The 60,948-nt window shown below is 40.0% G+C and overlaps 2 protein-coding genes and 1 long non-coding RNA gene across 5 annotated transcripts; 2 read left to right on the forward strand and 1 right to left on the reverse strand.

Annotated features, from left to right (window-relative positions):
• Positions 1–23,862: 23,862 nt before the first annotated feature.
• Positions 23,863–30,431, forward strand: krt18a.1 (keratin 18a, tandem duplicate 1). 2 transcript variants are annotated; one of them, XM_031286301.2, is made up of 7 exons: positions 23,863–24,421; positions 26,361–26,443; positions 26,867–27,023; positions 28,449–28,613; positions 28,730–28,855; positions 29,497–29,747; positions 29,849–30,431. In XM_031286301.2, the coding sequence occupies exons 1-6, from the start codon at positions 23,981–23,983 to the stop codon at positions 29,731–29,733; spliced, it is 1,209 nt and encodes a 402-aa protein (XP_031142161.1). In that variant the 5' UTR covers positions 23,863–23,980; the 3' UTR covers positions 29,734–29,747; positions 29,849–30,431. The 2 variants fall into 2 exon arrangements, with proteins under 2 accessions (XP_031142161.1, XP_031142160.1); XM_031286300.2 differs by having other exon boundaries at positions 29,497–29,717; positions 29,849–30,056.
• A 1,477-nt stretch (positions 30,432–31,908) lies between these two features.
• Positions 31,909–35,805, forward strand: LOC116040720 (keratin, type I cytoskeletal 18-like). Of its 2 annotated transcripts, XM_036008056.1 has the most exons (8): positions 31,909–32,190; positions 32,224–32,424; positions 33,496–33,578; positions 33,655–33,811; positions 34,036–34,200; positions 34,547–34,672; positions 35,080–35,303; positions 35,631–35,805. In XM_036008056.1, exons 1-8 carry the CDS (start codon positions 32,011–32,013, stop codon positions 35,758–35,760), a joined length of 1,266 nt encoding a protein of 421 aa, XP_035863949.1. In that variant the 5' UTR covers positions 31,909–32,010; the 3' UTR covers positions 35,761–35,805. The 2 variants fall into 2 exon arrangements, with proteins under 2 accessions (XP_035863949.1, XP_031142162.1); XM_031286302.1 differs by having other exon boundaries at positions 31,909–32,424.
• LOC116040721 lies at positions 34,666–59,893 on the reverse strand. The gene is made up of 3 exons (XR_004102742.1): positions 59,727–59,893; positions 35,987–35,997; positions 34,666–34,787 (listed from the first exon to the last, which is right to left on the reverse strand). It is a non-coding gene; the product is annotated as an uncharacterized LOC116040721 (long non-coding RNA).
• Positions 59,894–60,948: the final 1,055 nt, after the last annotated feature.

Raw genomic sequence — 60,948 nt, forward strand, 5'->3', positions numbered from 1 at the left:
TTTGTGAACTAAACAGTACAGCAATCATGCTAATGAATACAATAACTTTTTCAGCAGATGTCTTACTTACAACACGATGGAGTTAGCAAAGCAGTTTTGTGTTTATATGTGCAGGTGGGATTTATTCAGATTGATAAATCCCACGGTAAATTGGCTGGTTTACTAAACAGGGAGGGACTATAAATCCTGTCTGTTTTTTGTATTTCAAGAGCGAATTGCTCCACAATATGAATACAGATTGATCACTTATTTTGTTGGTAACCGTTGTTGTATAATCACAATATTACACTTGAGGAGGCCTACACTTCAGTAATTTCGGACCTCGAAATTAAACCCTCTCATGTGGCTTAAACAAACGTCAACGTTAAACGCTGATGCAGTTTTAAATGTTTTATTACTACGAGTTTACAGACGTCTCTGCTGATAGAGTATCAGCTGGGACCTGAGCCGAGACACACCCACCAAACGAGAGAAAACAGATCTCAAACATAGATTTAATATTTACAGTCTATGCAGTTTCTCTCTCTCTCTCTCTCTCTCTCTCTCTCTCTCTCTCTCTCTCTCTCCCTCCCTCCCTCCCCGTGAGGTCAAAAATCCAGCTGTTCCACTAGCTGCTCCCTCTAGAGGTCTGGAGAACTTCCGTTGCGTAATCTGGATGCAGCGGTTTTTTGTTGCATTTGTTTTCTGGGTTTGTGTGCTTTTCTTTTTGCATCGTTTCATATTTGCAGCACGTTTATCTATTTGGTTGTGTTGTGTGTATTTGCAGTGCGTTTATGTATTGGTTGTGTTGTGATATTTGCAGCGCGTTTGCTGAATGCTGCACATGTGTTGTCAAATTAATTAAGTTGTTTTCTTAATTTGCTTGTGTTTTGTCTATTTGCATGTGTTTTCTTAAGTTGCAGGGCGTCTGCCCCTGTCGGCCACCGTATTTTGTGCACATTATAGGTTTACAAAGTGAAAAAGCCCAAAGTCACCCCAAAGGGACTCACAAACTGCTCCAAACAGCTCTATTGTAGTCCAGCCTTTACTTCCATGACAAACGTGCGTCACTTTGTAACACATGTTATAATGCTTGCCTAGCTGCTAGCGTGGCACGCCCTCATACCCTGCTTGTTAATGCTACTCCCAACAAAGACGGAACAGAAGTGAGATGTCTCACTCTGTAGCTAAAACAGAGCGCTCAACACACAGGGTGAAAAGAGGAGCTGCAGCAATGTGCAGCACAACAAAAATATGGTGTTTTCTGAAAATTAAACCACATAAACCTATTCTGGTACAAGCTCTAAATACAATTATGAACCTGAAAATGAGCATAATATGTATTGTATAATGTGAAATTTCCATGTTTTCCAAAACATTTTGATTATAAAGCAGTTTGAGGTGATATATAAATACTGTGAACATATTGTTAAATCCACAAAGAAATGTACACAGCCCGTATTCAGAAACGAGACGTAATACGTCTCCATAACAGCAGGCAGTGCTAATCTGCATTGTCACCCAAAAAATGAAAACACACCGAACAGACTCGAGTCACTGACCTTGCCAGACTGTCCGACGGCCGATAATCGGGTTGGTGTGTCAGGGCCTTTAGATGCGAAAGGCCCAAAAAAGTTAACCAATCAGAGCATACTGGGCTTTTTCGGGAGGGGGTGCTTAAAGAGACAGGCGCTAAAATTGAACGTTTCAGACAGAGGGTTAATACAGCTATATTTAAACAGACGCTATGAGGAAATAATGTGTTTTTTGAACATTAAAGTTCTAGTAGAAACCCATTATACAGGTATGAACCTGAAAATGAACATGCTAGGTCCCCTTTAAACCTCCCCCCCCTCTTCTCCAAGGCCAGTACTGCAGTGAATGTGTGACAGCACAAATGATTTATGAACATGATTGCTCTGACATTCCTCAGAAGAAGGTCTTATACAGTAATGTCCTACTCTAGAGTATGTTGAGCCATTTAACACAGAGAAGTATGGAAGAGAATCTATTTGCAGTCTCTTAAATGTAAGAGTATTGGTGGCCAGAGGCATTCCTTCTTACAAATCCTCCTCACCAAGGGAGAGGATAACAGAGCTACGAGAAAAATGCTACAAAGGTCAAGTAAAGCTCCCAGTCTGTTCACCATAAAAGCACAAAGCTCCACTTTGGAAATGCAGTAAGGTGAAAGACAAAAGAGTAAGAGTTCTTTTTGGACATGTGCTCCAAAGTCAGCACCAGGATGCACCAAATCATTTCAGCTTTTAGCTTTTTAGCTGTTATAATATAATAATGGTAATGTTTGTTTACTGCAGTGTGAGGAATGTATCATGGTTGTGTGGCAAACTAATGCATGGTGAGAGTTTGGAAAATTGGGACCTTATGATTAGAGCTGAATTCCCTGTGGTTCTTTTGAAGCAGGTGATTGAATTTCACTTTGTGATACATTATATATGCCATCTAATGTAACAAAGGAGATCAGAGAATTAACATAAACAGAGGGGTAAAGGGGTGTCCGTTGGCCATTGTACTCCTAGGTGTGTCACTTTGGCATTGGTACAGTAAGATTAGTAACACTGATAGCCTGTGTTTTTTTTTTGTGGTTTTGAAACATAAGCTGGATCAAAACAGTCAGTATATGTCCTTTGTAGTGTTCACTGTGAGGTGTTTAAGCACTTTTAGCCTTTCTGATTCCTGTTTGGTCAAAGGCTTGGTTGTTCAAACATCACAATTCAGCCTGTATTTGCAAACGTTACCACTTTCCCAAGGATTAAAAAAAACTTGGATGTTTGCATCCCAAACACTACATTCATCCCCCAAAACATAACTTGAGATGTTATTATGCATTTAGGCTTTTAACACCTTCCAAAGTAAGCACAATTGTACATTGGCACCATGAGAGGAGAACAATAAAAGAGAAACAATGGTAGCCAAACAGCAGGCACTCCCGAAAAGGGAAATAAAGCTGACATGACTCACTCCCTCATGGCTACTCCTCTGCGAGGAAGAGAAAAAAAGAAGTGGCATAAAAAAAAATTAAATCTAAGCCTTAAATCTGGATCTGTACTTCCTGTGCTGACCACGAGTGACTCAGAAAGGGCTATTATACAGTATGTGTAGCGGATAGTGCACCAGAGTTTGCAGACTTTTGTGCTAGTCAAAGCCATGAAAATGAGCCCACAAGCAAAACAATCTCACGCAATAAAATATTGGTGAAAAAAAATCTGCTTAATGCACAAATAAACAAAGTTTATTGGCAGTTCCATCCACTTTGTATGTTATTTCTCTCTGTTCAAGAGCTGGGAACAGTGGGCAAAGAGTCCAAAGTAACACCAAAGAGGCTTTGTCCAAATCTTGGTTTACTGCAGAGAGAAAAACTGGTGGATTGCTGGGCCTTGATGAAAAGCAGGTATGATGGCAGAGGATTGGAATGCGCCAAAATGGGCAAATGGAGCAAATGGAGCAAAGGAAGACCAGGAACAGGAGTGTAATTCATCAGGGATGGAAGGGAGTGACTGTGGGAGTGTGGTGGCGTGCACATAGGAAAGGACAAAAGGGGTTAAGGATGGTAGCATGGCAACAGGATGGGAAGTGATAGGTGAGTTCGGAGGGCTGAGGAGGCAAACAAAAGTTCTGTCAAATAAACGATATTACGAAACGATGGTTTTCCCATCACTTTACATGCATTTTTGAAAGTGCATTTAAAGTAATGTTAATGTTAGCTTTGGAGCGAAACAAATTAAAGGAATAGTTTGATATTTGGTAAATACGCTCATTTCCAATCTTGGCATGTAACCATGTGTCAACACAGGAGTGGTTTCTGCTGCGTTTTTCAGACGCGCAATCCAAAGTCTATTTTTACACTTCAAATATATTACCTTCAATTTAACTAACAAACTGAAACTACAGTGATGTAACAACGAGTGCTGCCAACACGCAGGTGACCTTCATTCAATACTGTGCATGAACGCATCCTACAGACAGACAGACCGAGCACTGAAGCTACTGCTCTGCTAACGTGCTGCTCATGCTACACCTCTTTGTAGACACTGTGTTAGAAGAGAAGATACTCTCACGTCTATCTGTTATATGTCAAACTGTTGCCAAGAATTGTAAGAAGGGGGGAAAGAAGCTATCCATGGGTAAAAGGTAAATAAAAAAAATGTGCCTGCCAGTAGCTCCAAAGCGTGATTTATGGTCCTGCGGAGGCTCCACGCAGAGCTTTCGCCGTGGCCTACGTAAATGACCTGAAGTTTATACTTGTGCGTTGGTGTGTACCTCGATCTAATAGCAGGGCCGGCATTTGTGTGTGTGTGTGGTAGAGCGAGTGAGAGAGTGACGTGATTAGCTTCAGAGCGAGTAGCGACTCTAAAGGCGTAGTGAGAGAAACAAAGTGTCTCTCCTGTGCTTTCTGACCACGGTGGGAAATCTGTAGCAGGAAAAGTCAACTTGATTTCATGTTGTTTATGGAGAAGGAGAACCAGGAAATGAGTCGGGGGAAATACAACCCTACCAAGCCACGGCCGAGCGATGTGCATCACCACGATATGCACGTCAGGCTACGGCATAGGCTACGGCATAGGCTACGGCATAGGCTACGGCGTAGGTCAGGGTCTCCACCTACCTATGTACGTAGCCACGGCGTAGATTTTATGCAGAAGTATAAATCACTCTTAACGCTTACTCATTAGCATGCTTTGCCTTATTTATAAAAGCAAAGTGTACAAAGGACCAAAGTTTGGGATTTACTTTACTAATGTATCTACTTTTTTACCTTGTGACAGAGCCAGCCATCTGTTTCCACTGCTTTCAGTCTTTATGCTAAGCTAAGCTAACAGTCCTCTCGCTGTAGCATTATATTTATCGGTCAGACATCATCTAACTCTCAGCAAGAAAGGGAATAACCATATTTCCCAAAATGTCAAACTATTCCTTTAACCCTTTTAAGTCTAAGGGCATTTTCTCGACTTTTACATAGCTTCTCAAATTCACATTTTAAAGACAAGAGGTTCTGAGCATGACAGCAGCAATGAATCACAGGCAATAGGGGGTGCTGCAGTGCGAAATGAAGAGAAGAAAGAAAACGGCAAGGCAACAGAGAGAGAGAGAGAGAGAGAGAGAGAGAGAGAGAGAGAGAGAGAGAGAGAGAGAGAGAGAGCCCTCACAATCTCACAAATGGTCTCTTGCAAAGAATAAGGTTGGGAATATAAGAAGGGATTATGGGATAAGCAGGGGGGAGTGGAATGAAGTGAAAGTGCAATAAAAAAAAAAAGCGAGTCAGAGCCAAACAAGAGCTTCAGTGTGGAGTGAGAGCCAGATTTATGGGTTTGAGGGAAGAATTTGAGGTGTCCAATTCCTCACTTGTCCACAACCCATAATCCTGCTCCCAAAAGCTGGCTGAAAAGGAGGTATTTTAACTTAGCAGACTTCATGTTGTTCATGTCATGCTATATGATCTTTCATCTTTAGGGTCAAATAAGCCACAGGTGACTATAAATAATGCAAAGGATAAATTGGAAATGTGGATGTTGAATCTTTTTGGATGCATGTGATTGCTGGTAAAGGTTTGTGTTGAAAAAGTCCTAGGATGCCCTGTGAAATCAGGCGTTGCTTTAAGATATTTAAAATAAAGATGTGTGCGTCATAAACAAGTTATAGCTATTTTCTTACCGTTTTAACCAAATTTTAACCATTAAAACATTAAAATACTGGTCTATTCTGCATACCTTTCTTATTTTGTATTTTGTGTTATGTTATCATTTATTGCATAACTGCTTGCTTACTTCTAGTGAACTTACACACCCGGTTCAATAATTGGGTCAGACATTTGGAGTGAATTAGAGGTGACCTGACCCACAAGGAGAGGCCCTATCAGGGAGTGGCCTCTGTGCGTTGTGTGTGAACACAGTGTCTTGGGATGGGGGGGCGGCATTTAGAAGGGAAACCTGCTTTACTGTAACAATGGGTAGCCCATTTGTTAGAACAGGCAAAGTCTGTCTTTGAAGTCTGTCCCATTCTTCAACTTCTTCACTTTTTGTGGCACCCGAAACTACGATCACACATGCAAACTCACACTCAAGCATGCATGCACATATGGCCGCATGCAGACACAAACACATATAACAATAGGCGTGTGACCAAACTAGTCCAACGCAGATAAGTTGTTTGATCATTCAACTCCTCAGACATGTCTAATTGTGTGCACGCATATATACATCCTCTCACACAAGTTTAAATGGAACACATCCACACACAAGTGATTATGCTGTGGCAATGGATGTGATAATAGATGTCATTGGAGTTAGAATTTTCGACCAACAGGTTGAACCACCTGCCTGAATTGGGTCAACATTGGATTGTGTGTGTGTGTGTGTGTGTGTGTGTGTGTGTGTGTGTGTGTGTGTGTGACAAGTTGAGCGTACATATTTGCTCTCTCCACAGGATTCAAATGTGTTGATGCTATGTTAATCTGTTCAGCGATGTGAGGGAAGGGGAGTGGAATTTTGTTTGGGGTTTTTTTTGGAGTCAACATCACCACATGCAGTTAGGGTTTTAGGAAAAACACAATGCTAAAATGTTTAATTTAACAGCTTGAGAGGCCTCTTGTCGTTGTGTAATGAAATTATTGTAATAGTTAGGGACTTTGTATTCATTTTCAAAAGATCAAAGGGATCCTGATTAGCAGCTGATTTGCCTTCAGCCAAATTTGCATGAATTCAATTTTATTTGAATTACATAAATAATCATACATCCTATAAGAATAACAAGGCCACTGCAGTGATAGTTAAAAAATGGATGAACACTGTGTGTTTTGTGTGTGTGTGTGTGTGTGTGTGTGTGTGTGTGTGTGTGTGTGTGTGTGTGTGTGTGTGTGTGTGTGTGTGTGTGTGTGTGTTTGCATGCCTGTGTGCATGCATGGAAACTTCCGTGTGAGAGTGTACTGTGTGTAAACTATCACATGACTGCTGCTGATACTTCAACACCTTTTGTGGTCCCTCTATTGACAGTCAATTATTGATACGGGGCTACACCTGGTCGATGTGTTCACACCCCTTAAAACCAGTCATACACACACATAAAAGAGCCTTTTACAACTTTGCATTTCAACCTTATCTGAAAACATTATGAGGGGTTGTTAAGATGAATAACACACCCTGGTTAAAGAACCTGAGTGGTGCAACAGTGTTCAGCAAAACAACAACCTGTAGTGTTTTCTCCGTCGTCAGTGTTATTACTACTATTATTTGGAAAGATTGTGTGCATTGCCATGCTCCTCCAACCATCCCTTCAGAGAAGAGAAGAAACACGCTTCAAGGTCCATTAAATTTTCTGCACCTTTTAAAGACGATGAAAGGAGCTGATGTTATTTCAACATAACTCCTCCGCCGACTCCACCTACTTATGCGATCTCTATCTAACAGTATATTCTTTCGGCTCCAGCCTCTTTTTTTCCACATTGTCCCCAGCTGCTCCAACAAAACTACAGTAATTAGCTGCAGACAGCCATGTGAAACCAAGCGGCCAAGAGTCGCTTCAATCCACTTGCACATGCAGTTTGGGAAGGAAAAACGTAAACCAGGTAGACAGGTTTAACAACAGGGGTTGAGACATCAGGGTGAATAGCTGGGAATTAGAGTGGGGGGTGGGAGGAAAGGTCCTGCTGATAATTACGCACAAAGAGAGCTGTTACATTCTCTGGACAAAGGGAAGACAACATAAAATGCAGAGAAAGTAATGCAAAGGGACACAATCTAATAGCTTAATGCAGAGAAAGGGGAAGGTAACAGAGTGGGCTGCAGCAGAGCAGCGGAGGGGTGCAGTCTGCAGACCTGTTATTTCCTACCCTGTCAGTATGCTGTGTTGAGATAACAGTTGGACACTTTTTTTTTACCAGCATGTGGGAATGCACAGTTTATTTTCTCTATAAGGCATTGTGTTGGAAACCAGTCACAACACCTTTAATGTTGCTGGCTCCCCTGCCGCTGATAAGAACACTGATTCCGAGAACACACACACCCACTCCCACGCTTGCGTATTCCCAGACGTCCTTTCCACCCTCCTCTGGATGTCTCTCTCTCTCTCTCTCTCTCTCTCTCTCTCTCAATCTCTCTCCCTCCCTCACACACACATATACACAGAGATTAAATCGCCCCAAAACTAACCCAAATCAGATAAGCAACATTACACAATTAAGGAATGCAACTGGTCAAACCTACACTGAGAGGAGGAGTGCAAAGGTGTGGAAAGATTAAAGTCTGGTGGCTAATCATTTCCCTTACGTGATACCTGTGCACCAAACACCTTCACTATACTGCCCCCTTCTGCTCTAGCTGCTCTTTTAAATTGGGAGCCACTGAAAAGTTATTTTTATATAGCACAGTTGCATTCTAAATAAAAATGTAGGAATGATTTCTCTCAGATTTGAGTAGAAATTGCTGTTCATGCAATCCTTATTTCCTGTTATGGCGATGCCTAGCTGTCTGTTCAGCACAGTGGCAAAAGAAAATGCAGCCATTGTGTGGCCCGGCTGCATGTGTTTGCATGTAATCTGACACCGTTACGTAATGCCTTGCTTGGGAGATTTGTGCATCGGAGGAAACAGATCCTGGGGATGTTGAGTCTATCAACAAAATAATAGGCTGGATGTTTGCAGCATTAATAAGCAACGTTTCCTATTTTGAAGGGAAGTTGAAGGTTTATCCATTTTGGTCAATGAGTCAGCTGCTATACGTATCGTTGCCATGGAGACTGGTGCGTCCCTATGGCATCCATGACTAAGTATGAAAATCCAGCTGCTGCTCACTCTGACTGAAGGTCTCTCTTTTTGGTATTGAGTAAACCATCGGTCAATAATTGACCGACAATGGGTGTGTGTTGTCTCTGTTGAGTGCCGACAAAGCAAACAAATGTCCGTCATATGACATCATTTCAGGGAAACCAACCTATTTTTAGTTTGTACATCATTGTTGAAATACTTATTCACAAAAAAACAGCAGCGCAAACAAAAATCACTGGATCAACACTGACCCAGTTGGGTTAGTATTATAGCACCAATGCAATACTGGGTTAAGTCTTTCTTGAAAAGTATGACAAGAGGTTGTTTTGACCCAGTATTAGTTCTTTTTTATATTACTCTTTGGTGATTTACCCAAACTAAATCATGGTATGGCTTAAACTGTTGAATAATTAGTGTTGTTTTCGTCAACGAAAATTGTAACTAAATATCGTCATCAACGAACCTTTATCACGTGATGAAAACGAGACGAGATGCAACGTAAATGCTGGTCATGTGATAATGCAATATTGTTGACGAATAAAAACGAGACTAAATGTGGTTTAAAAAATAAAAACTATGCTAAAATGTCTCTTCATTTTCTTTGACCAAAACGAGACGAGACGAAATGTTATAATGTTATTTCGTCTCGTTTAGTCACGTTATTATTATTATTATTATTTTGCAGAATTTCTGTTCCCTGTGTCTCACTTCAGGGGCTGTATCAGGTCGCACTTGGGTCGCACTGCGCAGACGCAGGCGACGTTACTTCCTCAAGCCCTGTCACGGCATTATTTAATTTAGAAGATGCAGCGTTGAGTTAGAGAGTGAGACGAACGTAAACGACAACAAACTAAATGAAGTCTGACACAGAGAAAGGGACTGTGGCCGGCCAACCAGAGTTCGTCTTTGGGAGAAAAAGAATAAATGGCATTTGGAAAAACTTTCATTACATAGAAGTGGAAAAGAAAACGGAATGTGTTGTGGAAAAAGATGGGGAGAAATGCGGCCACAAAATCACAGGAAAAAACACCACGAACCTTAAGAGACATCTCAAGCCATAATGAAATTGAGGTAAGTCAAGACCTTAACGTAACGTTACTTTCTATTTTAGAAAGCTAATGTCAACTCATGAGGCTGTGGTTAATGTGTCTCATTTTAACGTTAGCTTTAGACGTTAGCCACTGGAGCTGAAAACGACTGAGACAAACGTGTGTGTATGTGTGTGTGTGTGTGTGTGTGTGTGTGTGTGTGTGTGTGTGTGTGTGTGTGTGTGTGTGTGTGTATTTGTTTGTGTGAGAGTGTGTGTGGGTAGTAGTTCCTACCTGACTGACTGACTCAATGTGTACTAAGCATCCCTTGTTGGCCAACATTTTGGTTTTGTCTATACTACTAGGTACTTATACTATATAGACTGGATTAAATAGAATTGCATTACTAAAAAGAGACTAAATGTTTTCAGTTTTCGTTGACTAAAACTAGACTAAAATAGTCATGGATAATTCTGACTAAAATAAGACTAAAATGCTCAGACTTTTAGTCGACTGAAACTTGACTAGACTAAAAAGAGTATGAATGTGACTAAAACTAATAAAAACTAAAATGACAGCTTGACACAAAGACTAGACTAAAACTACAATTAAAACAGGCTGCCAAAAACAACACTAGTTATAATACACCCTAGCTCTTTTTAAAGTTGCATGTTATTTGTTACTGGATAAAATGTGTAACAGTAGACAGATTTCCATCCAAATGTAGCTCAAATCTTTAATTAAATTTCCAGAAAATTGGTCAAAGAAAATGTAAATGATACTTGGAGTTTTCCAAACTATCTGCGTTTCCACTCAGGTTTGTTTATGGACAAATTGAAAATGCAAATACAGGTGGATGGAAACACATTCATTTTTAAGATAAACTTCAGCTTAATACTGGGTTTTGCTACATGATGTTTAGTATATAAAACAGTTCCAATTCAATTTAAATAGCTTATGCCAATATGAATTGAAAAGTGTTTTATCACACCAGATGCCTGCAGTGGGCAAAAAACATAATTAAGGACTGTTCCCACCGAGGCCACAACCTCTTCACTCTGCTGCCATCTGGAAGGCGTTACAGGCGTATCTTTCCAGGGTCGCACTTCCAGACTTTTGAAGTTTTTATCCAAGTGCCATAAAACACCTAAACTCATGACCCATATGGACTGCACTGCACTTTATGGACTATGTCTTCTTTTAGCTACTTATCAATTCTTATAATGTATTTACTTATTCATTTATTTATTACTGTGTTCATATTGCTTAGGTCTCTTTTTTATTATGTCTTAATTCATGTTTTACTATGTTGTCTTGTCGTACTATGTGTCGCCACCAGGGGAAGTGCAATTGAATTTCGTTGTTATGTGCAATGACAATAAAGGCATTCTAATTCTAACTTTGAACTTATACCAGACAGGTACGTCATTACTGTATGTTTCATTAATTCTTCGTTATCACTTGGTGATCATTTTAAAAGCCTATGTTTGGGGCCTGCGCACTGCTTGCATCCTAACAATCAGGAATTCCCCCTACTGAACTTAAACCTAGAATTTAATGACTAATCTTCCTTCCTCCACAGTTCTGCTGATAGTATTGTGTTACTGGTCAGAAAGCTGTCCTTGTGGAGACACGTTCTTATCAGTCCCGTTGTTATGTTTATGTGCAAACAGCACATTCCTGTGGGGGAGATGGGCGTGTAGAGCAGGATCCGAGCACAGCTCTGCAGCTGGAAGGTCAGGAGGAGAGAGGGGGAGGGAAAGAAAGAGAGAAAGAAGAGAGAAAAATAAATCATAAAGAGCGAGGAAATGATTAGAGGCCTCACACGAGATCTGGTTTGGGATGAAGGGGAAGGAAGAGACTGAGTAACAGACAGAAGGTTTAGAGATAGATGCCCATGGGAAGAAAAAGGGAACCAAGACAGAATACAAGAGCACATTTTAATCTGTTGTTATAGCGTGATGGGACAGAGGTAAGCAAATGAGACCAAAGGTGGGTAAGAGGGCCAAAATAACAACCAGCAGATGAAAGAGGACACAAAAAAGAAGGCAGGGTTGGTACATAAAAATATATATATATATATATATACAAAACAATATATATTCAACAGTACAACTGAACAAAAGAGAGTTTTAAGCATGGGGGAAGTGAGACAGTTACAGGAGGGAAAGGGAGGAGGGAGGCCCGAGTCTGGTAACTTCTGCATTCTTCCACGCAGTCTCTGGTCATCATCTACCACTCTCAGATAAAAAGGTCAAGAGAAAAGACAAACTCACATAAACTACACACCCACAAGTTACACATGCAATTAGTAAGAAGACACACAAGAACACATGCACGCAAACAAATAAAAATGAAGTTTGGGCCCTCAGACCTTCTTCAACAATCAGATTGTTGATTTTGAAAAAGGCCTGAGGGCCGAAACCTCATCCAAATAAAATAGAAAAATGCAAATGAAGCCAGGGTGTGCGACACTTTTTTCTTACTTTCAAGTCTACTTCCAGTGGTCAGCATCTTCCTACAACCATTCACCTGGTGTGCGTTACCTTTCTATACTACTGTCGCAAAGCACACATTAACACTCACAAGCACCCAGCCAAATAGAGACATGTTTTTATTGTATGCAAATCCAAGTACGCACACAAATATTCACATTGTACTGAATGTACACACTGAACAAGAGACTGTCAAGAGTATGTGGGTCATGAACTCGAGGCAAACAGAAAATTTAAGAATTATTAAGGTAATTTAAATTAAAATTAAAATACATTTTTGATAAGTATAAGTATCTACTTAGTATTTGTTACCAGCCTTCCATCTTACACACACGTGTGTTAGTTTGTGTGTGTGTGTGTGTGTGTGTGTGTGCTTGTTTAACTATATGCGTGGGGTCCAAAAACCAGGAGTCCAGTATACTTGTGGGGTCCCGACAGCTTTGTGGGGGCCAAAATGTTGGACCCCACAAGTTTAAAGGGCTGTTTGAGGGGTAAGACTTGGTTGTAGGATTAGGGTTAGAATTAGGTTATGGTTAGGGTGAGGGTAAGTGTTAAGGTTAGGCATTTAGTTGTGATGGTTAAGGTTAGGATAAGGGGCTAGGGAATGCATTATGTCACGGGTCCCCACAAAGATAGTGCCACAAACCTGTGTGTGTGTGTGTGTGTGTGTGTGTGTGTGTGTGTGTGTGTATATGTGTGCGCATATATATATTATTTCAGTCTGTCTGTCTGTAGACAGATTTTGTCACTGCGATAGCGTCACCCCGCAATGTGCATTCAAGAAACTTTACAAGTGCAGATGAGATCAAAATAAAGGCCAAGTTTGAAGATGAGGTCCAAACAAGGATGCCATGAGTAGGGGGGTAGGAAGTGAGGAAAGGGACCCTTGCTTTATGATGTTTCCACTGAGTCTTTTGAAAAATGTGCAGAATAGCTTCATAGGTTATTCCCTTACACAAAAAGTGACAGAAATGTAAGGTTCAGTTCAACTTTAAAGAATATTATGATTAAAACATTGTCTATCATTCCACATTGAATATTCAGGATTCAATGATACACATTTTATTGAGCCACAAAGCGTTTCCATAACTCTGGTGCCAGCAGGGAGGGGTGACCCAGGTCAGTGAATGGCCTACTGGCTGACTTCTTGACATGCAAACATATGGCTGCCAGACAGACAAATTCCTCTAGGACCAGACATCAGCACCACCCGAGGAGCACTGAGGTGGCTGCAGTTTGTCATTTTGCATTTTCATACTCACATGCTGCAGCTAGTGAACATATGCAATATTTTTCAGCTCCCCCACTTCCTCTCTTTCACTCCCGCTGCTCCCTCTTTTCCTCACACCGTCTATCTATGTGAGTAAGCATGTGGACGTGCACTGTAAAGTGTCCACCTGCAAATTATAGAAGTTACACAAGAAGGCCACAGCAAGATCGTGATCAAGAAGAGAGCGATACTTTTCCCGCCATTTGGCATGAATTAAAACCATATGCGGCCACAGTGGCGTGGCATGGAAAAAAAGGATGGAAAGACTGACTGAAAAGGAGTGGAAAGTTGTAGGAAGATGGTATGGTTTCATATGGTCGTCTAAAGAGGAGGAGCAGGGGATGTAGAGGGGTTCCTTGGTATGGGGATTCCCCTTTTTCGAGGGATTTCCCTGAAGTGGCCTCCCTCACTGCAAGTTCCATTTACTATACAATCAAGAAACGGAGGCGGCTAGTAATTACGTGGGAGGAATGAGTCAGCCACTGTACCTGAAATAGACACAGCTGGCAAACAGATGGAACAGACTATAATAATATCAAACTAAAGGCTGGGTTTCCGCTTCAAAGTATATAATAGATAGAATCAATCTATTTGTCATCAATGAGCTTTTTTGACTTTGTCTATACAGAGTAGTTTCATTGGTAATAATGTCAGACATTAACTTCGAACAGTAATATTTTGATGTATTTCTTTACAGATAAATGCTAAAACGTAGTGTATCAGTACAGCAAAGAAGAGAAGATGTAAAAAGTCAGCCAACTGACTTAGTATTGTCAGACAGCAATATCTATAATACAGCAATATCTACTTAAAGTTTGCTAACATCAGTCGCCATAAGCTACTGACCCCTGAGTGTATTGCATTAAGCGCAGTTGTGTTTTGTTGCTTATAAATTTTGATTTGAAAAAAAGGAAGAATATGTTACTTATTGTTACAAATGTTACATAATCTGACTTTAAACTATTGTTTAGGGTTAGGGTTATGCTAACCCTATCATGTGTAGGATAATTCCAGGTTGTCTAGGACGGATAAAAAAAAACATGTATTTGGCTTCACATTAACAGTAATACTTGATTCTCTCCACATCTCAATCAATGGCCGATTCTTCTAACAGTCACACTTGGCCAGTATTAACATTCTTTGAGACCAGACAGTGGTCATTCTTTCACTCCCCCTTCTTTTCATTCTTTTTATCCTTGACTAAGACTGAGACCGCTTTGGAAAACTTTTTTTTCACACTTTGCCTGTCCACTCAAATGAACCCATTGTGTCTGAAAACATCCAGCACAGTAGTTCATACACAGAGGGGAGCAGGGAACCGCTCTGAACAACTGGACCCTGGCTACTGCAGTGTGTTCTTGCACATGCTTGTGAAATGTGGTGTGTCAACTCCACCAGGAATTTGCCAAGAAGCGTCTACACAAGCCCACCATGCATGCCCAGTGGGGTTGTAAAAACTAACGGTATAACGGTCTGAGCATAGCAATTTCCCAAAATTAACTTTGTTTCTCGTCGCCATGGTAACATGGTAAGAACCCAGTTTGGAACTTTCTCCTCCTGGCAGCGCTCTGCGTCACAGGGAGGGATTCTGGGAGCAATTACTGAGCGGGAATGTGGGTAGCGATGGGGAGGAGGAGGAGACACAGCGGCTAAGAATGTCTGAGTGTGTGAAAGAAAGAAACTAAGGGAATGAAAAGGAAAGTGATTTAGACAGTGTCTGTATTCACTACTGTGTGTGTGCATGTAAGAAAGAAAGCAGGAGGTCAGTCTCTTTGAGCCTCCAGAGTTTTATTTCAGAAAATGAAAATGAGGTTCAATGTATCAGATGCTGGCCTTGCCCTGTTTTGAAACTGCTACTCCCATCCACAGCTCCGTGAATGCTCATATAATGATCATCTATGCTGAACTGACCTCCACCCTAAAGCACTTTCTCAGAATTGACACACCCGCCTGAGCTTTTCCTGCAGCATCCCTTACAAGTCCTTTCACCTTGGAGTCAGTGATCTCACACACAAGAAAAACATAAAGTTCCTATTGAAAGCTCTTCCTCCCTTACAGTTACATACATTAACATTCCCCCTCCCTCCACATGATCCAGTCTTTCTCTGTATTTCCAGCTCCTCAACACACTCCCATCCTTGACATCTTAATCACTCCATCCGGTATCTGCCTGATACCGGGTGTCTGTCTTATCTGAACTCATCCGACCTTCAAAATACACGGCACACTGTTGATTCATTAGTAATACATCATGTTGTATGTCCAGTCCACCCTGCTGACTTATATTTACAATAATTTCTCACCTTTGTGGAAGGTTTTATTTTGAAAATGTTATTTTATTTTGAGAAATTTAACAAGACACACACACAAATATGCACAAACAGCTTTCTTCAAAGGCAAAGATGTCATATCAAATAGAAATCCTCTTTATTACAACTGTTCTTCTATGTACTGCTTATTTGCGAGAAGCATAATGCCCCCATTTTTATCAACATAACATACGGAAATGTTTTGAATGAACGCATCTGCAAAATGTTCATTACAACATATTTTAATTTGTTTTCCTGCAATAACTGCTTGCCACAATTTACAGCACTTGATTGAGGTTAACGGGGCTGTACTTGACATTCAGAACAATAATATAGCAGCAAACAAGTATTTGCTATGCAAAGATATAGTGGAGTAATGGAGTCCTAAGCAGAAAAATGAAGTCACACTCCCTCTGTAATCTGAGCTTCTCTGTGTTCTTTGTTTTGATAACCGGTCGGGCCGCGTAGGTACATGCTAAGCGGTATCGTAGCTTCCTGGCCCCAGCAAGTTTGAAGAAGGAAACATGGAGGACCACACGTATTCAAAATCCAAATTTCAGGAACAGGAGTCTTCTTCTTCGCCCAGAAAAAGGATATTGAAAAGAGCAAGAGACCGGCTTTTTGAAGCGTGAAGGCTACCGTAGCTGTAATACGTACTTTGAACTGCGTGGTGCGAGAGAGTTGATTGCGATATTTGATCTCAACGCTAGATGGGAGAAATTCCCACACATTGGACCTTTAAACCTGCGTTCTCTAATTTCCAGCACGGGGCGACTCATTGAAGTGTATAGGAAAATGACCATACTATTCACTTGATTTACCTCAGTAAAAACAATTTAATTGTTTATGGTCTCAATCACTAGTATGTCTTTTTCAATACAGCATGATGTACATTTTGTAAATTATGGTCCCATTTATTTTAAAATAGACGATAAAGAGGGGGACACTTTAGGGCGTGGCTACACGCCAACCTCTCAATCATAGAGGCTTAGCAATGTGCATCCATGGCACTGTGTACATTTAAATAGCCGCAGACTTGTTTTTGTTTTGTACTTAGCGGACTGGAAAATAATACAAAAAGGATTTGGCACAGTTGGTTGGTAGTAATTTCTAGGAGACAAAAGTCTGTACCACATCTACAGGATGTCTGATAGTTCAGGTTTGCATTTTGGTAACCTCAGTGGTGTGAGTTGGAGTCTGCACCCGGCATCAATTGTAGCTGACAAACTGCCCTGACTCTCAGACCAAAGTTATGCATCAATTGTAACATTCATGTATGATTATAATCTCTCCTTATATTACACAAGTCTGGCTTTTGTTTGCCTTTTGATCAATAAAGAGCTTCATTCTTGTGTTTCTGTGAGATCTCAGATAAGATCTCAGTTGCAGAAAACAAAAAAAAGTGTATATATATATATATATCCTCTTCAGTCAGCCAAAAAACACAAGGGATACATTTTCATAACACTCTTCCTGGTAGAGTATCCCTTTATAAGCCAAGTCTTCATTCAGAGTCATAACCTTCAGTTTTGAATATAGCTTCAATTTTTCACCTTTTCAGATGTTAAAAGTTGTACATTGAATACTAATGTTTATCTTATACATTTTATTTATTTATTTAATTTATTAGGACATTCAACTCAAATGTTAGCAACACAACCTTGTTACACATATGACACCCTATTTGCACATTTCATTTGTTATTTTTTCCAGTGCTCCACCCTGAAGACCACAGACCCAATCTCTGATCTCACTCCACCCAGGCCACGGGCCTCTGGCCTCACCTTCCGTCTGTGCAGCTGTCCACTCCTCCCGTCCAGTAAACTTAGAGCCTTTTAGCAATGACGACATGCAGACTTAACCTGTGGCCATGGTTATCATCAGAAACGTTTGAATGGGGGAGCAAGATTGGGGCACAGTTTTAAAGAAGGGGGTCACATTTCTACAAGGCAAATGTTAAGACTCATATTTTCTCAAAAGTCCTTGTTCTCTGCAATAAAAACAACTGTACACTATTGATAGTAACATTCAGTTTTGTAGTACTCGAAACCGGTCTTGGTCTAAAGACCGGTCTCAAGACCACTTTGTTAAGGTCTCGGTCGCGTCTCGGATTCGACCACATTTCAGCCAAATCGTCGGTAATAACATTTTATTTATTACATTGTATTTGTTATATATTTTTAAAGAGTTTATTTGCAAAACAACATCTAAAAGAAAACACAGACACGACACAGCTGGGACCACCTAAAATTAAATTTTTTATCTTTCACTCCAAGTTTCTCATTTGGGATAATAAAGTGACTGAACTGAACTGAACTGAACTGAATATTAATCGGCACCTACAAAGGAAGCATAAAGAAAAGGTAAGGTAAGTGTAAATGACGCTGGTGAAGCTAGCTAGCTAAAGTTATCAATCTGCCCCTGTACCAAAACTTCAGAAATCTCTTCACCCCTCACCCAAAGTGATTTAGCGAATATTAGCTGTAAGTAGTAGCTAGCTGTGTATATACTGTATGTTTCAGTTGTTTGGTCTTGGTCTTGGGCTTGATTTGGTCTCAACCCTCAACGTCTTGGTCTTGTCTCGGTCTCGATACACTCTGGTCTTGGTAATGACTTGGTCTCGGTTTAGGTGGTCTTGACTACAACACTGGTAACGCTGTTTATTTAGTGTGATAAATGAATGCCAAAGAAACGACTGACTACCCCTCTGGCCCTACCCCTACCTGTGGCACCAATGTGCTAATTTGGGTTTCCTGTCATACTTTACTCATATCACTTCACGAAAACATGTCTGTCTCTTTCATTTGCAGCCTCTTCAAACATAAATCTAACCACATACTTGATTTAAACCCTCTTAAATGTTCTTCTGCCTCGTCTTGGCCACCTGCAGCCTTATATCCACCTCCTGCAGACCTGATCAATTACATGTCTGGTTTCCTGGAGTGGAACATTCCTTTAATCATGAGCACCCACAGTGCACATTGTTTTGGTTTTACAGGTACAGCAGAAAAACACCCTCTGGCATTACAGTACATCTGTGCTTGTCATTGTCTCACACACAGGAACACAAACAATTCCCCTTATCAGATTGTCTCATATCAGACCCATGATTCAGCAGTGTCTGCTGCACTGGGCCACTGCACCTGGAAGGAATGTTCCACACACCTGTAAATTGTCTGCACACAAGTGTTTTCCATCTGTGCGCCCCCAGTGAGTCATTATGAGCTCCTTTATGATGTTACATTCTCACAATGCCATTGTGAGCTGAATGGACAGTGCTGCATATTCTCACGTTTAGCCAGAGATGTCACATAGATACAATGCTGATGATACTATCTTTATACTGAGAATAAGTGAGTGACTAAGTTGTGACTGAAGGCCCTTGTGTCAGTAGAAGATTCAATGGGAGTTTCACTAAAATCATCTATAGTGGTTTGTCCTCCCACATAATGAGTAATAAATAGCCAAGGGGGTTGGTCAATATCTGACCCGAGGTCAGCTACTTTGACATTCCCTTGGCCAGGCCCGTAAATAAGACTTCTCAGTGGTCGTCCTCTGCTCCTGCCGAGGCGGCTCTGATTTAGCACTTTCTGTGGGTGTTCTGACCTCAGAGGTCAGAACAGATCAAGGATGGTCCGGCTGAAACAAGAACTCTACAGTCTCGATGAACAGCTCGAGCCAGCCAAATTAAGTTCTTTATTCCAGTAAAGAAGAGTTTCGACATATAATCAGATGACCATGGGTCAAACTCATGTGTGCATGAATTCAGCATTAACAACAAACACAACCCTTGTAACCAAACAGAGTACTGTCCAAACATAATTTAAGGACTTCTCAGGTGGCTTTCACACTGACAGCATAAATACCATATATGTAGATGAACTCATTTGACCCTTTAACCCGCCCACATATCGAGTAAAAGTGAGAGTATTGCCGGGCAGAACATGTTTTCTAATGCAGGTGCGACTGTCTTGTGACTTCCCAGACTCAGCGTCCATCCCGGTCAATGGCATTAAGGTTGATAATGGTTTGTGGAGTCGAGTAAACAGAGGCTGAGCATGGCCCCTCCCATGCCCAGCACTACACACACAGACTGGCATGTATATTGAGGTTTTTTATCTGGAAATCCCTGTGTCAAAATCATGCCCTCAATTATAACTTTTTTTTGTAAATATTTAAAACTCATTGTTTCAGTATTTTCTGATTTTATTCAAAAAATACCCTAATTTTTCAGTTTGAACTGATTTTCACACAGCTTATATCTTCCCACAAACCTAAAAAAAGTGTTTGTTTTTTCTATTGCAAGTTGTGTTATCTGCTGTTTATCACACTTTGCAGAAAATGAAGCCATCCATAGTTTGGTAATAGGTTCCCGTACAAACTGTGATCTGCCCCTTGAAGGAACTGAGATTAAAGTTTATCTGGGAAGGGAATCATTCATGGTGGATGAAGACTATCCGGGTAATGACAGACATAAATTCTTGATATTGGGCCAGAACCTTTAACCGTAGGTGGCGTTGCTGCCTGCCAAAACTTGTGACAAAAGGCAGTTTCACATCAAACATTTGTTAGTAGGGTGTTGGCAAAAAATGGCATTTATCGTTTAACCCAATATTTTAAAATCTTTACAGAAATATGGAGTTTAAACTAATAGGAACCCCACCAAGAGTCAGTCAATAATAAATAAAAACAATAAAAGTTGTTTTGTCAGTTGAGTGATGTGATGGTAGTTACACTTGTAACCACTAATATAATGCAATGGAAATTCAAGTAAGTGGGTTATGAAATACACTGTACATCTTACACCACATTTGTCATAACATGGGTGGGGTTCCCAACAGTGTGACGATGTTGGTTTTACGTGGAATTAATGCTTTATTGACATTTGACATCCTGCCAAAAGGAAAAACATTACTGTATTTCACACACCTGGATTAAACATGTGCATGATGTTAGTAGTGGAAGGACAGCACATTGAACAAATTACATTTTGGGAAATAGACTTTGTCTGTATTTTTCTGAGAGTGAGATGAGAATATAGACACAAATCTCATATCTGTGTGTGTGTGTGTGTGTGTGTGTGTGTGTGTGTGTGTGTGTGTGTGGTGGTGGTGGGGCAAAATAAGCAAGCCTGACTTCATGGCTAAAGTCCACTAATTAAAACAGATGGTTTCCAAATGTATTTGGTGAGCACATATTTAGGTATAGGACTGTGTACTGGCTTGATGACACCTGCAAACCTCACTGTGGCAACATGATGCTACACACATGCTCACTGTGCTGCAAAAAATAGTTTCAGCATGTAGCTCCCTCTAAAACCACAAACATGTTTGTATGTCAATTTTACATTTCAGTTTGTATACAGGATAAACATACAAGAAATGTGTTAATTAGGGATCTTGGTAGGTTTATTTTTTAACATTGGAGGGAGCCAGGCTAGCTTTTTCCACCTGCCTCAAGTCTCATTGTAATGCTAAACTAAGCTAAGCTAACCATGTCCTGGACCGGATGAACTAAAATAATGACTTAAATTAAATATGCTATATGTTTTAGCATAAAAAAAAAAAAATCAAAGGCTGATGTCCTTGATGTTAGGAAAGCATGGAAAAGCACTGAGACCGAAGCCGTCAGTAATCTCTTCATCAATCATCTGACACCTTTATTTGCTCTATAGGCTTACGGCTCTCATCTCTGTACCTTAATCTCTGTTTTCTCTGCGGGCGTGGCGGCCATTAGCACCAGACAAAACACTGCAGTCATCACTGATACTGCTAGACAAAAAGACCCTGTGTGTGTCTCTGCATTTGGGATTACTCACTTTTGGAAAAAGGCTCAGGAAGTCTGATGTTTGTCTGTTTATACTTTTGTCTTCTCTCTGTCTCCCCCTTTCCCCTATATTTCTTGCTCTTTGTCTATATAAACACAGATATAACAACCACCGTATGTATAACGACAACAAATTGGCTCGAATTTAATAATTGGCATTAGTATCATTATTATAAAATAATATGTTTCAAGGCAACCTTTTATTAAGCCACTTTATTGCTATGATTTGCAGGAATCCCTTTCGTTTGCCTGCTCTATGACATTACAAGAGTTGTTTTTTCACCGGGAGCTCTTCATACTTTAATATCCTGCTGCATGTCCCTTCCTGAAGAACAAACAAAGAAGATGAAGCAAGGATGAGACTGAACATGACTGCAGACAAACGGAAAACCGTTAAGCAGGAATTCGATCGAACCACTGCGGGCAGGGACATAAAAGAAGATTTCCAAATTAACCTCTATTGTTGTTGATTAATGGTTCATTACCTGGAAAACAGATCTTTAAGATTCGATGACAGACATGCCTCCATGCTTTTTCGCAACTTTAAACGACCCACAAGGATCAAATTAAACTACAAAGAAAAAAGAAACGAAAATGTGAATTTCTGTCCTTATAAGCCAATAACAGGTAGCTTTAGAGGGCCCATGTGTGGAATGTGCTTGTGTTAAAAACCTGCAGGGGGGCTTCTGGAATATGTTTACTGGTTTAGGAAAGTCATTGTTCCTACGTGTCTACTAAGGAGACTGTGGAATTGTTCCTTTGTTAAACCATATCCTTTATGGGAGGGGGGCAATCAGACACACATCCGGCTGTAGGACAGATAACATACTGTACTATACCCAACACCTTAAAAACCTTCTGATTTAACTCTATGTTGTTGCCTTGGCTTTAAAGGACCATACATGTGTGTTTTATCATGTTTTACAAATCATGTACTCTACATGTTTGCTGATAATTCTTTTTAAACACATGCTGCACTGTTTTAGATCTTTAGACGCACTTTACCTACAGTTGAGGGAAGCTATTACTTTCCATTCATCTCTGTACAGATTTCCATGTCATACAATCAAAATGACCTTCGCTACCTTAGCTGTGATGTGAAGTATGAAGGATTTCACGTTACTGGGCTAAAACATGTAACACCTCTGGTATGGCCCATTAAAACAATTAAATGTGAGTGCAGATGTTTCTTGTTTTACAACCGGTATATACAAAGTGTTTCGTTGATATTATAATAAACCTGACAATGCAGATACTAAGTTGAATTCTTTCATCAAATGAGGACATTTTAATGGGGCGTCTTGCTTCTCCAGGTGTGACATGGCCTGATTTCACCCATGGCCTGATTTCACCCACCCGCACTGCTAAAGAAAAGTATGACATCATTTTAGTAATCTGACTGTATTGTATGTACAGAGACTTCCAAGGAAGGTGATGATGCCTGGCAAATGCGACGCTGTTTTTTAGGGTGGGGGAGTGTGACGCAACCAATTACTTGTTCAGATGAGTCTAGAACGTAGGTGGCAAAATCTGAAATATTTGTTTATGCAAACACATTTAGTTGGACGTTATTGGGATTGTTGGATAGCTCGCACATCTGTAACAAATATCTATTATTGTCACAGTATAGCTTTATACCCAGGTATCAAACTTTAAATAGTATGGCTGCTGTTATTTTATCTTTTTCAGACAAAACATTTCCACTGAAGAAATTAAACCGGACAATGAAATTATCCTACCAACAAGTATTGTCTTTGTAGCTAATATAATTTACGCTTCAGTGCCACACAACTCCATCGTTGTCAAAAAACATTTAAGCAATACATAGAAGAAGAAACGTATTGCTGTTTTTAATATATTTTGGGGAATTGATTAAACTAAAAATAAAAACCTTAAATGTCCTTGGACTTTACTGTTCTCTCAGTAAAGTCCAAGTAATATTTAGCATCATTCATGTCTAATAAAAAAAGGATAGCTTTATTTTCCAAATTTCACAAATCTCTAAGTTATTGAATTCCATGGAGTCCTCAGAATGTACCAATGCAGGAAGGTTGTGAAGGACAAAGGCATGCTGTGAACAGGGCTGCGGTTTCAGCCTGTCGAAAAGAGGGAGGTGCCCCAGGGTGAGGGGGAGTGGTCTGAGGGGCGGGCCTGAGGGCCCACAAGGTTTATATAGTTTAACAGCTTCCCCTCTCCTCCTGCCTTGTGTCTGTGAGCTCCCATTTCTGCCTACCCAGCCTGTGCCGCTCTCTCGTCCTCACAGTCTCTCTCACTGAGTCTCACACTCGCTAGACACAATGAAAACCTCCAGGCAAAGTACATACTCTGTGCGCTCCTCCACTAGTAGCAAGGCTCCTGTCTACAGGGCCTCCACTATCCATGGTGGGTCTGGTGGAAACCGCATTAGCATCTCCTCCAGCGTCCGCAGTGGGTTGGGAGCCGGTATGGGAGCCGGGATGGGAATGGGATCCGGGATGGGAATGGGAATGGGCTCTGGGGCAGGGGGCTTCTCCAGCAGCGTCCAGGTGAGCGGGAACAGCTCCGACATCATGGGCAATGAGAAGTTTGCCATGCAGAACCTGAACGACCGCCTGGCCAACTACCTGGAGACAGTGAGGAACCTGGAGCAGGCCAATCACAAGCTGGAGATTAAGATCAAGGAGGCCCTGGAGAAGAGCGGACCTGACTTCAGAGACTACAGCAAGTACCAGGTCATCCTGGACGACCTGAGGAAGAAGGTGAGGAGGGGACTGGGGAATGTACATGTGTTGATTTATTAAGTGTTAAGCAAAAGCATATGAGGGGGGAGTAGAATGGAGGGAGATGTTGTGGATGGATGAATTGAAAGAATGAAATCCAGGGGGAATGTTTTGAAATGTGATGTAAGTGTGATTGAGCAAGAAATATGTAAAACAGACTAGGCACAATGACAATGCACATGTTCAAAGCAATATATTCTGTACCTCCTGACCTAAAACCCCATCAGTACTCCGGTTTACTTGGCACAGTGCCGGGGGCCGGGGGCCAGGGGCCTGGGGCCAGGGGCTGCACCGGAAACAGTATGACGGAGGAATGTTGGAGCATCAGGGTTCAAAGAGACAGGAAGGCAGAGAGAAACAAAAAACAAGAGAGTCCAGGGACTTTACAAGCTGGAAAGGGTCAACTTACAGGCCCATACATCATGACTCTAACTACCTTTTTCCTCTTTGTTTAGTGTTACACAAACAGTGTGTTGTTAGTTGGACAATGGGGCTGGACACGCAGTCTACTGTGTATACAAAAAATAGAAGCTGATAAGGGAGGGAAGGAGGAGAAAGGAGAGAAACACAAGTCAATGGGAATAGGATCTTTTAAGGTGGAGCTTCTTTGTTCTTTATGTTCTGCATTTTATAAGTAATTATCCGATAACGCAATTAATTTCCCACAAACCTGATACGCCTCATACAAATACATCTGGCACAGTTAACAGTGCAGACAGATTTGAGAACTAAAAGTAAATGAAGACATTGCACAACCAGGATAGTTTGTAAACCATTTACTCCAGGTTTTCCCCCACGGAAAGAGAACTGGACTGTGTAACCGTGGCCCTGCTGCCATTCTTTATTCAAAGCAACATTTTCCTTTTAAAAAAAATTAAGTCAAGTGCAGTTTCCAAATGGAACATTCTAGTTAGGCCCAATGGAGCAATGGAGAAACACCTACTGTACATACTGTGTGTTTACCGTAGCACTTCAACATTGGAAAACTGGTTTCATCTCTTTTTCTAATCTTTTTCCTTGTGGGAGCTGCACAGATAGCAGCATCAATGTCAGCTACCAAACTCTTATCTTTCTCAAAACATTACAGAAGAATTAAAACTCTTTGAAATTTGGTTTTGTTTATTTTAATAACATCTGAGGACCTCGGTTCATCCAAACAGCCCAGGGTAAAAAAAAAAAGCCTAATTTTTCTTTTGCCATGATGCAAAAATCACTTAAATGGTTCCCTCCGCCTCAGCCCCCATCTGAGAAAACACAGACTTTCGCTCCAAAGTTAAAACAGCCCAATGCGGTAAAGATGGCAAAGTCATCTATCCATGCAAACACACACGCATGCACACTCACATGACCATGCACGCACACACACACACACACACCCACACACACACCCATAACCACCATCCTCATGCAAATCACCTGCCTCGGTCCTGCTGACAGGATAGATCCTGTTCCTCAGCAGAGACAGGACAGTTGCTGTCTGGCAGCCAATGATTGGCCTATGGATTTTGTCACCTGGATACATCCCCTGCCAACCATCATAGCTCTTATCTACCTTACCATGACTGCTCAAGCAAATACTGCATCCATCTGGTTTTTTGATGCAGCCTGCTGGCACTGTCCTCATTTACACACAGACATAGACACTTTTCCGCTAACACTAAAACATATTATTACTTATCTCACTGGAATAAACTCCCATTATATGCATGTGTATCTGTACACTGTACTTGCACATCAAAAATAAAGACATTTTAGATATTTTAAAGAAGCAAGTGGACTCTCATTAAAGGAATATTTCCACATTTTTGTCAGCTCTTTAGTGAAAATGTTATGTTTACCCAACTGTTGATTGTCTGTCCCGTGGCCTGTCCTCAGTTTTAAATTGAGATAACCTCTTTCATTTGTCAACCTGCTCTAGGTATTTGATGCCACCACTGACAATGCCCGCCTGGTTCTCAACATCGACAATGCTCGCTTGGCGGCCGATGACTTCAGAGTGAAGTAAGTTCCACCCACTGTCCTATTGAGACTGTAAAACCCTGCGCCAGACAACTGTGGCACACCCTGTTTTGCCGCTGAATGGGTTGTTGGATGAATACATAGTGTCTTGATCTGTCTTCTTATAAATCATCACCTTTGCATCATAGCCAGGGGAGATGTTTCAGCTGTGTCATAAAGTAAATGCTATGGCAAACACAGATGGCAAGTGGAGTGTAGAATATTGTATGATGATCAAATACTGTGCATGTATATTTAAACTTAAAGGAAAGATACCTGAAAAAAGATACCTGTTGGTGACTCCATTAATAAGGTCCATTCAGTAACTTTAGTCAGTAAGTCCTGATGAGTAGATTTACAAAGTAAATGTGAGCAGCTGTACCAGGCTTTGAATTTATCCTCAATACCCTGTCCTGTGCCGCGCAGATATGAGTCTGAGCTGGCCATCCGCCAGTCTGTGGAGGCCGACATCGTCGGTCTGAGGAAGCTCATCGACGACACCAACATGCAACGCATGAACCTGGAAAGCGAGATTGAATCCCTGAAAGAGGAGCTCATCCACCTCAAGAAGAACCATGGAAATGTAAGTATTCTGACATTCAAATCCAAACCTCAGCTTTAATGCCCCTGAGTTTCAAATCTCGGTTTGAAAATGAAAATGTTTCTGTATCTGTATTCATGAGTAACAACCCTTGTTAAAGTTTGAGGGAAAAAACATCTTGATACATTTTTAAGAGTTTAACCTTTGAAAACATACCTACTCTGCTTTGTCAGGACTATGTGTTTTAATCAGATTTGACTGATAGTACTGGCAACAAAAAAAATCCCAACTGTCGTCACACGTTGATTCAAATGTTGCTCTACTTTTATTGGTGCATGGTAAAATCAAATTTTTTCCAGCTGCCCACTTCAAACCAGTGAAAAAAGCAAGGACAAAAACAGAAATGGACAATTTTTTTGAAATAACCATAACTGTTCTAAAATTACCTGATTGAGAAAATAATTTTCAGGGCCTTTAAAGCAACACCAAAGATTATTTTGTACCTTAAAATAATGTTTCCAAAATCGTTTCAGTGGTTCATGAACTCGTAACAGGGTCAACAGCACTTCTGCATTCGCTTTGCGGCCCTCTATCAGCAATAACCGCACTATGCAAGTTTGCCAGATCGGGTAGCGGATCTGTAGTTCGAATGACAGCGGTAATGGACAATTCCGCTTCCAACCTGTAGGGGGACCGAAGAGGCAAAGTGCTTTGATGTTGCTTTAACATAAACTGAACCTCTGGTTCCAAACTGGTTGTGTACAGTTTGTCTGTGAAAGTCAAAGTTTGTCAAAGGTTTTCATGCTGCTTTAGTGTTGACATGTTTAGTGCTGCTTCAACAAAGTCTAAATGAATTCCAAACACAAGCCACTTTTAAATAACCTCTGGACATCATTTCAGCAAACAGACACACCTTTAGAAGACCTGAATGCATATTTGCTTATCTCTTCATAATCCTCACAGAGACATCACCATGTATGTATGTTACACACTTAACGCCACGACTGCAGCCGACACATCCTGACAGGCTGCAGGGCGTTATTGAAAACAAGCTTGAGAAAACTTCAGCGGAAAGAGGGAGGTTCGTTCAGGACTCTGAAATATCTGTATGCGAATTTTGTGGGAAGCCTCATCGTAAAAATGTCTCCCATTCATATTTGGCAACAGAGAAAAAACCAAAGCCTTCTAATCACTATCATTTAAGAGCATAAGCCAAAACACAACCATTTGTTTACTGAAGGAATTAGGGCCCCAGATAAAGGTTTATATGCACCCCCTTTATATTTACCTGACCATAACGTGATTATGGTTGGACAAGGCTCGGAGTCAGAGCTGGGTCACAGCTCAATAAACAAGTCTTAGTGTAGAATCCATGGGATCTAAGCTGTGCTCTATCCACTTCTGATTCAAGTGCACTAGATCTGTGATTATGTCTTCTAACTCCTCTGTCCATTTCTATTTCTCTAGGAAGTTACGGAGCTTCGTAACCAGATTGCCCAGTCAGGAGTCCATGTGGATGTCGACGCTCCTAAAGGACATGACCTGGCTCAGCTCATGGCAGAAATAAGGTCTAAGTACGAGAAGATGGCACTGAAGAACCAGGAAGAACTCAAAGCATGGCACGAATCTCAGGTAAACTAATAAGACAAGAAACTATCGTCTGTAAAGTCAGTTTTCTAAACCAAAAACAAATTAGTGAAGTCTTGAATTGAATCTTACTCATCTTTTCATCTCAATCCTTATCTTAGATAACCGAAGTGCAGACCCAGGTCAGCCAGAGCACAGAGGCCCTAAAGGGCGCCCAGACGGAGGTGAATGACCTACGCAGACAGATGCAAACCCTGGAGATTGAGCTGGAGTCACAGAGGAGCCTGGTGAGAAGCACTCAGTCAGCACACACTTTATTCAGCTCAACACACACTGCAATGCCTAACTCAGCACTCTCACTTCAAGTCTCTCACATCAACTTTGTTGACACAAGCTTTACACTCCGGTGAGCCCTCGCTATGGAGCTGTTATCAGTGAGGTGGGTTCACTGTAGTCTCACATTGCCAGACCTTCCTCCACACTGCTGTGGAGGAAGGTCTGGCTAGTCCACACGGCATTCCGGGATAGAAGAAAAATGTGCTCTGGTTTATTGGCATTTCTTTAAACCAATCACAAACGTCTTGGGCAGCGCTAAGCGCCAGACGCAATAACAGTGCTTCTGCAAAAGATCCTCAAGAGGGAACTTGTTTTGGTGAAACATGCTCGTTCAAAAGTTGTTTTAGTCGTGCAACAAAAAAAATCAAGTTTTGACAGATCCTAGCTGTCTGGATTTACACAGCAGAGATCTGAGGAGCAGTTAACCATAGTACTGATAAATCGACCAGAGTTTAGATTGCCAGAAGGTGAGGGACATCCGGCAGATCTTCCGGCGGCACCGGAGCAATCCCTTAAACGAATCGTCGTCGATATAGACTAGGTTTACTGTAAAAATGTTAACCCGTTCTTTTCGCTTGTCTCGTGCTCACAGAAAGCCTCTCTGGAGGGAACACTGAGGGACACAGAGATGCGTTACAACATGGAGATCGAGGCTCTCAACACCATCCTCCTGGGCTTGGAGGCCGAGCTCACACAGCTGCGTAACAACATCCAGCTGCAGACGCAGGAGTACGAGGCCCTGCTCAACATGAAGATGAAGCTGGAGGCCGAGATCGCTACATACAGACGCCTGCTGGATGGGGAAGACTTCACGTGCGTAGATTATTAATTCTTTAAATGACAGTGAGTTGTCAAAACCACAACATGCAGAGGCAAAATTCTGCCATAAAAAAACCTGTCAATGGAAACTAGATGTTGAATTTGTTCTTGATATTTCCATACAGGCTCCAGGACGCTCTGGAAGACCAGAAAACAGTGAAGACCAAAGTGATGACTGTCACTCAGACCCTGGTGGATGGCAAGGTGGTTTCCTCCAGCACAGAAACCAAGAACCTTTGAATACCAGAAGCAACCACCTGACATGCCTAACAATTACTGTCACCACAACATAACATTAACATATGATTGGCCATAAATGATCTGTTCTTTTTACAACACTAACAGTACAACTGTACAGTACAACACAACTAGTTTGACTTTCTGGGTATACAGCTGTTCCACAGGCTGATGGAAAAAGAAAACTGGATCAGAGGAAAACTAAATCATCTTTTATTTATTTCATCACGATTTATTTATGCGTTTGTGTCTTGACCTGTAGATTTTTCCAAAGGTTGAAAATTGGAGAACTGTAACCTTTTTTGGAGACAAACTAATTACAAACATTGAATATTATAAAGTAATCCAAATAAATGCAAAACGTTTTTTTATATATATTTCATCATCTTTGGTTTTTCTTTGTGTCCAGTTAAGTCCGCCTGTTGTACTGTGATGTTCAGACATTTCAATAAAGTCCCTTTGAGAAATGTATCTTGGTGTGAACATGGTGTTTGAAACTAAAAATAATTTACATCTGATATATCAGAACATGTTATCATAAACATGACAGAGGAGGAATAAAATTAATAAATTAAGCATTTTATGACAGCAGTTAGTGACTGGAATAATTACCACTTTCACTCATAAGAGAAATATATTAATTCTTGAGAAGAATAAAATGTATGACACACTGAAGTCTTAGCTGGTATCTAAACTATAACTAGATAGGAACACTTAAACCTGTGAACAAATCCATTAAAGGTGTATTGCTACCTTTACAATCAGTGTACAATGCCAAAAACGTTGTTAACTAACTGCAGAGTTCAGACTAACATTAACACCCTGTAAAAAAACTCATCTCCCCTCATTCATTTCAATGAGACCCATGCTTTGGCGGAGTTGACCACTGCTTTAGCAGAGTTGCTGCTAATGCAGAATTACTGTGTAGGCTAAACATTTACATGCCAGTGCGCATTCCTGGTAGATTATTTTGTAACCTGAACGGGGTAATTCTTTCATTCTGCGATCGTTGCAATATTTTAGCGTCTCATAGGCCTTATTCATTACTCCTGTCACTCTTCCTGGATCGTATTCCATCATCTCATGGTTACCAGAAGAAACATGCACCTGCGGTACTAATGTAACGCCTTGCAATTTTGGTCTGAACACCCAGTTAAAGGATAAGGCTGGTGTAATTCTATTTTTCACTTATTGTCAACAAATCCAATTGAAAAAAAAAAAAACCAGTCTGTTACTCAATATTTTCTGACTTCCCTAAGCTGTCTGAGGCTCTCAGCCTGTTGGTTCCAAGACATATATCTTAAAAAATGGGTCACTTGTATGCACTTTTGTGCAAAATAATATTCAGCTAGGCACTGGGGTTTTTAGTCAACTTTACTTAAACATGAGTATATAGCGCCTTTATTGGGGACTATTTTTTGCAGCATTCATTTTTAGTGCTCTGGTGAGTACAGCATCAGAATGGTGTATTTATTGACTCAAAATATCAAAGGAACCTACAATGGCCATGTTCAGTATAATGAAGGAACATGTGACCCAGTGATGCGCTCACTGATGTGTTTTTACTAGTTTTTGGACAACAATAAAGCTCTAAGGCACAGAGGAATAATATACTGTGTATCATGCATTAGAAAAACAGACAATACTTGTTGGGAGACACCATTTCCATGGTTATTTTCATGGAATTTGTTGACAATAAGAGAAATACTGAACATGCCCAGCCTTATGCTTTAAGCTGCTGTTAATGTAACGGCTGACATTGATACAGCTTATTTTGCTACACATGAATAAAAAAATGTCAGCATACAGTTCCCGTTTGCCTTTGACATATTTGTTCACAGTGGGTGTTTTGGGGACAATGTTCAACCAAAAGGGCTAAAGGTAAAAATGCAATATAGATAGTAGAGGAGTGGCAGAAAGAGATATTGCCTTTCAGAGTGATATATAAGACCAGAGGACTCTCCACAGTCCTCCACTTTCAGCTGCCAAACCCCTCTGAGCCAGGACGCACCGCTTCTTCCTCTGATTGATCAGCACACTACTTCTAGCGATGGAGCCCCTTGTTTTACGGCAGTCCTCTCAACGTTTTGGTTTCCATTCCGTAAACCCAGCTCAACAGATGAAGAGTTCCTACGCCCACAGTGTCAGCGGAGGGGCAGGTGGCCATGGCACCAAGATCTCCATGGCCTATGGCACACGGGTTGGCAGCGGTTTGGGGGGTGGGTATGACTACCAATCCTTGTCCTCTGGGTCCAGTTCTGGATCCCTGGCCATCACGAATGAGAAGACAACCATGCAGCACCTGAACGACCGCTTGGCTAGCTACCTGGAGACGGTGAGGAATCTGGAGAAGGCCAACAGCACTCTGGAGATCAAGATCAGGGAGACCATCGAGAAGAAAGGCCCCTTGGAGGGAAGGGACTATAGCAAGTACAATGCCATCATCACAGAGCTGAGGGCCAAGGTGAGTCAGTGAATGAATCGGTCAATCTTAATGATACTGGATGCATCTTGCTAAATCTAGTGACTTAATGGAAAACAAGTGAGAGCAAAACGATTTCTTTATATCATTTATTTTAAAACATAATGCCAAAATGCCACAAAGTACAGTATATAAAAGATTGCAGAGTAATAAATCTGGGTGTAGTTTTATAGACTCCGCACTGTCTCCAAGTAAAGAAACTGTTCATTTTACACTGGTGAACAACATTGTTTTCTAATATAATACTGAGTGAGGTAGCTATGACAAACTAATGTTCAAAGATGTCGTCAAACTTTTGTTTGTTTTTTTTAATTTTAAAGAACTCTTCATGCAGAACTTTTTATTGACCAGGTCGCCAATCTACTTTCCTTCCCTTGTAAACGACACTAATGTTGGGGCAAAAGTCATTTCAGGGTGGAGCCCTTTTTTATTATCATACATCCTGCTCTCCAGAGCGTTCATGGATCTCTCATAAGGACTGTTTTCATAACATTTATTATCTAGAGTCTGATTCTTATCTTTACTACCATGTTGAGCCATTAGAGTTAACCTGCTTTGTTCTATTATGACTTACAGCATGTTATCAAAGGCAGTTCTTTCATCTGCACAATACTATATCAAAGTCGGAAGGGTCCGATATTGGCCAGTGACAGACCGGGATGTGTACGGTATCACCCTGAGGTGAAAAGAGTCTGACTTAACAGGGCGTTTGGTTTTTAGAGCAGCCGGAAAAAGTGTCCCAACATGGCTTGAATTCCCAGCCCAAATACAGCCAAAGCATAGCTTTAATCGGACGTTTAAGCCTTGAATTTTAATATCCTGGATCGGAAGGGTCCGATATTGGCCAGTGACAGACCGGGATGTGTACGGTATCACCCTGAGGTGAAAAGAGTCTGACTTAACAGGGCGTTTGGTTTTTAGAGCAGCCGGAAAAAGTGTCCCAAACCCTTACAGTTTGGAGTTCATCCAATTGACTGTGAGAGAATAGATTGCCACTGACTTTATAGAGTTTGTATTTTACACAAATTACAAAAATGATTTAATTCCTTTCAGATTTTTGACACAATCAAGGGCAACGCACAGCTTGCTATCTCTCTTGACAATGCACGCCTGGCTTCAGACGACTTCAGACTCAAGTGAGTGTTTAGCTACAAAATCAAATGGGCTCTCCATCTAGCGGGAACATATCTGATACGCAGTGTGTTTCGTTAGGATGGAGAATGAGATGTCCATGCGTCAGACGGTGGAGGCTGATGTGGCCAGACTCAGAAAGATTCTGGACGACACCAACGTTGTTCGCATGCACCTGGAGAGCGACATCGAGTCTCTGAAGGAAGAGTTGATCAACCTGAGGAAGAACCATGAGATGGTGAGAGACAATGGTCAGAAATAAGTTATATAAAGACAACTGCATTTGGCCTAATCCAATCCAACAAAGATAAAAAAAAATATATTCAATCCCAATACTACTGTAAACAAGACTATAAATACTCACCATTATGGCATTCAGTTTTGCACTTAAACTCTTTGCACAGGATGACCCCACTAACCTTCGTTTGGGAAAACACTCCCTGACTATTTCCCCCTCAACAGGATGTTGCTGAATTGCGTGCCCAGATCACCCAGGTTGGCGTCCGTGTGGATGTTGATGCTCCTAAAGGACAGGACCTGGCCAGGATAATGGAGGAAATGAGGGCTAGCTATGAGAAGATAGCACTGAAGAACCAGGAGCAGCTCAAAGCATGGCATGAATCGCAGGTAATCCGTCAATGTCAATATTCGTCAAACACAATTTTGTGGGCCGCCAAATGTAAATAAATTCAGATACAATTTTATAGCTGATATAGTTTGATTATTTAGCTCATTTTTCCTCACATTTAGCTTATTTTTCCTTAAATTTAAGAAAGAAATTTGTGTAAAACAGCATATATAGGCAATCGTCAATGACATGTTTATAAAAGTAAAATAAATAGTTAAATGTTAATCTAAATATGAAATCTTAATCTAAATGTTAATTATTAAATGTAAATGTTAAATCTACATTTTGGGTGTTTGTAAAGTGCCTTTTTGATGTACTATATGTATATGTGTATCATGTTTCCAGATCACAGAGGTGCAGGTCCAAGTGACTGAGAACACAACAGCTCTGAAGGAAGCCACCACTGTGATCACTGAAACTCGGAGGAGGTACCAGGCAATGGACATTGAACTGCAGTCTGCACTTAGTCTGGTAACAACATCCGTGCTGCTCTACATAATTAGTGCATAATTATCGTACGAACATGGCTGGTATCAATCTTTGGTTACACTTCACTTGAAGGTATCTACATAAGAGTGACATGACACTCATGAACGTGTCATAAACATTATAAACAAGTCATAAACGTTTATGACATAACGCTTCTTTTAGTGTCATTCGGTTTTTGTCATGACAAGTTAGGGTTAGGGTTAGGGTTAGGGTTCATGTGTCCTGACTGTGTCATGTGTTCATGACATCACTCTTACGTAGATACCTTCAAGTAAAGTGTTACCCAATCTTTTCATCTAACTCTCGGCTAGAAAGCCAAGAGAAGCCATTCCGTTTCTCTGCTGCATCAATCAAATGCGTACTCAAGCTCTTTCTTTGCCTCTTGACAGAAAGCATCTCTGGAGGCCACCCTGCGTGACATCGACATGCGTTACAACATGGAGGTAGAAAAGTACAACACCATCATCCTGAGGCTACAGGAGGAGCTCACTCAGATCCGCAACGACATCCAGCACAACACACGAGAGTACGAGCAGCTGCTCAACATTAAGGTGAAACTGGAGGCTGAGATCGCCGAGTACAGGAGGCTGCTGGACGGAGGGGCAGACTTCAAGTGAGTATGAGAAAAGGAGTTAAAAAGTTGTTCTGCATTGTGAGCTGACCGAATACTGTCTACCAGCTTTGTTAATTTCAGGAAAGCTTTTTGCAAATTTGATTCAAATTAGCTTCATGCAAACATGAAGCAACGTAGATATGCAACGTAGATATGGACAGTAAAAGTAGTTCATCTGTGTCAATGCAGTACTCTCCCCATCACTTTCATTTCAACTGTTCAACTGAATTTCAGCATGTGGACATGAAGGATTTTAATTCTAGTGTTTATACTGAGACAAATTTAAACAATCTTGCATTGATTTCACTTTTTTGTTCATTTTTCCAGACTACAGGATGCAGTTGATCCGAAGATGGTCCAGACCAAAGTGGTGACAGTCACTCAGACTCTGGTGGATGGCAAAGTGGTGTCAGAGAGCAAGGACATCAAATCCAGTGAAAAGATTGCTGCTAATTAAAAACTGGGGAGAATATAATAAATAAAATGAAAAACAAAAAGTGTGCCATTATGCCTGTGACTGTTTTTTAGTTGAGTAGCTGAACAATCATACAATCACGGTTATGCATTCATAGCCTATCTGCTGATAATTAAACATATTATTTCATATTCATAATTCCCTTAAAGGAATGTATTGACATTTGGGGTAATATGATTATTTGCTTCCTTGTCCCCAATATTGATACCACTCTCATGTCTGTGCAGCAGTTAGCTTAGCATAAAGACAATAGTGGGAAACATTTAGCCTGGCTCTGTCCAAAGGTAACACAATCTGCCTACCAGCGCTCAATAATTAACATGTTTGAAACTTGTTTGTGTAAAAAAACATCAAGTTGTATTTAATAGTGCCGGACTATTGCTTGGAAGCTCTGCTGCTTGCCTGGCTACCTCACACTAGCCCCTTTCACATAGAGATTCTGCAATTGCGCCGTAATCAAGGCCCACCGATACACAAGCTTAATGCCGCCCCAATGTGTGATTTCACATAGCATGACGGCATTCCGGGAGCAAAAGAGGCATGGCATTTAACACAACAGCGTCAACGTTTAGTGTGTGTGAGCCGATCAGCACTGTTAATCAACCACCTGACCCGACGCACAAACCACAATATAGTGGCGATTGTAATTAGAGAGGAACAGAGACAGACTGAGCCCTGCGTCACATATGTGTCTGTGTGTATAAGAGAGAGAGGGGAAGAGAAGGTTGGACTAATGCAGCATTGTTTCTGTATTAATAAGTAAGTTCATGTTAAGGTATAATTATTAATAACTTTTACCGGAAGGCTGCTTTGTCACTTTTTAACCCGCCTGTGGGTCGACTGACGCATCACTACGGCGTGTAGTCCCACCATGCCAGCTGTCCCTTACACATAGACATTGTTTTGGCACTTATACGACCCTGTGAAGTGGCAGTAGAGTCTCCTCATCTAACTCTAAGCTAAAAAAAAAAAGCAAATAAGCTTGTTTTCTCAAAATGTTGTTTGTATTTCCAAAGAGAATACCCCTTAAAGTCAACTGCAGCCTCAAACTATTAAAATCTGACAATAAAACACAGAAATACAAAGGCTGAAAATGATTATATATCATTCTACAACTTCAACTTGCACACATATGTAAGTCAACTTCCCTGTTATCCACACTGATGGTTGTTTGACCTCCTGCCATTATCCCCCCACACACCCAGATCTGCTGTGTGTGCGGGAAATTCTTCCAGCTTCTGAGAAATTCACATTCTGACCTGCAGTTCTTTAGCCTTGTCCCATAATAGGCAGAAGGCCCTTATTCCCATGCCAAGCCAAAACAAGCCTGTGTCTCTGCTTTCTGTTTATTTGCACTCACATTCGTCAGTCTAATTCTGTATGTTCTTTGATATAAACTGACCTTTTTGGGTCTGAGTTGAATCACTGCATAGCTTTATGTTAATATGCAGCTCATATATTGGGGAGCAACAGATTTTGGTAATTGGCTGGGACATTTTTGGATAGTTGGGGATGATTATACATTCTGAACTTAACCTTTACCAATCAATCCAGTATTCATCATCACAATGTCGTGGTTTTTGGAAATATTCAATTGCAACATTCCAGACAGCACCATCAATCATTCTGCCAGATTCGAATTGAGACTGGTTTCCCAACTGCATCTGACAACAAGTAATAGTTGTATCATTTGTGCCAGTTTCCAGTGCAAATGTGTATGCCCTACAGCTGTTACTGTGTAAAGTGCGTGCGACAGTGTGTCTGCTATGAACGGCTCCTCGTGCCAGTCTCGCTATCCGTTGTTGTGGGTGAGGTTGTAAAGCTCTCCCCACTAACACTGAGCTTTTGTTGCAGCTGGGTTCTGCCACCCCCTGCAGCCAGACGCTCCGTATTCTGGCCTAGCTGACAGAAGCTGTGCAGACAGACCAGAGAGACAGAGAATTCCTGAGAAAGAGTTGAAAGGAAGGGATGGTGGGACTAACAGATATAGGAGATATATGGAGATTAGATAAAGGGAAAAGAGCGACATAAGTGCATGTCTTAGCTGCATGCCTGTAATTCCTCAGGCCCCACAAAGAGCTGGCTGAACAATACATTTATCCCTGCATGGAGAGGGGAGGCCCTCTGAGGATTCACTTTGCTTAGTCATAAATCAACAAAGAATCGAAAGGCTAAGTTACACGACTTTCAAAGCCGTCAGAGCGCTGTACTGTTCACACTACACAACTGGCTGTGTTGTGTCTTGGGGGAGTCTTAACGTCATTGTGGTTGGTCACACACTACAAGATCAGTTACAGGATTTTTTTTCTCCAAAAATGGTTTTCCACCAGAAACAAGCGCTTCACGTTGACGGTGGCTGATGGTTTTATAATCTGGAAGGGTGGTGATTCTCAATGTGTTTGTCCCTGAACGTCTGCAGCCAAGTCTCAGGCAAATGTTGCCAAAAAAAAGTGAACACCGAGTGTTGCAAGCACTTTGCATCACCTAAAATGTAGAAATTCATGAACTACCTCCTTTTTTTCATTTGACAGAAATATAGATCATTTTATTTAATGTTAACAAAAAGAGGCCTGTAAAGGGTTACCAGCAGCTATATCTGGAAAGTAGGAGTTCATTCAGAAGTAAGGGGCCACTGTTCATCTCTTTTTCCCTTTTCCCTAGTAAAACAGTTAACAGGCTTCACATAGATACACCATGAATCATCTCTCACTCTCTCTGTCACACATGGACACACATTCACGATGTTTCCCTGTAACCCACACATCTGTCGGGTGTGAGTCGATCAGTCATTCAGTACTCACAACTCACTAGGCCTGGGAGAAGCCAGGGACCAGTGGTGGAAGGAGAAGGGTGTGGTATGTGTGTGCGTGCAAGACAAGTTTGGGAGACATTAGGGCAGCAAGAGCAAAGGGCGGGATAAAGTAATGGGAAAGTAACCGGAGAGAAATTAAAGCAGGGACACGAGAAAGGAAGTACACTGGTGGAAAAAACAAATAATTGATTAAAGCTGCAGTCGATTCGCCTTAATTGGCAGAATAAACACTCTGTTCTATGACAGGCTGCGCACAGGAAGTGTTCATAATCTAAAAGCAGCAATCAAAATCCAAACAGTGGCGAGTAAATGCTCTGCTCCCTGACAACGTGACACAGACATGACAGATTAGTAAACATACTATAAACTTAAATGACTTCTGGGAACAGAAAATCTACTTTTTTTAAACAGTTACTGGAAGTCTCCCCACTATTTTGAGCTGCCAGTGTGCTTGAAGTTGTCGAGCTCGAGGTCAGTGGAGAGCAACAGAAAAAAAGGTGCAGGAGATGGTGGGATGAAAAAAAGGGAATGTGAGCGAGAAAGTAAGACATTAAAAGAGAGTGATAGATGAAAAGAGGGAAAACAGGAGTGTGGGAGAGCAGACATGTAGAGAAGGCACAGAGAGCAGATTAAGGAAGAACAGAACTGGGCAGTGTGCCACCATCCAGCCACCGTTTTCTCTCCGCATTTTCATTTTCCAGTCCTGCAGCGTGGGGAGAGAGAGAGAGAGAGAGAGAGAGAGAGATGGAAATCCAATCCCAAACTGAAGCTGAATTGGCTGAACTTGTTGGGTGACTCATTCGTCTGGTTTCCGTGGAAACTAACCAAAAGAACTTGGTGACCAGAAAGTCGCAAACTGTACACCCAAAGGAGTAAGATGATTACCACCTATGCTCAGCTAAAAATACAGCGGTGCAGCTCTCCGGATAAATCCAGCTTGAAACAACTCTTTGCAGAATTAGTTTTTTTCCAAAGCTGAGTTCAACGAGTTAAAAGCACCCAGCTTTGCCTAAGATTCTCATGAAATAACAGAGTTGATTCTTCTTTCCCCTTTAAGACAAGCGACCCCCTTTGATTCACATTATCCAAAGCGGTTTCATTAACCTTGACATTTTTTCAATGAGTAACTAACTCACATTCCAGAGTAAAGGGTAAATGATTAAAACTGTAAGTGGGACTGTGCTGCTCTGCTCTGTGGTTATGATAGAAAAGCTGTCAGGATACCATAAACAGTATAGATACCGTATATACCTCGTTCTGATCATGAAGACTCATAAAAAAAGACATTTACGTTTATGGGACTTTTGTGCTGCTTTTTGATGTTCATGTGAAAAAAAATGCCAAAAGTAAGCAACATGAATTAATATTTCAAAGATAAAAAAGGTGTTGTACAATATTTTACTGTTACGAACGTGTTGAATTTAATATCACGAGGTAACGTTAATCCTTTTTTTATGTGAACATAAAGTTCAGTGACTGCCCTGATACCCTAAATTAACCTAATGCTAGCTTATGTCAGGTAAAGCATTTTTTATTTAAGTGATTAGTAATATAGCAGCACAATGTCTGTGTGTGTGTTATTCAAGTGGCAGCTCTGGGGCTGAACTGCAGCTCCTGGAGTGGCCACTTAAGGCGTATTGCGGCCTCTGACGCAATTTTGCTCAGAGCCACTATGTCAGGAGTAGAGATTGTCTCAGATGTGCAGCAGCAGACTTGTAAACAAGTTTATTATGTTCGAAGTTTGTTCTGTTACATCAATCAAACTTTATTTATATAGCACTTTACAGCAACCAGCAGGTATCCAAAGTGCTTAACATCGAAACCAAGAATAAAAACACATATCATACAATAGAAAGAAAGAACATAGAAAACAGTAAAATCAGAAATAGTTACAAAGAAACAGAAGAATGAAATTGTCACACCACTGCTACATATTAAAAGCCAGACTAAACAGATACGTTTTAAGTTTGGACCTAAAAAGAGCTACATCTGTAATAGTGCGAATATCAGGGGGTAACTTGTTCCAGAGTCTTGGGGCAGCAACTGCAAAAGCCTGGTCACGCCACCGTTTATATCTAGACCTTGGCACTTCTAAAAGTCGCTGGTTTGAAGAACGCAATGACAGACAGAACCAGGTAATATCATAATAAACCATAGTAAATTATACTAACAAAATATGAAATAACATAAAATAGCATAAATGGCTCCAACAAGGTAAATTAATCCCTGGAGACCCCCACATTAAAAAACATTCCAACTTCACAGCAGAAATAAAAACATGTTTACAGCCTGGTAAAAAAAAATGGTTTTGATCTCTAATTTCATGCTTCATGACAACTATACAGGGGTGATTTTTATATAATTTATCCATTTAAATGATATTGAAGCTTTAGAGTGTAACTTTTTTATATTAATGAACGTCCGTTACATTCAAGCCGTTGCCAAATCAGTTGCTACAAAGCTAATTAAGACTATCAGCTCCACACAACTCTCTCTGTATTTCTCAGTATGGCTGTGGTCAGAAGATTGTGTCGTGCGGCAACTTTCGCGCGCAGAAAATCAAGCGAAGATAATTACCTCTTCTGAAGAGTCCATCATGTTTTTTTAATCCTCTGTGTCCTCCTTGGCCACTAGCAACTGTGTGGAGGAGGGGATGGGGGAGTACACGATCACAAAAGGCTTTTATCATGTGGACGCACCGGCAGTTTTGTTGTCATTACTTAGAATTCCTCATGGGGGGGCAACAGAAACTACGCACTATAGCTTTGAGGCTGAGCCGCATGTGGTAACTGTAAACACAAGCTAAGGTATTTTGGTATAAAAACCAGCAATTGTAAGTTAACAAAATATTCTGTATCATAAATAAATGTCTGACGTTTAAAAAAAAGCAAACCCATTGAAAATCGTTTAAAAATTCAGCGAGAAATAATTATTTGAATTGTGGATAGACCTCCTGCCATTATAGACATAAACGCAATAGGAGGCGCAGCTTGTCCCTCCCAATATGGCGGCCTCGTAGGTGTATCACTCCAATGATCAGCAGCGGTCAATGCGGTATACCTAAATATATCTATGAGAGGATACAGTATAATAAAATATTTCTGTTCACCTGGCATGCAGACCAGAGCACAGCTCATTATAAGACCAATCCACACAGAATATAGCGAGGGCATGCTAAATACATTTTTATAATTTAACAATTTCATGATACTGTGCCCAAAAGACAAAAGGACAATGGAACATTAGATAGATTTGTACAAAACTCTACATTTTGTGAGTGATAGAACACACCATCCTTCATTTTCACACATTACAAAACTGGTATACAGTAAATATGTAAATTGTTTTGTTGTGTACTAAGTGAAACTAAGGTGACAGACAATCAAAATATGAATTCAAAAATGCACTTAGTCAAAATAGGTTTGTTCGGTAATTTATTATATTTTTGTTCATTTATTTGAAAAAATACATGATTCAGACCAGCCACAAAACGGAAAAGAAGAAACATTAACAATTTCATTGGGTTTATCAGTTATGGTCGTTTGCAGACAACTAGTGTGAGAGAAAAAAAACCTTCCAGGTACACAAAACACTGGCCTTCTTCCATATTCGACGAGAGTGGAAAACAACCAAGTTTGCTGTCTTCCAAAACACTTCATACCCTGTCACCTGTTGTCTGTGGCCAATGAGGGCGGATCTTTGGAATTAGTGCCATTTTAACCCAGGTGGCAATTATCTCCCAGGTGGCATCAATCTCCCCTCATTTGGAGCCAAATGGTACTCAGCTGTATAAAATGTACCCTCCTAAAAGCCATAGAAACATACATATTAAGAAGAAGGCTTTAAGATCATGGCTTTAAGAAGTTAATATCCAAGTAAACATTCTCTTCTTTGGAAATGACTAACATTACAGCAGAAGAAATTACCCACAAGACATTTTAAAAGGGGAAGTGCACTCCTTCTTCAGGCAGGTCAGGTAACTAAAGTCCCCCCACAGTAAGCAGAAAGACTAAACACAAGTGAACAAGCTGTTTTCATGCTCATATAAATGTTGATTTTTACAGTATGGTAATGATTTTATAGAATAAAATTAAATAAAATGTATGGAATTTTTAGACATTCTTGGAGTACATTTTGTTGGGCACAAAATATGAATTTTGAATCTGGCAGGGCCTTTTGAAAGATACCCCGTCTCTCAAATCCTCTCTTAAAAAATAAATCTTTCTTTCTTTGTTTTATGTGATGTGAACTTATAATGTGGTTTTTTAAATCATTTTAATCTTCTCCCAATGTCAACTCAGGACAAAAAAGGTTTGGTTGAAGAAATAGATAAAACCAATTAAAACCATTTTTAGATTTTTGAATGACTGCCAATAGAAAAGAGATTTTTTTTTGGACGGGAGGAATTCCATAACAGGAAGGGAGAGTCGGTTAAGGTTGGAATGACCCTCTGTCATACCAGCATGCCCATGAGGTGTGACACATAAACACAAAAACGCGCAAGCACACCTGCACGCCTCATTTGTCTGTCCTTTGCGAGGATACAAAAGACCTATGTAACATAATCTTAAAAAGGTTTGGCTTGTTTTCCCGTGTGAAATCTAAATGTCAGTAAATGAGGCAGAGTGAGAACAAGGAACACAAGGGTTGTGACTTTGGAAGCTAAACTACTGAGGCTTCTCTCTAATGGTTAGTAGTAAAACCAGGAGGAGTTTAGAGGGGAACAAGGTCTCCAAAGACCCTGTGAATCATCGGTTATTATCTAGTAGTTTCCCACATAATAACATTTGTTTTTGTTAGTTTGCTACATTCCCAACAGACTGGGTAGGAATATGTTTATGTTTAGCCCCATTCTGTCTTTATAAAGGATGTGTCATAAAAGTAAGGAATGGGATGAGATTGCCTCCACATGGCTGTCACAGACCGTTCCCAAATGCGTGAAATATCTATTTCCACACCTATCAAAACAAAGAACAGTAAGTGACTTCTCTGCTCATATATGCTATATATTTACATAGAAAATATGTGTTTGCCGCTATATTAATGAACTGAATATGAATACAGCCCCTTTAAATAGCTTACACACCGATCGGCCGATTCGCCCATCAAGTACTAAAAAACGTATGAAACAAAAAACTGGTAAGTTCAGTTTCTAGTTCATTTTTCCAAGTTCATTTTCTCAGGGAACAACTGTCTTTCTTATGCAGGTTTATAGGATAAGGAAATCCTAGTTTATTATGATCTTTATGACCTCTTGTTTTTGCTTCAGTGAAGTGTTACATGTTTACTTCTACAAAGAGGTTCGAAACATAACATTGTTATGATGTATTAGTTTTTTTTGTTGTTGTTTTTTTTCCTTTTAGCTTTTTCTACCAAGATTGGTCTTTTTTCTTTTTTTGAGAAATAAGAAAAGTGAAAATGTGTATGTTTTTGTTCATATTTAATTTATTTCATTCATATTTATGTTATTTATTTTAATTTTAATTTTATTATTGACCATAATAAATTTTGTCTGTATTTGTCTTGTGATTTGTCTTAAATGTAGTAATATTTTTACTGACAAAAATTGCCAATAAGAAATTAACGGTATTGGTATCGATATTGATGAAAATGCAAGAAAAAGTATCGGTATCGTATCGAATCCTAAAAGTGTGGTATCGCCCATCCCTAGCACACACTTGTTTGGGCTTGCGAGCTGGCCAAAGAATAGTAGGCTAACGTTACGTTTTGAGTGGATAGCGAGCATGAGACGCCAAAATGGTTGCCAATAAGATTCTGAATGGCAAGTTTACTTTTAAAAAGTTGCCAAATGGTTCCATTGACAAGACCAAAGTGATCTGTGTGTTTTGTCGTTGTGAACTGAGCTACCATCGCAGCACGTCCAGTCTGAAATACCACTTGATGGCCAAGCACACAGCTGGTGTGAATTTTCCACCCCCTCGTCAAAGCCAGGCGACAAAAGCACAAAGCAAGCCGATCCACTTTTCCATGTTGATAAGAGCATTAAAATGAGAAAAAATAATTGGACAAAAAGAAATCTAGGGACATTTAGAATAGATAAAAATGTGCTCTTAATTGGGATTAATTGCGAGTTAACTATGACATTAATGCGATTAGTCACGATTAAATATTTTAATCGTTTGACAGCACTAGTTCTAACAATTCCGAAAGAAACATGAGTGTCAAGTGTCAGTGCCAATTTTCACAGCAATCCACCCAATAGTTGTCAAAATTCGGAAAAGTCAGGTGATCACCAAGTCAGTAGGATTCATCCTTTGGGGACCATGAATGTCTGTACAAATTTGGACTGACTGACCAACCAAACACCCAACAGACTGACTTTGAAACTAAATTTGGACAACAAACATAGAACAACTATATGAAGATCACATTGGTACTGTGTGCTGTGGCCGTGGTGTCTTCCTTTTGTTATCCTTTAGTCTTCACATGAGATTGTTAAATACAGGTAGGACATGCACACAGTTACCCAACATCAAAAAGTTCCCATGTCATATGACAAAGAACACAGTAGTAGGAACAATATCAGGCGATGCTGTTGGTGGTGGTCTAGCGAAATTAGGCAATAGGTTTGGCCGCTAATCCAGCATTAAAACACTCTGAACAGCTCATTGTTTGTTGTTTTTTGTAAAAGTCCTTGGTCTCCTCCGCATTCCACTCCTGAAGAGGTATCTCTTTCAAACCTTTTACTTGCTCATATATTCTCAGAAAAGAAAAGAAAAGGCCATCACCTGACATCAGTGTTTACCAAGGATGTTTTGGGGTTATTTGTCTATTGAGTGGAAACTAAATGAAAGGCACGGAGATAAACGAGCAGCAATGAATCAGACTGGCTGCTGGTTGTACAGTTGTGGGTCAAAGGTTAGGTTCATTCAGGGATCCTGTTGCACTTTGTTTACTCGGTTGCCACGGTAACACAGCGAGACAAGACGAGAACACTGTCAGATTGTATGATGCAAATAATGACTTTTGGGGGTTTGTTTAGTTTCTTGCAGCTAGAACAATCATGTGCCTAACAGATGGATGGCATATGGAGAAGTGAAGAGTGGATAATAATCCTTGATGTGTGTACATGTAACTGAATCTAGATAAGAGCATGTGTGCGTCCCATCTTGTCTTTTTGTGTGTGCATTTGTATCCAACGGTCAATCTACAGTGTTAACAGAGGCCAGCCAGAGGCTGTCATCACACTGACACCTCCCCATAACCTTACAAAGTGGGGGGGCGTGACAAAACCCATCACAGTCCTCTGCAGACCAGTCATGCAGGAGAGCTTCCTAACTCCTGTAGTAGACACACCAACGGACTTCTGCCTTTTGACTTCTGTTATTATTTCCCAGTTTATCCAAAATTCTAGGTTCTAGTTAGTATGTGAAATGGTGATATGGGATTGTACTTTATTTATGTGTAATTTGCGTGGGACTACCTCAGCTGGGTCAAATAATAATATCTATCAACATCTTGTGGTAAATGTCCACCCTTTCCCCTATTCTTTAGCACATCCTCTCCAGTGGAAGTGATCTCCCCAAGGGAGCCACTTTTAGCAATGACTAACAGACAGGAAGTGCCACAGTTTCTTTCTTCTGTAAGTGCTATACAGGATGTACTGCTGGATTTCAAGTGCTACAGGGCAGCACACTCTTCTCTGACATGATTTTCCTTCCTGAGACGGATGATGGACAGTTAATACGTGATTAATAGGACTCTGTAGTCAAAAGCCAGTTTACATAGTTATGATTTGCAAATATTAGCACTTCACTCCCCCCTTGTGTCTGTGGAGTTCCAGAGAGAACCACAAAAGCCTGGTCATATCTATTTCAAATTATTTGCCAAATACATTACACAAGACACAAGAAAGCAAATAAAATTCTTAAGAAGTCATGCCCCTTGAGAGAAAATCTACTATTTTATAAATCCTAATTTAATCATCAGGATCTAAACTATTTCTTTGATCCAAATCTCCAAAACAGCCCTTCTCAGACAGACAGCGCATGCCGATACATTTTGCCAGTGGTAGGTCAAGCAGCATTAATGCAGCTCAGTGCTGAGTCTACAGAGTTCTTCCCAGCAGCTGGCTTATTTGGCCTCAGATTACTGTGATATGACCAAAAAAGGCCTTTCACTGCTCGCTGCTACTGGGAATCCGGCGTTTATCTCTCACCCACATGGAGCTGGACTGTTACAAAATGCTGCTAAAGGTCAACACGGGAGCTTTGGAAAGAACTGTGACTAATGAGGGAGATAGGATGGGTTGGCGTAAAGAAACAGTCGTTGCATTTAAGTGCACATACCTGTGAGCAGGTGATCTTTGAAAGCAGTTAAGGTATAGGTAAACGATGAGACCTTGCAGTTCTCTTAAACACAGGTCTGGTAATTATTAACTAATCCAGCTGATACAGGGCAGGCATGTGGATACAAGAGACATTGTAAAACAAGTGATTTAATCTGTTCTGGCAAACATTTACGGCCCGGGAGAGTACCTTGACGTGACAGCTACAGTAGAGGAGTCACAACACATGAAAAGTTATGGGCTTATCTGAGGTAAAACCACAACTAGGCACTGATCTATTCCTCTATTCCATGCCCTAATCTCACTGTGCAACCACGTCCTTAAAACAACGAGCAACAACTTTAAAAGAGCGTGAGAGACTGAGAAAGAGTGAGAGGAAATTCATTGAAATTACAGTTAACAGCCTGATCACAGCCTCGTAAAAAGCTTTAAACTTTTAGTATTGGCCCAAATGCTGTGTTCTTACATAAGCAGGCCAAATAGCGCTCTGGACTTCCTGTGGTCTTTGGGGCCAGCTTTGTGCTTCTGGATACATAAAGGAATGAGGCTATGTAAGGGGGACTCCTTCAGTGATCTCATTTTTAAAGGCATCTTGTCAAGTGAGCTCACTAAATTGACCCTTTAAAGATTTGTCCTGACTTCACCTAATCTGGTGAGCCTTTTGGAGAGTTGGCTCACCTCTGCATACAGATCATCACATCCTCTTCTGTGCTCAATTTAGGATGCCAAATAGGATACACTAACAAGCCTTATAAGAGCAGAGTGGTGAATCCAGCTAAGTGTGGTGCTTCCCACTAGGAGAGTGTGAAAGGAATAACCTCGTATTGAGTTCGCTACTGACGCAAAATGTGACTCTAACTGTGAAATAGATATGACAGCATTGACATTTCAGCTTTTCGGTTCGATGCACAGCGACAGACTATCCGACCCATTTCAAGTCACCAAAGCCCAAAACACAGAACCAGATGTGTGATGACAATAAAAAAGTAGAAGAAACACTTATCCACACATTATAGTAATGCTGCCTTTTGGTTTTTGGCCCATCTGTTGGTCTACCACTTTCCAGACTGAAATATCTCAATTGTTGTAGGATCAATTTACTTTTAAATTTTGGCACAATCATGGTCCCGATTGGGAGAGAATGAATCCTGAATTCTTTGCTGATCCCTTGAGATTTCATCTTGCGCCATCATGAGGTTGACATTTTTAGTTTTAAGTGAAATGCAGTATCTCAAGAGTTATGAATTGCATTCAAATACATGAATTGTGTTTAGTGCTAATTAGCAAATATTAGCATGGTCACATGCTAAACTAAGATGGTGACAAAAATTACCTTCTTAACATCAGCATGTTAATAATGTCATTGTGAGCATGTTATCATGCTGACATTAGCATTTAGCTTGTATATTTATTGATTTTTGGCCACACGGGGGGCAGTATTAACATATTAATACCTTGTAAAGTAGATATAGCTAACATGCAAGCAATTGCCTATTTAAACATCCAGCAGACACAGAAGATTAACATTCACTCAGTGTTTGTGTCCACCTCACGAGAGTCCAATTTGCACTCTTCTTTTTGCTCTGTTTTTGATCTCCACCACTCTTTAGCTGCTTAATGCTGAGGTGTAAATTGCTATTCACTTTGTTAATTTGAATGGTTTTGTTCATCTCAGTTAAACGTATTACAGTAGTTCACTTGTTTCAAATTCACTTTCCACAGCAGGTGTAGTTATTTAATCCTCAAAAATATTGATTAGAGTGGCTTTTAGTACAGCCTCACTCACAATGAGCCACTAGCATGACTAGATGTCTTTCTCTGTTCTTCACTTGAATAACAGTATAAGGACTTTGACTCTTTCAGGCTTCTTGCCTGAGTATGCATTGTCTGTTGTTAGTTATGTTATAGGTATCTAGCTTTTTCTCATTCAGCTCCATCACTGGACAGGATTATCCTGAGAATATTTATTTCAAACCAGTCACCTCCTACATGGTAATACTTTAAATCCCAAAATTGGTGCTCACAGCTTTCCCTAATCCTGTGAATAATGGAGACAAAAGGACATTCGTCTACACCTAAGACACAAAGTTTTATGGGACCTCACCCAATCTTAGAATGTGGAGACTGGTAGCTGGATAATGCAGACCCAACTTTAAGATGAGATCATTGTCTGCTGTCTCCGACCAGCAAAGAACAATCCCTGTCCAAAGCCCGGGCATGTCAGACAACAACAAACTGACATGTTAAAGAAATGAGAGATTTAAAAAAACAAATAGCTGGATCTTACGACTGTGTCTCATGAAACCAATTGAAGGATTTAGGTGAATAAAAAACTTGTTTCTCCTCCTGAGTAGTGTGATTATCTGTACCCAGAGTTAATAAAATTAGATTGCATGACGTACACCAGTCTCAAAGAGAGTGTAAGTTTGTCACTTAATGAAACAATAACAAGAATGTTTGGAAAATCTTTCCAAAATGATGATGTCAGTTTGTACAACCCAGCACCTTCCTCCCAATGACATCACTGTAAAATACTATAATCCCACAGGCTTTCCTTGACCTGAGGGCTTCACACGGTATTTGTATGTGCACAAGTGATGTAACCCTTAAACATGGCAATGGTCTTATCAGCTGCAAAAATATTTAAACGTACCACTTTTAATTTGAACCAGCTGGGGATAATAAAATGTTTTATCTGGTTTAGGAATTTGTAATTTGTTCTGGACAGGTTTTATTAGGGTAGTCAGGAACTGTAAGTATTAGACTCAAATCAGGGTTAAATAAATGTGAAGCTATGAACGGGACATCTAATTCCTTCTTTTTCTGATTCATGTCTTTCTTCACTTCAAGCAGAATATGAACCAAACTGACATTTCCGTGAGCCAGACCTCTGGAAAACCTCATGAGACCTGTTTGCTTGCCAAGTTTATAATTTTTTTTTTTAAAAAGCAGAGAAAGAGGTTTGGAGACGGAGACAGAGATGGGAGAGTTGAGAAGGAAAGAGAGGAGATAGTTTGAAAAAGTGTTGAGACAATGGAAGATAGAATTATGGTAGCTGTTAATTAAAAGGACTTACTGCGATGGTAAGCCTTTCACTTGAACTGCTTCAGATGATGCATAATGAACAGGCAAACAAGTTGTATCTCTGCGGGGAATCACTGTAAAGCTAACCAGCAATATGGCAATGTTGTCAGAGCAAGTGGAAGTTCGCATATTTGTATTTGACCATACAGTTGTTTTTCAATTTTTAAAGGGATAGTTTGACATTTTGGGAAATACGCTTTTTTGCTGAGCGTTAGAAGACAAGGATGATACCACTCGCATTTCTGTCAGTTATGTATAGAACTAGGTGTCAATTAGCTTAGCTTAGCCTAGAAACAGGAAGCTTGGGGAAACAGGAAGTCTGGCTCACTCCATAGATTGTATAAAAAAAGTGAAGCCAATGCGGAAGTGCCTTAAAAATACATTCTTTCTAATGGCCATCAGGGGGTGACTCAACTGGTTGCAAAAAGAAGTCTGCATGTGTAGAATGAGAAAATGACCCTATATCTCACTTGACTTATTACCTCAGCAATCATTTTCATAAGGAGTGAATAATCTCAATCGCTAGTGTCAGGTCTTCTTCAATACAGCATGATGTTCATTTAGTATATTATGGTCCCATTTATTTTAAATAGACATAAAACAGATAATGGTATGCTTTAGGGCGTGGCTACACGCCAACCTGTCAATCAGGACAGAAGCTTAGTGATGCATATCCATGGCACTGTGTGCATTTAAATAGCTAACGTGTTCTGGGGCCCTGTCTGTGTTCACTTCTTAGAACTTTGACCCTTTCACAGTGTGTTTTCACTTCATTAAAGTTAATTGTACCATTTTGGATGCCTAAACAATTCCTGTTCAGTGTTGGGTTGTTCTAAAAAATACTCTAAGGAGTCGACTGTTTATTTTTTCTGGTAAGTACATTTTGTTTAAAGTCTGTTTTTTGCTAGCCAAATAGCATTTTTGATAGCATCGCAATTAGAATCACAGGTAACTTAATTATGATGCACCCTGCTAACCAAGCTAGCTAACTAGCATTAGTTAAAAACGTTATTCCACCCTCTCTTCCAAATATGTTTACTTCTAGCTCCAAAATACCATGATGCCGATGGCCAAACAGCAAAACTCAATGCTTTGAAATGGTAGTTCACAATCACGGTGGCTCAACCACTTCTTGTATACAATCTATGGCTCACTCCAAAGCTCATAAATACACCTAACAATTAACACGCTGTATCTCATTTTTAGCTATTCTCGTGGCCCTGTTGGTTCTAGCTCCATAGTTACACATGGTATCAATCTTCTCTCAGCAAGAAAGCAAATGAGCAAATTTCCCCAAATGTTGAACTATTCCTTTTAACAAGAAATAAGCAAAAGGACATTATTTCAAGCGACTGTCCTTGGCATTGTATTAAACCCACTGTTAGCATATACTGTAGGTATCTCCTCCCATTGTGCAGGAGCCAAGTCATTACCGTAATCATTTTGTGTGTGATCCTGTCAGAGCTCACAGTAACACATATTCTTACATTTACAGGCTGACTGCTTACGACTGCAAAAGTTCTGAGTTCCTCTTTCTGTCATTTTTATGTGGTGATAAATCAGCTGAGTTTGTTTGACTGTTCTGTGCGAGGGAACCATCTTCTCTCAAACATGTTCTCTGTCTGCTTGCCTTATGTAATGCTGCCTTCTGAGGGGTTTCATGCGATGATGCTGCAACAAATAGCCCCATCTGTAATAAATGTTGGACACCTGCAGGTTTAAAAGTGTTAACGTATACACATGAATGTCCACATTCACACAGGAAGTTGGATTACAAGCATAGCATTAAGAGCCTTTCATTGACAAAATGTAATCGTGCTTGACTCCGTAACTCAATTAATACAAAGGCCATACTGTATTCTTCCAACCAAAATCTAATACAAAGACAAAAAAACAACCTTTAGAACAATTTAGCTGATTCATTTGTTCTGAACATACTGTAAAAGGATGCAGACAATATAGTTCTTTCACTGCTTGGCCAGAGTGCAGCCTGGCTTGTCGAAAGGGGGTAATGTGGTTGGGTGAATCTGAATTTCTGAAAGCCCTTCAGTTCAAGTTCAGCAAAGAGTCTTTCTGAGAGTCTTCATGCTGAGGAATTTTAGAGATGATTCTGCCAGGAACCACACAGAGATCTTACTCAAATCAAGCCATGTTTCGCTCCAGAGGCATAATCATACTGGCATCTGCAGTCAGTACTGGATGCCAGCATTCTGTGCCAATACAGGAAGTAGTGCGTTCTTCGTGTGCAGTTTACCTGGAGTTTGTGTCCTGTTACAAACCTGAAATTAACGTTTGCTTTTATACTAACAACAATTTTTCCCTAACCTTAAGCAGGGGCTGCATTCAAAATCGCATACTACATTGATTCTCAATCAGTATGTACTGCATACTGCTTATGATATGACTGATTAAGTATGCTATTACCAGCAGATTGTTCACACGATAGTATATGTGTGCTCCCACGTTAACCTTAACGTCACTCGCCATCATTCATAATTATTTTATGCAATGGTTAATTATTGAAACCGTCGGCCTCGCCTTTGTACAGAGCCCCCCTGGGGTCAGCTGAGAAAAAAATAAAATAAACCGCGCGCACAGAATAAAAATCCGTTCCCTCGGTTTCATAAACTGTGAGCACGGATTCATAATCCATGCCCTCGGTTTTATAAACGTGTGCAAAGTTAGAAAGATATTCACAGATTCCAACTTCCGGGATCAATTGCTCTATAGCGAAATGTTATTAAATCAGAAAAGACGCATCTTTCCTAACATAGTAAGGTTAACGACGAGCTACAAACTCATTTTCATCAAAATGAGCCGTCCTCCAACCTGGAGAAATAACATTGGTCTCTACGAGCAGCCGGCGGTGAGACTGCAGAACGACGAGTGCTTAGGGACCGTCTACAAACTAGGCTACAACAGCGAAAAGAGATACAACAAAAATATGTATTAATTAAATTATTAAATAAGGTAGTGTCTCCAAACTTACCTCAATTATAACTTGTCTCCTGCTGGTTGTACTAACAGCACTTACCTTTCAAAAATAAGCATAATATAATTTTGGGGAATATTGTTTTTCTATGACTCCCATTACATTTTTTTAGCAAAAAATATTCCCCAAAATGATGCGCCTATTTTTAAAAAGTAAGTGCTGTAGTAAAACCAGCAGAAGACTAATTATCTGTGAGGAAAGTTTAGAGACACCACTCTTTTTAATTATTAAAATATTAAATGTTTTTGACAAAAAATATTCCCCAAAATTATGTTATGCTTATCTTTGAAAGGTAAGTGCTGTAGTACAACCAGCAGGGGGCCTTCTATGTGCGGAGTAGTTTTGGAGACATGACTCTCTGTAATTGTGACATATATACATTTTTTTGGCAAAATAATTTTTACCAAAATGATGAATATGCTTATTTTTTAAAAACGTTGCCTTTGGACAGTCTGAAGAGACACAATGCAATGCAATGAACTTGTTGGTTGAGTATTTCTTGTAAGCTCAGGTCTCATACTCTAATTCTTGCTAATGTAGTATACATCTAGGTATTTTCGCGTACACAAAATCCACATACTATGCAGTGAAAACACACTACATACTACATTTTACGTCGTTCTTAGTTTAAATAGAATAGTATTTCAGTATGTGAGCAGTATTTGAACACAGACCAAGTGTTTTAGTTGTCTAACCTTGACCATGCATTAACATTATTTGCCATTACCGCTACTTTCTAACCCTAACCATACTGTAAACACGTTGGCATTTGGACGCAAAAGAACATTGTCTTTGTATATAATCTCTAGGGTTAATATCCACATGTTCATCTGGCAATAGTATTGTTTTCTGGCCATCCACTAAATGTAATGTTTACTGTCCTAGGTCTACAGAGTCGGGGGATAATTATCTCTGGGTTTATCACTAGGAGTGAACCCTTTCACATTAAATGTAATGTAAATGTCTAATTATTTGATCCAATGAAAAGAATTATGATTTGTGCAGCTTTAAAAAAAAAATGAAAATAGTGTGTTTACTAAGAGTACACAGACCAGAGCTGACATTGTGGAATGACAGTTGTGGCACCTTCTGCCACCATAACCTCGAACACACCTCAGCACATCATTAGGTTTTTATTCCCATGATCATTACACCAGGTACAATACACCGTCACTTATTGTGTAGCTTTTATGTGAGGGTCTAAAAACAGATGAGCTGATGAGGTTTGATATGAGCCTAAATATGAGCTGTTGTTGAAAGTGTCGGACTAAAATTCAATTAGTAGGCGATGACTGAAGCTTTGTCGCTAACACAGCACGGTTACATTTTACATTTTTAAATCACTATTACTCCCTTAAAAAAGCAGTTAGAATTTAGTTTAGTCTGGGTTTATCTAAATAAGGTTTATGGATGCATATTACTATATGACAAGCCTCTGCTAAAGTTCAATTTTGGAAAAAGAGCGTAGGGGAAAAAATGACAGAGCCAAACCACTCTGGGAAAATCTCCATAAAAAAGTAGACACATTGCACACACACACACACACACACACACACACACACACATAGCGCGTGGCACTATCTTTGTGGGGACCCGTCATTGACATAATGCATTCCCTAGCCCCTTACCCTAACCTTAACCATCACAACTAAATGCCTAACCTTAACCCTTACCCTTACCCTAACCATAACCTAATTCTAACCCTAATCCTAAAACCAAGTCTTAACCCTCAAACAGCTCATTAAAGTTGTGGAGTCCAGCATTTTAGCCCCACAAAGCTGTCAGGACCCCACAAGTATACTGTATTCCCGTTTTTTGGACCCCATGAATATAGTTAAACAAGAACACACATACACACACACACACACACACACACACACACACACACACGTGGTATATTCATAGTACAATAATTTATGTCTTTCCAAGCTCCATGTGTGTTTCGGTTAGACAGATTATTGCCAAATGAGAGGTAAAGACACAAAAAGGATCATCCCTGTAACTAATTAAAAACTTGAGATTGGACAGATACAGAACAAACCATGCCACACACATCAACACATTTATGTATGTATGTATGTATGTATGTATGTATGAATTACTTTCACAAACAGTACTGTGTTCAGAAAGGTAAAATGCCATGTCTTCTGTTTCCTGCCCAGGGACTACAGATGAAACTTAACTTATAGCTAACTCTGGTACTGCTAAGGAGCTTTGTGCACTGTCCCTGCCAAATAAATAAATAAATGAAAGTCTTAGTCACATTGAAGACAGTGTCTTTCATCACCAGAAACGCTAACAAAAGCTTTACACACAGTGATCCAGAACTGGTCATAGAACTTGAAAGTTCAATGTTTAAAGAGCAGTCAAGCTTCACAAAGCCGCCTACTGTGCAGTGTAAACCCCAGCATTGCTAATTCATGACTTTGTCTTGATCTATTAAAGCACATTTTCATCTGCATTAGTGCCAAAGCTCTCTCTCTCTCTCTCTCTCTTACTGTATGTCTCAGTCACGCAAATAAGAAAGAGGTTATTTCCTGTCTGGCACTAACTCTGGCATGCATTTTTTCAAGCGTTGTCATGACAATAAGAAATGAATGGGAAGTAACTGTACATGTGACTGACTACCGTTGCAAAAACATATCAGTTAACTGGGTGAATAATGGATTTCTTATTCTCTCTCCTCAGTACAGTAAAAATTTTCAGTCGCTGTTAAATTAAAGTTCCCTTTTTTTTCTTTTGACTGCTGGAGACTTGTCCAGTGCATGATTAGCCAGACAGCATAGGTAATGTCTAGGAGTGAGCACTAAACATAGTCAGGTCATTTTTGAAAGTAAAACTTGGCGGTACATTAATGAAACCATATCAAACTGTCTACAGTAGTTCAGGTCCCGTAGCTACTGCTGGAATGTGTGGGGGAGTCACTGTTGTCAAAACAATGATTGAACTGTTTGGGAGTCACTAAGACTCTCAGGCTTCGGTTTTGATGACCAGAAGGAAAAATCTGTGAGGAGTAGGAAAATCATCCTGAGCTGGTGTTCTTTTCTTCTATCTCTCTCTGGGCCTCCTCTTTAAGATTTACTCTCATGTTCACACAGATACTGGCCCCTATAAACACATTATTGTAGATTTTCCCATTCAGACAGACGTGATCCATGTATGGAAGCCCATTTTCGGCAATGTGATGAAAGTAATCCTCTTAAATCATTATAATGAGAAACTTTCTCAAAATGAGGACTTGGTTTCTCTAAATAATGAGTTAGTATTTCAAAATAATGAGTTAGTATGTCACAATAATGGCTTAGTATATCTTAACAAAGCTTCTCATTATTTTGAGATACTAAGTCCTTATTTTAAGAAAGAAATTCTCATTATTTTAAGAAAAAGATTATCATTATTTTAAAAACTAAGTGTATATTTTGAGATACTAAGTCATTATTTTGAGAGAAAGTTTCTGTTTTTGTCATCACATTGGCAGAAATGTGCTTCCATACCTTTGCATGAACCCTCATTGTCTTTCAGACGAAACTGGAAGCTGTTGCCAGAGAGACAATGGTTAAGTTTTGTGCCAAACAGAGCATTCGCAGAACCAGTTGGATGTGGCAAGGGATGTGTGACAGTGGCATATGAAAGAGTGATGTGATGGATCTATTAATATACACACACAGACAGAAACATAACCATCATATGACAGTAAGTGAAATGAACCTGACAATCCTGTGACACATTGACTCAGCAGCTGGTATCAGTCACCAGATTAAAGCCACAAAATGTTATTCTTTCCTATAACAAGAGAAATAAGAACGTAATGTAGTAGATGATGATTTATTACGAGTGCCTATAAATGTAACAGGTCAAAGTAACTCAAAAATCAAGTGATGGGGAGGACAAACACTATGGGATCCTCCTGCAGGGGGGGCCTCCAAATGATTGAAATTGTTTGGAAGTTTTCTTTTAAAAACTAAAAAATGAATGAATCCAACATATTATTAGCAAATATAAATCAGCCTATTTGTGAAAACTGGCCTATAGGTAAGGTATTCACTAAGGTAGCCATCCAGACATATTTAATCCACTGTACAACATGTATTTTTAACAATAAAACATGATTTATAGAATCATGCCAACAATTATTTTAATAGCTTAGTATTCTATATGCACTAAAAAGATAGGTATAAAGAATTTAGGCTATCCTACACGTTATTGTATTGTAAATTTAATATGCAACTCAATTTTACAGTAAGGGGTCCCTGATCCGTCTCTCTCAGCTAAAGGGTCCTTGGCTTAAAAAACGTTGAAGACCCCTGCCCTAGAGCACATTGGATTCTACCGATACCTGTATTGTACACACACATTCTGCTGACAATAATAATTATGATGGTATGATGAATTCATGCAGTGGTTTCAGAAGTAGAAATCTAATTGAATTGAAAGCAGGAGAAGAGTAACTCTTCTGATTTCTTTGCCTACACTGCTCCCTAGTGATGCTTGAGTAGAAATGTTTGTCCACAGAATGTGGAGAGATATTGTGTTGAGTTCTTCCACAAGATGTCACTGTTGCACACTTGCTCTTCTGGTCTCTGCATAGACTGTATAACATAGGCAGGTAAGAACGAAATGTTCCGACCTGATTTTACAAAAACAATTTGAAGAATTACATACATAAATGTCATTCCTCATACTTTCAAGAAAAAGAAAAAAAAGAAAAACAACAAACAGATCAAACAACTCAATCAGTGCACTCAGATCACACCATTGTCATAGTCCCTAACATTAAACATGTAAAAATTCATCAAAGTAAAATTGCTGTGTCTTCAAAAAGTCGGAGGTTCTGTCTTTACTCATTACATTCATTCATGACTTTGAAAAGACAAAAGTTGACAAAAGGTCCATTTGCTAACTGTTTTGGAGCTTCCGATTTGTATCACATTATCCTCCTGAGCAGACGGAGTTTGCCCACTGCTGTTACTAAGAATTCATATTATTATCAATTAATCTGCTGATAATTGTCTCTATTAATCATTGAGTCTACAAAATACCAGAAAACAATAGAAATAGCCATTGTAATTTTCCATAACACAAGGTGATGTTGACTAATGTCTTGTTTGGCCCGACCAGCAGTCCAAACCCTTTTTTACAATGATATAAAAACAGAGAAAATCAGCTGGAACCAAAGAATGTCCGGAGTGTTTGCTTGAACAAGTTAGATTTTAATGACTAACCGGTTATTAAAATAGTAGCCAATTAATTTCCTGTCAATCAACGAAGCAATAAATCTACCAATCGTTGCACCTGTAATTGACGTAGTAGATGTAGATGGTTTTCCCATCGACAGTCTCAAAGGTGAAGAAGGAAATTCAATTTCCATTTTTAAGCCAACATGGACGGTAAAGCTGCTCATTTAAACAATTTAATGGCAACTAGGAAAACTCCATCTGCTGAGGAGGACAGCTGATATTTGGTGTGGTGAGATAGTTTTGTTAACTTATCAAATCTGTGCATAGTCTAAAGGACGAGATTGAGAAGAGGAGTTTGTAACTGATCAATGTTCTGTTTTTAATTCTGTTTATTGGGAATCAACGTCAATACATTAGATTTAAAATATACTGTATTCTTATTTAGACATTTATCTTCTCAAATAATGAGTGTGACTAAGTTAAAAACAAAAACATATGTAGATATATATATATATATATATAACTGTGTTCGTCCACTGGAATATGTAGTTTTAAAAGGGAAAATATAAAAAAACAGTGGTTTAATAATCAACCATGCAGAAATGAAGTGCAATTTGTTCAGTGGAATTAGCAGTGTATAAGTACAGTAAGTACCGTGAACTACAGCAAGTAATACATCTCTATTTACAGTATCCTTGGGCTATACTACATTTTTAGTCTATATCCACGACGTTCCACTTCCGGGATTGCTCTGTTGCCGACGGAAATTCCGCCGGATTTCACTCATTTAGGCCGGATATCCGTTACCTTACGCTTTCTTTGTGTTTTAATTTTAAACTCCTGGTTGATGTATGAGGACTATGGTTAACTGCTCCTCAGATCTCTGCAGGGTAAATCCAGACAGCTAGCTAGACTATCTGTTCTATCTGAGTTTTCTGTTGCACGACTAAAACAACTTTTAAACGTACACACGTTCCACCAAAACAAGTTCCTTCCCGAGGCTATTTTGCAGAGGCGCCGTTGCTCCGTCCGGCGCTTAGCACCGCCCAAGACTATTGTGATTGGTTTAAAGAAATGCCAATAAACCAGTGTATGTTTTTTTCCCATCCCGGAATGCTGTGTGGACTCGCCAGTCCCTCCTCCGCAGCGCTGTGGCGGTAGGTTAGACTACTACTTATTTGTAAAATAGGGGTAGCATGGAATAGATAAAAAACTGTTTGTAGTAAATTATTTGTGTAAATCATTGGGTATTAAAATGGTTACCGTGACCATTTTATGACTCTGGAAACCCAAAATGCATTTCACAATAGAAGTGTTTTTATTTGTTCTGAAATTAACAATTTGGCTCAGAGGAGAGATAAATTGTCTTGTCAATGACTATAATGTGCACAAAAAGATTTGTTATATATGTTTGCACAACAACTTTGCATGACTGTATGTCATCAGGCTGATTAGTCTGTCTGAGTAACAGGCTACTTGGTCATTTATGTTGGTAGCCTGTTACAGTAGAAAGCATTTTTCAACTATCAGAGAATTTTTGGTAACACTTTACTTGAAGGTATCTACATAAGACACTGTCATGACACATGAACCCTAACCCTAACTCTAACAGACAAAAACCGAATTACACTTACTGACAGAAGTGTTATGTCATAAATGTTTATGACTTGTTTATAATGTTTATGACACGTTCATGACAGTGTCATGTCACTCTTATGTAGATACCTTCAAGTAAAGTGTAACCAAAATTTTCATGCATAATTTATCTCTCAAAGCTTACAAGATAAGCTGAGTTAATGTAAGCATGTAGATTCAGTCATGCAAACTCTGCCATGAGGCCTGGTGTCTCTACTCAGCATCAGTCAAAGATCATATGAATCTGACTGCAGTGCTACCATATGAAAAGTGTAGGGAAAATGTTCTACCACGTGGTGGTGCTCTTTCCATACAGGATACTCCTGTAGTCAGGAATTAAAAGCAACTGGCTTACTTTACTGGACTTTCAAGTAGGAGTTGTATGCATTATGAATATATTTGCATCTGAATTAGCATGAGGAGAAAACATTAAAAACATTACATTACTATTAGGATAAGGATAGGATAAGTTCACAATTTTTCAAATCTGTCTTAATTTAATACTCAATGCCCGGATGTACAGTATATTGAAACAGTTATTGCTGTAATCAATACTCGTGTTGATACTGATAATTAAGAGAACTTTCAATGTAAGTGACGGGGGACAAAATCCACAGTGCTCTTTCTGTGCGAAAATGTATTACAAAGTTTATCTGAAGCTGATGTGTGACGTAAACAAAACTAAATCTTATCAAGTCAAGTCAGTTGTATTTATACTATATAGCCCAATATCACAAATCACACATTTGCCTCAAGGGGCTTTACAATCTGTACAGCTTACTAGGTATGTCCCGATCAGGTTTTTTTGCCCTCGAGTCCGAGTCCAAGTCATTTGATTTTGAGTATCTACCGATACCGAGCCCCGATCCGATACTTCTATAATAATTCAACTTCATAATACCTCCAGACCGCAGACATACTCGCGCTTTCCGCTTCAAGCTGCTTCCGTGTTCTACTTTACCGGCATTTAACCAATAGCGTCTCTGCAACAAAGTGATGTCATGCCGCACGCGTTGCTGTTTCTGTGTGGAGTCAAAAGGGTCTAACTCTGTGCCACCGCATAACTATAGATGTGTTAAAAAATAATGAGAATATATATACATATATATATCCGAGTCCTGATCGGGAGGTAATGTCGGATTCCGATCGAGTCTGAAACCAC

Source organism: Sander lucioperca, chromosome 12, assembly GCF_008315115.2.
Source record: "Sander lucioperca isolate FBNREF2018 chromosome 12, SLUC_FBN_1.2, whole genome shotgun sequence".
Lineage (NCBI taxonomy): Eukaryota > Metazoa > Chordata > Actinopteri > Perciformes > Percidae > Sander > Sander lucioperca.

Coding starts and splice junctions, on each gene's coding strand:
- krt18a.1 (XM_031286300.2), top strand. CDS start 23,981: ATGAAAACCTCCAGGCAAAGTACATACTCTGTGCGCTCCTCCACTAGT. Junction 27,024..28,448: donor TCAAGAAGAACCATGGAAAT/GTAAGTATTCTG, acceptor CTATTTCTCTAG/GAAGTTACGGAGCTTCGTAA. Junction 28,856..29,496: donor TGGAGTCACAGAGGAGCCTG/GTGAGAAGCACT, acceptor TCGTGCTCACAG/AAAGCCTCTCTGGAGGGAAC.
- LOC116040720 (XM_031286302.1), top strand. CDS start 32,011: ATGGAGCCCCTTGTTTTACGGCAGTCCTCTCAACGTTTTGGTTTCCAT. Junction 34,201..34,546: donor AAGCATGGCATGAATCGCAG/GTAATCCGTCAA, acceptor TCATGTTTCCAG/ATCACAGAGGTGCAGGTCCA. Junction 34,673..35,079: donor TGCAGTCTGCACTTAGTCTG/GTAACAACATCC, acceptor GCCTCTTGACAG/AAAGCATCTCTGGAGGCCAC.